We start from the raw sequence: 72,089 nt of genomic DNA, 5'->3' as shown, positions 1-72,089 counted from the left end.
TCAGTACTGGGTTGAACTCAATGTCATTGGCCTCCATAGGCAGTTTTGGAATGGAATCGATTTTAAGACAATGGACAATAGCTTGTTGGTCATAAGCATTGTGGTATTGGCTCAATTTCAACACCAAGAGCGGGGTGAATTGGTGAGGTTTAAAAATTAGAGTCTTTTTAAAATCTTTTTCATAAAGAATGCAACTTTACATAATTTCTTGAAACGCAAGTAATGAAAAATTCAAGTGCAACGCAATTACTAAGTAGACTACAAAAACTGTAAAGTCGACTGAATGTAAAAGAGTAGGGATAGAGAATTCAATCGCGGGTTTTTATACTGGTTCGGCTTCAATGTCTACATCCAGTGTTCTTCCAATCCCAGGAAGCAAATGCACTATAATGCTCAAGGATTTTAAGACAAGGCTTTTATAGAGACCTCCACATCAAAAATATAAAACACCTCTCTAACCCTCTAATCAAAATATAGGCAGAAACACACAAGAAGATCTGCAGCAAGATATCCCCTCTCCTACAATCTTCAACCCACTTTGAACAATCCTCAAAGTGTCCAGACTCCACGAGTCTACCCCATGTAATCACAACAGGTACAACAATCTCCAGCAGATTGTAACACGAGCCTTGATCAGCCAAAGAACACCTTAATTGTGCAGATATTGATCAAGCAGTAAGCACAAGAAACTCCTTCTTCAGAATCTCTTCAAAGAATGATCACCACGGTCTTCTTGATGAGTTCTTGGAGCTCTTAATCACACAAAATCAATCTAAAACAAAATATGAAAATGTCAGTTCAACCAAAAGTTATGTGATTAACAAAAGTCTCATCTATTTATAGATTTCCATAAAACAGACGCTCTTGTAGTCGACTAAGCTACTAATTAAGTCGATTGTCCTCTGACAATTATAACAATTAAGTCAAACTAGTAGTTGTCAAGTCAAACAAATTAATTAAACATTTAATACAGTTGACTTAGTCATGCTTTAATAGACTTTTGAAAATATAGTCGTTACTGTTCACAAGCATAACATAATTTCAAATAAAACAACTAACTAAGTCGAATGCATAGCGCACATAGTTGACTTAGACACATCTGCACATATTGAAATTCTTTTCAATGTAAAATCTCACAGAGCACTGTATTTGAAAATTTGTGCAAAGTCTTTAGTCTTAATCGACTATATTAATAATGAAGTCGACTAAGGACTTGCAGATTTGCCACACAATATAAGTTCATCAAAGTGCATATGGTTTCCTTTTCCAAATCATATGTAATGCAATCACAACAGATGTATCATATATTAGAATAGTGAATATGTATTCATATATCATATTTAACACAAACATGTTCATCAAGATAACAATCAAACTAAAGATTGGAACATGTAACACATCAACAATACATGTGTTATTAAAAATGTGTTGTCATCATAAAAAACCAGAGTAACTAGAGCACTATGATATTAAGGTACCAGGGCTTCCCTTATCAACAATCTCAACAAGAAGAAAATGGAAGAGATGGAGACCCAAGGAGGAAGAGTGAAGAGTTCCCACTACTCAAAACCAGCTCCCAGAGTTCCAAAAGTGTGTTTACGAGCTTCAGCCGCTAAGAAGATGGCACCCTCGTTGCATAAAAGCCTTAAATAGGTCTAGGGTGCAATGTCAGCAAAAGTCGCGCCTAGCCCCCCTCTTCTGGGATGCCTAGGCTCGAGGATTGTTGAAGGACAGTGAGTCAAAGGGCGCCCAGGCGCCAGGTTTTGGTTGCATCTACGAATTGAAGGGCGCCCAGCCCCTTTCTAGGGTGCTCGAGCGTGAAGTTTGTAGTGAACTATGAATTTAATGGGGCTCTGAGGCGTCCAAGCATGGGAAATCTTCATGATCCTTCAAGAACACTTACTTTTGTAGCTTTTCTTGGGCTCCAACTCTTGGTAGTTCAGATGCTCTTCCAAAGCACACAAATTTCCTACAAAACTTGAGGAATTGGTGATGAAAACTCATATGTGTTCAAAGACAGTGAGTCAAAGGGCGCCCAGGCGCCAGGTTTTGGCTGCACCTACGAATTGAAGGGCGCCCAGCCCCCTTCTAGGGCACCCAAGCGTGAAGTTTGTAGTGAACTACGAATTTAATGGGTCTTAGCCCCCTTCTTGAGGTGTCTAGGCATGGGAAATCTTCATGATCCTTCAAGAACACTTACTTTTGTGGCTTTTCTTGGGCTCCAACTCTTGGTAGTTCAGATGCTCTTCCAAAGCACACAAATTTCCTACAAAACTTGAGGAATTAGTGATGAAAACTCATATGTGTAACCTAAGNTAANCTTATTCACAAAGTTANATAAAAGAGAGGATTAAGCATNTTTCAAGCTTCAAGAGAGTTGATTTGGTAAGAAAATTGCACCACAGATAATGGTAAGAATTACCGTTATCAAACCTGTAGACATTCTAAGGAGAAAACAACAACAAGACTAACAAAACAAACACGTTAGATAACAGCTACACACGCTAAACTTGAGGAATTAGTGATGAAAACTCATATGTGTAACCTAAGNTAAGCTTATTCACAAAGTTAAATAAAAGAGAGGATTAAGCATATTTCAAGCTTCAAGAGAGTTGATTTGGTAAGAAAATTGCACCACAGATAATGGTAAGAATTACCGTTATCAAACCTGTAGACATTCTAAGGAGAAAACAACAACAAGACTAACAAAACAAACACGTTAGATAACAGCTACACACGCTAAACAATAACAAAAATTAAAGGAAACAACAGCTAAGAAAACACTCCAGCAACAACAAGAAATTTGGGCTCAAAACTCACGATGTTGTATGAAATCAAGGCAAGATCACTCCCTCACATGCACCCTTCTTTCAAAATAGTAATATGTCTCTCAAGTCACAATTTTAGAGCACCAATTCAAGGCTAAAGCAAGTGGAAAAATGTACAATCCAATCCTCAACACAATAAAGGAACCAAACCAAGACAGCATACACTTTGGAAACCAAAAATGGAAGAAAACCACAAGACAAATGCTGAAAAAAAGAACCTAGAAAGCAATAAACTTGGCACAGAAAAAATTGTTAGCAATCTAAAGATTAAAAGAAGACAAAACAACAAAGAATTAGGAGTCAAAATAGTGGCACATTAAGAAGACAACAACAAACAAAATTAACACAACTAAGAAATAAATCACACTAGCATGCTAGGCATACATGAAGAGTAAGATCTATTTTGTATTTTTAATGAGAAAAGAGGCTTCAAATGAACTAGCACACTCACTAAAAACAACAGTGCTTCCTGGACAGATTGCACACAATTTCAAACAACTTGGATGCTGATTTCAAAAAAAAATAAATTAACACATGCAGTGGTGGATTTATGTCTCAGTCAAGCAGTAATTATAGGGAAAAGTGTGTTTGATTAAAACCATAAGTGGAATTGGTTAATGCCTCAATGGATATAGAACATATAAGCAAAGTTCACACACTTAAATCCTATGGTGATCAAACTCAATTCAACATACAAACATGGAGATGTAAAAGACTCTTAGCTATGCAATTTCAGAAATGTTTTCTAGAAAACACCTAAAGAGGAACAAGCATATGACTCAAAGCAAAGCTATAAAGCAAGAAAGACAGATACAATCCAGCAAAGACAAAGAATAAAAGCTGGAACAGGCACACAAAATGAAATAGGACACCTACTTGTTGAAGACTTCCAATAACATTGTGTTGTTGGTGAAGAAAGTTGTTTGCGCAAGCCTCTGGACAGCCACGGTTTAACACCTCCAAGCACTGACTTGAAGCTTCTAGACCATCCTTAAGAGTATGTGGATGTTGTATCACGTTCCAGAAACGAATTCCAGCTAGCAAAATACATCAAACAACAAGCAACAATGCGAAACAATTTAGAAGTACAACAACAACAGATACTGGATGAACACAGGTTGAAAAAGAATTAATTGCATAGTGTAAATGAACAAATTGAAACGAAGTAAAAGCTAGACATTTAAGTAGACATGCAAACGAAACTTTAAAAAAAAATTGCATGCAAAACGGATAAGAAATGAAACGAAATTGGATCAAACAAGATGGCTACAAGCAATGTGGGACTTGGAAGGCTCCAAGATCTGGCCAGCAGTTGCAGCTTTGCCCCTAGGTGCTTGGAGTCCCGCATATTGCGTAATTCTCTCATTCCAAAAGGGTTTATAAGCTACCTTGCTCTACTAAAGTTCAAAGAACGAAAACTAAGTATGCTTCCTTGCACTTCAAGCTAAGATGCCTACTTCCTCTTCTTTTCTTTTAAGACCAAGCCATGGAGAGTCCCACATTGCTTGTGCTTAAAGGAAAAGAAGGGTTTATAAGCATTTATTCAACTAGAACTAACGAAAAGAAATCAAAGAGGCAAATACAAGCCTATGAAACCTATTATACTTTTTTTTTGTACAAATGTGTATAGAAGACAAGAAGTAAAATGATTTCCTTTAGCCATGCTTCTTGTCATCCTTTTACTCTCTTCATCACTCGCCCTCTCTAAATTCACTCTTAAAAATTCATTCATTCAAAAGGTAAGTACAAAGGAGATCCCCTAGGTTGTTATATAGCTTTTGGAATGACTTTGGTGAAGAGTTTCAAGAGATGTGGGACTTGGAATGCTCAAAGGTCTGACCAGCATCGTCTATAGGTGTTTCTTAGTCCCACATTGCTTAATTCTCTCATTCCAAAAGGGTTTATAAGCTTCCTAGCACTCCTAAAATTCAAAAACAAAACTAATCATGACTACTTCCACTTTTAAACTCTGAATATATATATATATGGACAAATAAATAAATAGTTTTTTTTTTAAATATTTAAAAATTAACTATAATAATTATTATAATAAAATAATATTATTAAATTTATACTAAAATTTATTATATATTTTAAAAGAACTAAATTTTATTAAATTGTAATTATGAATCGACAATTATTTTTTAAATTAATAAAACTAAATATATATAGATTATGGATAAATAAATAAATAATTGTTTTTAAAGTTCTTTAAAAAATTAATTATAATAATGATTAAAATAAAATCATAATATTAAATTTATACTAAAATTCATTATATATTTTAAAAGAACTAAATTTTATTAAATTATAATTATGGATCGGTAATTATTTTATAAATTAATAAAACTAAATATATTTATAAAAATAAAAAGAAAAAATGTGTGTATGAAAAAATAATTATAAAATATAATACAATTATATATATATATATATATATATATATATATATATATATATATATATATTCTACTTTGTGGGTCGTGTACAAGCAAATGATTAGTATTTTCTTTATATTACAAATATTTAATATTCTTAAAATATAAGTAACATCGGTATATGTTTGTAAAAATTTGTTAGATTTCAAAATAATACAAACCACGAAATACTTGCAATGAATACACAGTTTCGCGTTTCAGCCCATTTTTAGTGTATATAAATAGTAATGGTATGATTTAGTCCAGTTATTAGTTAACTATATAACAGGGTTTTAAAAATTGAACTGTAAAACAGTTTTTTTTTTTTTTTTTTTTTTTTTTCTTTTTTTTTTTATCTTAGTTAAGTTTCTTTTAGTTTAATATAATATAGTTAGTTATAGTTTAATACAGTTTAATTTGATTTGCCAATTACTAAGCACTTCTTCATGGATGGTAACCAAGTCCTGATGTCCATCATTTCTTCACTAAATTCATAGTCAGATGTGCAAAGCTATATATTTTATATTGATCTCTTTTCCATGCAACAGTTGGATTTAGTACACAATTTATGACTGAAATATCAATAATGGATTTCATACACTTCAACTAATTTGGAGACAAAAGAAGCAATTAAACCCAACAAATATATTGATATAAAACGTGTAGAAATTACAAACCAAAGAAGTATCCAATGGTATGCAAGTTGATAATTATAATTAATTGAGCTAAATTTTACTATGTTTATTAGTCTAAATTTTATTTTAATATTAATTTTTGTGTTTATTTTAACTAATTTATAAATAAACTAAAAATAAAAATCAATATTTATACCTTATTAGAAATTTTAAATTTTAATACAAAATTTATTTTTTATTCTTTTTAAATGGGCTGGCCCAGCTCATAGACGGAACTGCTTGGCATCACCGAGCTTTTTATATTTAAAATTTGTTTGTTTATTTTTTTTTATGATCTTTTTTCTTTTCGTATTTTTTAGTGTATGGATTGTAGAATTTATTTATATTTAGATAAATATTTTTCTCTCCTTAATAAATTGTAATATAAAATAGTTATATCTTTCTTATCTGGATAAAATCTTCAATATCTTTTTATTATCTATCAGTACTGTATTAAAATCTATAAATAATAGATAACTATATTTAAAACATTCTATTTTCGTTTCTTTTCTAAAAAAATATAAATTATTTTACAATTAAATATTATTTAATAACAGTTGTGAATATAGAAAACTAAATTATAAACATGTAAAGTAAAGGAACATTAGCCTGTTTTTTTATTACGTTATTTTGTTTATTAATTTGTAAATTTTTTGTTGAGCTCAATTTTTTGTGAGAAGAATGACTTTAAGCACCAAAATAGTTGCTCAACACCACTTTTTGCGAAAAGTTTAGTGTTGAACACCAATTTGTATGTTGAATTTGTTTTTTTCTTTTGCGACAATCACTTTATAATATAAACAGGTGAGAAATAAGTGTTAACGAGTCTTTAGTGAAAGGCAATGATTATGCATGTAGTTATTTTGTATTGGAGCTTTCAAAAACTCTAAATTATCCTTAGTTATTTTTTATACATTTTATTTTTACAATTATTTACTTTTTGAGGTAATTGTATTAATAATATAAAGAAAGATATAGAGAAAGATATTCTGCTTTGTTTTATTGATCTTATAATGTCGTATTTTACCAAATGTAAGTTACTAAAATGGATTGTGCATTTTGGTATTAGAACACTTCATTCATAGGATGGCTCGAGGGTTGTGGGTTTGCCATGTCTTATAAAGTTTCAGAGTTTAATTTTATATTGTAAAGATTGTGTATTTATCTGAAAGTATTAAGAATAGAAAATGTGCACGACTATATCAAAGATGATTTTCTTTCTTAATTTTGAAGATTTATGGAAAGAAGAGTGAAAGACAACAAATAATTGATAAAAAGTAAGGTTGGAGCCGATAATTATTAATTGAGAATGTTTTAAGAAGAGATATCTTCAAATTTTAAGAAATTTTTTTTATAAAAATTTGTAATGAAAAAAAGTTGATAAATACTTCATGGTTTGCAAAATATTTTCATGTTCACTTTGTTATGGTCCGAAGATGCTTATATTTTGCTGTCAAATAACTCAATTTGATAATATAAACTTGTATGTTTCATTAATACAAATACAACACGTTTTATACTAATTTATTTTTTTGTCTTTAGAGTTTTTCTTACGAAGAACTATTTTCTGATTTTTTTATTTACTCATTGATATTTGATAGTATTTTAAAGTATCATCAAGAGGCCATGAAAAAGCATGCATAATGTATTGTTTGTTCCACTTTATTAAAAAACTTGTATGTCAAATCATAATAGACATAGTCATTATAGTTAGCCTCTTAGGAATGGGATAAAAAAATGGTTGGTGTCATATTTTCAAAACGAAAGCAATTAATTTTGTATATTCATTTGAAACTATTTTCGTTTTCTTTTAAAAGAAATACAAAAATTTATTATTTTATGACTATTTTATTTTTATACTGTATCACATAAATATGAATATGTATTTTCCTACCATTTTTTAAGATTATCTTTTTGTTATTGTCTCTACAATTTTGTCATGGAAATTACCAACAACTAAATATTACAACATCATGCCCTTCAGAACTAAATATTGCAACTTTAGCTCATTTTTTCATATGATTGGAATCTTTTCCACAGAAGCAGTTGGAATTTTTTAGAAAGTATGGTGTATGTAACAGTGAAAAAAAAAAGGGTGGAAGAATCTTGAGATGATCGGCAATGATATGATTATTAGGGTTAGGCACCATTGCCCTATTGTAGTAGGGAAATAATTAACTTACTTACACCACTGTTGTTATATCTTTTATTAACTTGTTTGGAAAAAAAAGTTAGGGAAATGATGTTGTAAAGTGTGTTTCTTTTGTTATGTAGCCTTAAAAGGAAATTTTATAAAATTTGGTGAATGATTATGTTCAAATGACAATGTTTATTATAGTAATTTTCCATTTGGAGGAAATCGCCAAATACCTAACAGTCATAGAGAAAGACCAACCATTCATAATCTTCATCATTCACTCTCTTTTTTCTCTTTCTTTGGCTTCAAATTCACATAATTTTTATTCAAACAAAATATTTTGATATATAATAAGTAATTAAGAGGCCGTCTGAATGGAAAAAGAAATTGTTATAAAATAATTAGAGGAGAAAAAAAAATAACAATATAGTCTTTTATATTATTACAGTGAATTAATCTAACGTATAACGTGAGCTACATAGTTTTTTTATGACATACTATACAAAAATAAACCATTAAAATTTTTTATTTGAAAATATAGGAAATAGAAAAAAAAAACGGATTAATTATTATATTTATTCTCATCTATTAGAAACAAAAACGTGAAAGTTAGAAATTACTTAACGTTTGTATATTTAAAAAACATCATTAGAGAAATTATATTCGGGAAAACAAATATATTTTTTTTCTTATAAATTGAGAATAGATTTAGTGTATAACTATGGTTTAAAAATTAATTCAGAATATTGGGTTGGGTTTACAGACATCTTCAAAATAATTGGGTCTGCTTGTAGTTTATATATGGGAAATGGCTGTTTCTTCGTGCTGCGTCCTTTATTCATCCTGTACCCGAATAAAATTCATAAATCCAAGATTATCTCTCATTTAAATTATACAAAAAGCTAAAAATTACCTATACACTTCCAAATTTTTAATGTATTTCATAATGTACATTTTAGAAAAGTATTTCTGGATCCATTATTACATGGTATTAGAATATACATTTCGAGATGTATTTAAAAATTATAATACAAAATATATTCTGAAAAATATTTTGAAATCCATAAAAATTCTTTTAGAATATACATCCTGACATGTAATTAAAAGAAATTACATTCTAGAATATGTATTTCAAAAATTTCCCAAAATACATATTTTAAAATATATTTTTTAAATACATCTTTTTTTTTTTTCAAACCTCTTTTCTTCTTCCTTGGGTTGCTCTGCTCGACCCTTTGCAATTGCTTGGGTTTTATTATTCTTTGGTTTCATGGAAATGGGGATAAAAATTTGGTGTTTTGGGTTTTTTATCAAAATTGATGGCATTGAAGAAGGCTTATGCCATTATCGTTGGGTGTTTCATGGCACTTTCTTTCATGGATTCATTGTTCCATGGCGAGGGAGAAGGAGATTGGAGAAGATGAAGATGGAGGTGCAAAGGTGTTACTGGTGTAAGGTTAAAATGGGGAATAAAAATTTTATGTGGAGCAGGAAGGAAAAAGGGAGGTGTAGGAAGAAGTTGACTGAAGAGTGAAGCAGGAAGGAAAGAGGGAGGTTCAAAATACATGAATTGTCTCGTTCAAAATACATGAATTGTGTATGAATTGTTTTCATATAAAATAAATGACAAATATATATATATATATACACTAAAAAGCAGAGACATATACTAATAAAAATATGTCGAGTACTGAATCAGATAGCTCAGATAGCTCTAGCACAGATAACTCAGATATTATGATACGCCTGGAAAATAGACATAAGAAAGCTTTAGTGAAGATAATGAAAAGTGAGGACAGAGGTAAAGCTGAAGACAAAATTCTGTTTGATATACAAAGATTGAGGCTACCTAAATCAGCAATGAAAAGTACACTGGAGAGCCGTGAATTTCTAATGGAAGACAACTACAAGCAGGCTAGAGTTCACATTTCAAAAGCAATAGAGAAAATAACAGAATATAATCTGTTATATCAAAACCCTCCAACTCCATCTCCATCTCCATCTCCATCTCCATCTTCATCTTCATCTCCTCCATCATCTTCTCCTTAAAATATTATTAACATATTTTCTGGTGTTGTTTATTTTGTTAGTGCATTTACCTTTTTATTAATATAGTTATTAGAGTTACTTTTCATTATGTACTAAGACTATGTAAAAAAATGTTATAATCAGTGGTAATGTTTTTAATGATGGCCTTGCAATTATTGTATATCAAGCATTTATCTTTATGTTGCAGTGCGTCAAACACTTAATTGAAGAAAGAACTACAGCTACAAACACTTGATCTGGGGAACCTGTAGTTCAAAAACTACACCTACAAATTCTGAATGTTACTGCTAAGTTTGTTAGTTCATATATGTTAGTAACTAAACAAATTAGATTAGGCTAAACAATATTTGCTATATTATAATGTTATAACTTATCGTCATAATTCAAAACTTCAACAGCAAGAGTTAAAAGCAAGCATAGAGGTGTATAATACAAAAGTGAAAGGAAAGAAAACAAAAAGGCAATGCTGAAGTATTATTTTCTGAGTTAAAAATGCTAGAGCAAATGCATCTCACCAGTAAACATGTTTTATTGTATATACGAACAGAAAAATCTCATTTAATTTAGTTTCAACTAACAGGGCTGAAAAAACAATTCAAAAGAAAATACACAGAATTGGTTCCCCTTTGCCAGTGCTGGCTTCATTCGGCAAGGTCGCCGGAGAATTTGCTGCCGAGTTTTCAGCTGTTACAGCACCAGTGCCATCACCATCTTGGTGAAGAAAAAGGAAAATGGATTGGAACTGGAGCTTGCTTTCTGAAGACCCTTCATTGGTTTTACTTAGAGATCTTCAAAACTTAATTAGTGATTATTACCCTAGTTTTAATCTTTATTTATCATTATGATGGAGAGACTAATCAACCATAATTATGAGTAAAAAAATCTCTCTTATTCATTACATAACATTTTGTTAAATAATTATGAATACTACTGTTGTATATTTTGTTTTGTTGCTATAATATGTTTGAAGATGTAACTACTTAATTATACATTCCTAGTAAACTATGTGCTAATATCATACTTAAATAATGAAGGTAATAGATAAAAGTTATAATTTAACAAATTTATTGGTAGAAAATTATTTTATATAAAAGTATTGAGAGTGAAATCCACATTTTCTAATCTATTAACAAACTATCATACAAATTAATGGTGATAATAATTAAAAAATTTCAGGTTGTAATCTAAATAGTTACTCTATCAATGTCTCAGTATTTTTACACTTTCTACAATTAAATAATGTCGTTCACATGAATTTCTTAAAAGCAAAATTAAGTCAGGTAAATAAGTTAAGAATAATCAATTACATCGAAAAGGAAGAATATGCATGTCTTTGACTTAGATTCACTTTTGTTTTTGTTTGGGTTTAGTAAGAAATTTGATGGGGTTCAGTAAGAAATTTGATGGGATTCAAGCTTTTTCCTTCTCTTTTCACATTTTCAATTTGCCCTTGTTTCACCCATTGAGAGATTTGTGTAGGATTTTATTAGATTTTAGATTACATAATTTCAAATGTATTTTCAAACAGAAAGATATATTTTTTATTATACAATTTGGATTACTATAACAGAATATATTTCAAATTTTACGTATTTCTAAATCTAAAAATATATTTTTAATTGTATAATTTGAAACGTATACTTTTATTGCATTTTGAATTCTATAATTAGGAGTATGTTTTTAAATCTCAAAATATATTCAGAATCGTGTAATCTAATATTATTATTAATGTTCTAATATTTAATAATAATAATAATAGTAAAATATAAATATGTAAGAATACAAATGAATACATTTAGGTGTTCCTATTTTTGTTTGGTATTCCTAAATTGGTCCCCTTCTTTTCAACTTTCTCAATTGAGTCCTTATAAGTGTTAATTTCAAACAAATTAGCTCCTGCCGTTAAAAATCGTAAACAATATTGAAATTGTGCAGAGATAGGTAGATGACGTGTTCAATATTTAACTTTCAGGCGAAACGTGGTAGGAAACGGAGTGATATGTGGCATTTTAGTAAGCCTCCTTTTGACATTTTGGTGGTACTTTTAACACTCAGTTTTTGCCATATTTCGCCTGAAAGTTAAACATTGAACACATCATTTATCCACCTCTGCACAATTTCAATATTGTTTACGATTTTTAACGCCAGAGGCTAATTTGTTTGAAATTAACATTTATAAGGACTTAATTGGGAAGGTTTAAAAGAAGGGGACCAATATGGGAATACGAAAAAAAAATAGAGACGCTTAAATGGTTTAAACCTTTAAAATTTTACTGTGATAAAAAAATACATCTAATTAATTTAAGCGTGTGTCTTTGACATATATGACCTGTTCGTTTTGAGATTAAAAACGTAAGAAACCTAGGTAAGAATTAAAAGATTAAAAGAAAATGTAAAAAAGCAATTCTCAACCCATATGCTAAACAATTGTAATAGTATATTAGAATTATATTTTGAATTGGTAATATATCATTGTAATAATATATTAAATATATTTTAAGTTATAAATTTAAAATAATATAATCTAGTCCAAAGTTGTGTTTAAATTTGCAGGTACACAAGAATTAATTCAATTTAATATGTCATATGGTAGATAGAAAATCTTAAATTTATAGGTATAAATGTACCAATAAGACTTCTTATTAATAAGATCTTGACTCATTTTAATTAAACATGTTTAAATCTCTAAATATTACGTATTTCAAAGAGAAGATTTTAAATTTTATCAGCAACTAATAGTTCTAAAATACTTTTCAAACTAGAATCCACCACATCACTTGCATCTTTCACATATTTCAGTGACCAACATTAAAGTGTTATAGAAGTTTTGTTCTTAAAGTGTCATCCAGAAATACACATTATAGCTAAATGAAAATCTCAAGCACATAAATACTCACCTAAAGTTCCTCAAGAGATTATCAAATTTATGGAGGTTCAAATTGTAAGTATTACACATCAACATACACGCAATTAAAATTTTGTTAGAAGTTTCACATCGACTGAAAATAAGACGATTTCATAGTCTATGAGTGGGTGCAAACTTTACAAAACAATTTTTTGGGGTTGAGTTAAGCTTAAATTTCACTTCTTAACTTAGTATCATAGTCATGCATTAAAACCTATCCTAATGAATTTTTTTTTGTTTGTTGAACATATTGTTCTGTTTATTATCATACCGTTATTGATCAAATTATTCATTAAAATTCACTTCTTAACAACTTTGATGAATCATTAAAATTCACTTCTTAACAACTTTGATAAACGAATAGTTAATTGCTTGGATGATGTTCAAACTTAAAAGTTTTAGAAATGTGATCATTGCCATGCATTTTTCTTTGACAAACAAGAGTTGAGTTTCCTAATTTGAATGTTGATTATATACCTCAACATCTCAACATTAATGCAAAAAGATCCTTGTATTTGGAAAAGAATGGAATGCATAATTGGATGAAGAATCATTTAGACATTAACATAAACATTAATTTTCCTTCATTATTAGCTTGTGTTCCTAATTTCGTGTTGCAAAGCATTTTACAATCAATGAGAAATATATACAGTTATTTCACTTTATCATGTCATAATATTCATTTATGATTATTTTTATTCTAATGAGACATATGATTATTTTTATTCTAATATGAGACATAATGTTGCATGTTCTTAAAAGTTAGGTGGATGATATTAATAATGGATTTGTTATTAAAATTGAAAGTATATGTTAAGCTTCTTATTGACTAGACACAAAAAAATGAATATTTTATAAAAAAACTTATAAATTCATTATTTTAAGATTTTAGGTTAATCAAAACTTTGACAGAGACTTTGAAGAAGTTGAGAGAAAAAAAATTTATTTAAATGTTACATTGCTTTTAATTTTAAGGTGTAAATATATAATTATAACAATTTATTATCTATACAAATAAATAAATTTATTATACACTTAATCAAATAAATAAAAATAATTACTAAATTAAATTTCTCGTCATAAATTAAAATTATAATAATACTTAAGTTATATGGGTTAATGGGATGTATCTTCTTTTAATTCTAGGACTTAAAAATGTAAGTTGGTGGCAATTTGCCTATTTTAAAGTCTTATATATTTTTTATAAACTAATTATATTATATTTTAATTAAAACTTATCATGTCTATTAAAATCAAGTACTGTTTTATATAAATATTAGCAAATTTTAATATAAAAATGAAATGTTCGGATTTAAATTTTTCTTTAGTTATATAGTTTAATGGTGTAAGTTGTGGTAACTTTTCATCTTAACTCTTTCTAAATTAAAATTTAAATAACATTAATAGCAAGATATCTTATACAGCATCTTATATTAAAATTAAATTAAGACAAATTATAATAAGGTAAAAAAAATAATTAATTGAAGGACATACTTTCAATTTTTTTTATGATAATATATAATTATAAAAATATCTTTAAATTAATTTTTTTTAATAGTAATAAGAAGAAAATTTTTAAAAGAATTAACTTATGAATAAACCTTTCTGTGAATTCTTCGTTTTAAGATGGATGAATTGTGATATTTCAAAAATATGAATTTATTAATAATATAATAATTATAAACTTACATTTTCTACTTCAAAAGTTACGTGGTTTTGATTCTTCATAGGGTGTCGAGTTAGAAGTAAAAAATATATAATATTAATGTTTCTTTAATTATTATAATAATAATAACAATAAATTTAGTCTTCAAAATATATAATAAGTGAATGTGAAAAATAATTATTAATACCTTATATTTATTTGTTTAGCTTTTTAATTATAATAAAGTAAGATAAATATTTTTAAAATATAAATAAAAATATTCATAATTATCTTTATGTAAATATGTGAACCTTTGATCGAGTATATTTGGTGTTCTAATAATTTAGAGAGTTAAGAGTATGAAGTTATTTATGATATTTAAAAGAGATGAAGGTACATGTTGGAAGGTACATGTTGTATGCTTAGTATAAGGTTAAAAGTTAGAATCTAGAAATATTGTAAAGTCAAATTTAAATCTTGTTAGACACAATATAATTACAACCAAATTAATTAAGTGTTATTATAACACATAACGAGTATTATTTACAAATGACAATTCATTAAATTGTTATGATAATCTATTAATATTATATTGTTAAAAAATAATTTATCTTGTGTTAATCAATTAATTATAAGTATAATTGATTAATTTATTTATGTTACTGGGTTTAAGACATGAATGTTATTAATCAATGATGATATTAATATATATGAAATTAAAATGAATATCTTTAATGGATTCTCTCACCAATATAATCAATTAAGATATTTAGTAATTGTATTTAACTTAAAAAATTACTTTTTTTTCTTATTTTCAACTAAGGGTTCTCATTTTAAACATTATGTGAGAGAATTCAAAGTCTTTTGAGAAATTTTTTGTTATTGTCTTGGTATTCTTCAAAGAATTAATCAAGATTATTTGATTATAAAAACTTATTTAGTTATAAGTCAATTTGTAATACCTTCACATATAAGGTGAATTCTTTCCTTTATATGTTTTGTATAACTTTTCTTCTTTATTCCTTTCACTTTGTCGGTGATACATTAGGATAATTGTATGTAACATTATCTTTGTCATTATTAAAGTATATTTCAAGTTCTTTTTTATATCTAATATATGTTATGCAGATGTATTTTAGAACTCTAATTTTTGATATATTAGTGAGACTTTCTAACAAATTAAAATTACTAGAAAGAAATTAGATATAGACTCTTAGAAAAAATCAAACCAACATAAATTTTTATATTTAACTGCACATCATATTAATTAAGAAAGTATTAATTCAATATTATATTGAAAAAAAAAACAAATTTTGAAAAAAAACCAATTCAATCCTCTTGATTGAAGAAATTAGTCATTACAATATTAACAAAATTCTTTCTATATAACATATTCTTTTATATTAATTTATATTAATTCAAATGATGGATTAAAGTAGTCTAATTAAACTGGTTAATTAATAATTCCAATTATTTTAACAACATTAATTAGGCTCATGAGTTATTTTCATATTTTCTTTCTTTTCACACTTATTTTCACATTTATAAGTGTAGAAAAAGGAAAATTATATAAGGATAAAAAGTATTTTAATTTATATTAGATTGCATAATTTAAAATTTAAAAATATATTTTAAACTACACAATTTAAAAATGTATTATAGATGGTATAATCTAAAATATTTTTATATATAAAAATTTATTTTGAACAGAAAAGTTTATAATAATTTAAATAACATAATTTAAAAATATATTTTAAATTGTATAATATAAAATATGTTTTTAGATTTTGTAGTTTAGAAATATATTTAAGATTTTACTGTGAAAACATGAAAATTCATTTTGGACATTTTTTATGTTACAAAATTCATAAATACATTTTTTATTAAATACATNTTGGATTACGTAACCTAAAAATTAAAAATATATTATAAATTTCATAATCGAAAAAATATTCATAGGTTGCACAATCTAGAAACTTAAAAATGTATTTCATAGTCTAAAATACNTTTTTATATTATATGATTCAAAATTTATATAAATATAATTTATATTATGTAATCTAAAACATATTTTCAAATTACACAANACAATAAATCTAAAATCTAAAATATAGACATTTTACACCTTTCCATCATAGCATTGAAGTGAATGAAAAAACCATAAGAGTGAAAAAGCCCATGAAAACATTAACCAAAAGGTGATGTAATATATTACTTTTGCTTCATGCACCTCCCACAATTTCTTTTGCACACTTCCAATTTCGTAAATGACCATTTTACCTGAGTTACCTGTTCTAGAAATATTTTAGAGCAAGCTTTCAGGTGAACAAACTAACCCATTGACATATACAAATACAAATTTACATAAACCACTAAAGGAAACATATAATTGGTGTTAGGGTTTATGCTATAATACATAACTATTAATTAAAAAAGTTATAATTTAAAGTTATGACTGATTCATATTTATTTTATTTACTACATTAATTGTAATTTGTCAATTATGTAAAGTAAAAGAATGATATTTCATTCAGCAATAAAAGATATGTTATTTTAGGTAATTTTTTGTATAAAAAATTTACTAAAATAATAAAAGTATTGTTGAAAAAAATTACAAAATTATTATAAATTACGAAAAATTAGTTTTTATCAGATTTTGTAATGAAATCATATCACATATTAATAAACATTTGTAATATTTTACATTTTAAAGTGTATAAATGAGCCCAATTGTTTATATGGGATAGTTATATAATAGCCCTTGAAGTGACCTATATTGTTTGTTTTTTGTTTTTCTTATTGGAGCATTATCAAGCAAAGTTTCAAGTTGTGTAAGCTTTTTCAACATTTTTTATTATCTTTGGCAAGAGAAGATGTTGATATGATTTTCTATATAATATAACAATTTGATCAAATTAGAACTTGAATATGTAATTGAGGTGATGACAAATATACAAATTTCAATGTATACCTTGTAAATATCGACGTTCATAAATAATTTCAAGTTATAAAGTAAATGTGAAATATGGTAACTTAATTAATCTTCTATTTATAAGATTTTTTTAATAATTATTTTTCTTACAAAGGACAAAACTTACATATATAGCATTGTGGATATTGTTTTTACAATCATAATAGTAGTTTTACTTTAATGAATTTAATAAGATACAAATTATCAGTATAAAAATCCAAATTAAATTAGACAACAACACCATCATATGTTGGTAATTTTTTTGTCATTGTACAAGGCTCCATTTTAACTTTTTTAATACAACAATTTTTTTCATAAATTATCCTAAATTAATTGATATGTTTTTACTAAAAAAGTAACAAATGCTAGAAATCGACGTCGTCGTCTTCCTTTCAAAACCCTAACAATAGTCTTTTCCATAAATTATGATCGCACTACAATTTAATTCATATCTTTTAAATATTTTTATTGTACTATAAGTTATAAGTTAATAATATATAAAAGTAATAATAAAATAAGAAGTAACATGATTTTAACAGTAAAATCTAAAATTATAATAAACAAAAAAATATCTATAATAATTTCATACAAAATATATCAAAATAATGATTATTTATAAAAAGTTATTCGATAATTTTATTTTTTAACAATTATATTTTTCAAAAATTACTCAATAACTATACTATAAAGAATAAATTGGAAATAAATATACTATAGATGAAAAGATGCATGCAATTATAAAAATAATTCAGAAACAACATATTCCCAGTTCTATGAACTTAATTTTGGGGTAAGAATTTTTCTAATTAAATATAAATAAATTTTGCATAAAATCTTTAGATAAAAACTAATAATTTATTTAGTACACATATTTTTATTTTAGTATAATAAATAGAAAAGCTACCATCTACCAATACAAACTTAATTATGTTAATTTTATTAATAATTAATCACCGAGTTTATTTTTTATTGATTTTCATGCGCTTTTTTTCTAATTTTGATGTAAATGGAAAATTCTCAGGTGAGTAATTTTGGAAAAAGAAATTTCTCAGGTTAATGATTTTGTCTTTATTTAAAAAATAAATAAAATCATGTAAGGTAAATTTGACAATTCATTCAATTTTGAAGGTTGATCGATTATTTTGTAAAATATGACAAAAAGTGAAAAACGTATCTTATATAACTTTGATTTAACTGATCCAATGATAAATAAAAGGGAATTATTTTTTTATATTAACTTAGTATCTTTTTCATTTAAATTATTTTTTTAGAAATAATTCTCTTTTTAAAAATATTTTTCAATTTTAGAAATTAGTTATTGTTTTAGAATTAAAAAATCAAAATTGAGATATTTTAAATATTTTATATTTTTTTACATTTTGTAATATATATATATATATATATATATATATATATATATATATATATATATATATGAATAAAATAAAATAAAAAATATGTCCATATAACATATTTTTTTATTTATCATATATTTCATATCTCACCTATCTTCATAATCCCTAAAAATTCCCAGCACCCGTAATATTCTATATTATAAGTATATGAGATCTCTCATATTTTATATTGTAATTATATGAATTTTAAATTTCAATTAGTTTACATCCCAATTAAGTCTCTATCAAACAAACTTTTTATATAAAAATGCGAACTAAGGTATCCTATAATAGATTTTAAATGAAATTAATAATAAAAAAATATATTAATAATATATATTTATATGTTTAATTTAGATCAAATAGTCATAAATAACTAACCTAAAACTTACTTTCCCCAGTTTGATTTGGATTTGGCAATTGCAGAATAATTTAATTTGATTTCTTAAATTTAATTTGAAAGTCCTTAACTCAGTCAGTCGTGTCAGTTAAGAAACTGATTCCAGCGTACTAAGTCAAACACACACTTAATTCGTTGGTCCCAATTTAACGGAAAAGACCAAATTATTGTAATTTTAAAATAATTGAGACCCAATTGAAAAACCTAAAAAAAAAAGAAAAGAAACTAAATTGAGATTCCAAAAAGAAAAATAGACTTCCTAAATGATTAAACCTTTGTTTAAATCATTAATTACTTACTTAACATCTCTAAATTCAATACAATAACATTAATTACACATAACTCTATTGAAAGTTGTCACGCACACATTTCCTAACGTTAAATAAACTGCACTCATTTATTCATCTATTCATATATTCAAACACCATTTTCAAACTAGCCGTTGAGCTCAGCTTCCTTAGTTACCCTTCTCAAACTGTCTCTTCCAGTTACACCCTCTTTTGACACACCTTCTTCTCCGCTCCATCTCCTCCCAAACCAGGTTTCTCTTTTCTCCTGACCTCGGAAGTTGCAAACTGTCGTGAGTTGTTTCTCAACCTTTGTTTTCTTGTTGTGGTGATAGGAGGGCACTGTCGTTATGGCTTCTTCTCCTCCTCCTCCTCCTCAGTTCAGCCCTTCCTCTGATAAACGATTCTGGAGCACTCTGAGGAGCAGAGTCGACACGCTTCTCGATGTTCGTCAACCCAGAACCTCATCTCACTCCCCGAAGGTTGGTGTTTGCTGCTACCTTGTACAATCCAAGTAATTTTCAATTTTTCATTGGATTCTCTGAGATTTAAATTGATGGGATCTTTTTTTCTTTTTTCTTTTCTATTTTATATGTGTAGAATGTAGAAGGAAAAAACCAGTTGAAGGAAGATTCCATGTTGCTGATGAGAGGATTTGATTCTGTTGCCAACACTCTGTCTATGTTGTCTAATAATTTGGACAATGCCCTTCAGGTTTGTTTATTTACTAATATTAATTTGGACATTCTTGTGCGATTGACCCAATGCAGAACTTAACCCTGCTCATTTTTTCTTTTGTGAGAGATTTGAAATTGAGATCTTGATTGGATCCGAATTTTGTTTCGCTCTGATTCGATTGTAAATAGAGATTGCTACACACTAACTTGTTTGGTGAAGTTGTGCTTTGATTAGATGTGACAATTGATTATTTGTCATAACTGTAGGTTTCAAATTTCACTAGAATTAAATCAGGATCGCTTGTAATCAAACTTGTAGCTGATTTTTTTGCAGGGTGCTAGAGAATTGGGGAATCCACCCACGTTAACTGACATATTTCACAGCAAAAATGATAAGGTGGAAAACAAGGAGGATTCCGGAGAGAAACAGAAAGAGGAGTCAAAACAAGGAATGAAAAGGAAACTCGACAATGTTGATTACTCCGAAGAAAGTGCCGTTGAGTCACAAAAGGAGAATGGGAAAAAAGCAGTGGATAGAAACATCAAGAAAGCAAAAAATGTTGGTGTTTGTTTTTAGTACATGAGTTGGTTCGCTGAAGTTACCAGCTAGTTGTTTATTTATTTTATTTGCACATTGCAGCTTGCCGTTTCAATGGCAACGAAAGCAGCTTCACTAGCAAGAGAATTGAAGTCCATTAAATCAGATTTGTGTTTTATGCAAGAAAGGTGTGGTTTGCTTGAAGAGGAGAACAGGAGACTGCGTGATGGATTTGCAAAAGGAGTTAGACCTGAAGAAGATGATCTGGTAAGGAATCAATCAATCACAATCATTTCACTGTCATGACAAATGCTAGCACACACTCTTTCAAACACACTTCATTGTTATTTATTGCTCAAATCTATTGAAAGTCATAAATTTTAGATTCTCCCTTGTGAATTTATAGAGTTTCAAACAGATTTTGTGGTGACTGTAGGTGAGGCTTCAGCTGGAAGCACTTCTTGCTGAGAAGTCGAGACTGGCCAATGAAAATGCAAATTTGGTGAGAGAAAATCAATGCCTTCATCAGCTTGTGGAGTATCACCAACTTGCCTCTCAAGATCTCTCTGAGTCAGATGAAGATTCTGCTATTCAGGGAACGTACTTAGACTTCTCTTCTCCCCCACCAACAATTCCTGAAGAGGCAGGGGATGAAGAAGGTAACGATGATGATGATGATGATGAGAATGGAGAACCACACACACCCACAAACGATATCCACAAATTTTCTGCTTCACTTGATGATGCTGCAAAATATTAGGAAGCATCATAACACCCCTTATAATGATGCTGCAAAATATTCCCTGTATTTCTGCTAAAATTAAATTCCTTTTTTCTGATCATAAAAAACAATTAGTAATAATGCGAAATAGCTCTTGAAATAGAACAATTATTAATCCAAATTATTGCTAAATATAACTACTTATTATATAAATATCCAATCCTTTCTTGGACTTTATGGTGTTGCCAAGCTGCATGTTATTAGTTAGGAAATTTTTTGTTATGACGAATTGGTATGATAAGTGATCACATGAATCTACCAATCATTGGCTAACAATTGCTTAGTGACTCCGAAGTCTCTTGTTAAAAAGCAGTTAAATGTAAAGCTATTGCGATTAGTGTTAGTGTGTGGTTTGGTGCATTTGCATAAAAAAACATATAGAAGCTCTTTCTCTTTCCATATTTTGTACACCTTCCAATTGATGGTGTATCAGTTGGATCAAATTTCCCCCATTAGAATCACCACTCTCATATAGACTGCAGTGATTCAAAAGCGACATTAGTTGACTATATTTTTACTTGAATTAGTAAAGCCCAAAAACTGATACCAAAAAGCAAGCATAATTGAATATGAGAATGTAAAATTATAACTAAAATAAGTGTATTCAAAACTGTTGTGTATCATTTTGATCACAATATGTTAATATATACAAGAAACAGGAAATGATCCTAGGCTACAATTATGCTAACTAATATGGTTGGTATCCTAAATTTTGTCTACTGACATATATCAAATTGATATGCATTGCTGTCATGACCATATGAAAATACAATCATATATTTTATTCTTATTAGAAGGAATAGTGAAAAAGTATATGTATGACTATATGTTAACTTTTCAATCTTAAAAATAACTTTGGTTTAAATTAAAGGATGGTGGGTGGTGCAACAGGGAATGTGGAGGGTATAGTTGTTATGAGTAGCAATGTGTATTCAACTATCTTAACACCAATTTTGGTTGATACCAAAACATAAGTGATATTGATTTTCTCATGTTTGTATTGATTCCACATGGATTGGAGATAAGACGATTTCATAATATATGAACGGGTGCAAACCTCATTTTACAAGCTAATTGTATATGGTTAAGTTAAACTTAAAGTCTACTTCTTAGCATGGTATGAGAATCATGATTTAAAATTTATTCTAATGAAATCTCTTGTTTGTTGGACTTATTGAGTCATCTATTATCAGATGAGTGTGTTGGAGATTTCACATAAACTAGAGATAAAAAAAATTCATAATATTTAAGTACTTACAAATTAATTTTGTAAAATTGAATTATATTTAAAGTCTACTTTTTCAATGATATTTTTGTAAAACTTTCTTTTTGAAAGCTTCAAACATTATTTTTTTTAGTGTATTTTTTTTATGAGGAAAGTTAATATTTTCATTGGTGATAAATGTTACAAAAATACTTAACTCTTATGAAAAAAATAACCATTCTAACAAGTGAAGAAAGAAAGAAACACTTTGCTTAAGGGGATCTTAAACCAAAATTTTTGCAACAAATTGTGAGTGAACAATGTGTGGATACCACGACTGATTTTATCATGGAACCATGTTCTTGAAGAAACAAACCAAGTGGCAGAGAGCTTCACTAAATTTTGTCTTGCTTTGATTGTGTTCTTCATGGCTTTTAATAACTATCCTCTATGGCGTTTGAATTTTTTTCTACTAGAAAAAAAGAGAGTCTTTGTTACGTCTAGAATTCTATTGATTAACTAAATGAAGCGTGTCATGAAATCAAATGAAAATAATATCGTAATACAAATAATTAGTACAACGTAAACATTAAAAACCTTGACACATTTAGTAGAAGGGTGATATTTTTGTGATATAAAAAGGATATTTCTAATATATTTATATTTTTTTAATTAAAAATATCAATTTTTTTAAAAAAAATTCACAATTTTGTACCTATCTCAGTTATTTTATAAATCTATTTTAATTTTGTAATTTTGAATAAATTTAAATAAATAGTAATGGTAGTTAATAGTTCTCTTTTTATGTATAAATATATTTTAATTTTCTATTTTTATCCCATCCCCCATAAAAACAATTGACAACTTCCTAAGAAAATGCCTGAAGAATATAATTAATAATCAAAATGCTTGAACAACCTCCATTTTCTTATTTTGGATCATATCATCGCATATTTATAAGATTTAAAACATATTAAAGCCTAACTTTCTTTCTCCTAATAATAATACCTGGAAACTAAAAGAAAAATGTATGAAGCATAATAATACCACACAATTTTAAAATCACTATATTAAGAAAAAGGAATCCATGCAAAAAGTTTCAAAAGCTTCACAAAATCAAGGTAAACTGGTCAAGCACATTAAGTGTCAGGTTTTTAATTTACTTTTATAGTGCATCAATAAGTAGAGAAGCATTAGCTTCCTACTTCAGCCTTCATTTCTCTTTCTCTTGATAGCAGATGCAGTACAAACATTATGGATTGCTTGAGTTGATACATTAACAGCCGCTTCCACAGATTTTGCCAGATTTGAAATCATATCATCCTTAACAGAGTCCCTCGTTTTATCCAGTACACCAATCAAAGCATGGATCTCCTTTTCGTACTACAATGTAGAATTATCAAAGATTCAGATACCTCCAGATAACTAAAAGCCAATTACTTAACAAATATAGTTTAGTTAATTTCAATGCTATAAGGTTAATCTAGTCGTAAGAATTGGAAGGGAAGGTATAAGAGGGTGTGGATTCAACTCCTCTAATAACATTAGACAGATATAAAATTAGTTTGAAGAGTTAGAAAAGAGGAGAGAGAGGTTTATCACTCGAAAGACTTGAGTCCAATTATACAGAGAATTGACTCTACTCAAGATACTTGAATCCAACCACACAAAGAATTAACTCCACTTTTAACTTAAAACCTTAAGACAATAGATTAATGAATCTTCACATTTCTATATGAGACTTAGATTCATAGTTGGTTTCTCAACAGAAACAACATCATATGCTACATCAGTACAGAACAATATCACAATCACAAGAACCATTTTAAGAAATGTTTATCCATCCCATGTAAGGTTTCTTGCCCCTAAACTACACGTAACAGTTAATGAAAGAAATACTAAACTGCTCATGGAAAAAGATATTCCTTCAAATGTGTTATTATTCACAGTAGGGATAGGCCACAACGAGGACAAAGAAAAGGAAAAACAATTCTTTTCCGAGATATTATAATATTGAATACCTTATACCATAATAAAGGGAGCCTACGATAATAACGTTGTAACATACCACTTCTACTTTGCCCAGAGCATTTTCGAGCTTTCCATTTAGTCGTTGATTTTCTTCTGTCAAAGCTTCAATCTGCATATATATATGTAAGGCAATAAGCAACATAAAAATAAATGAATATCAAACCAAAAGATAAGCTTAAAAGATGCATGAGAAACTTAAAATTGTAAACAAAGAAGAGAAAAAAACCTTCTTCTGTGAATCAAAGTACATACTCCTGTAACCTATAGGTGCCACAGAAGGAGCTTCACAAAAGCTTTCTTCCACCTGTTATGCATTCAGCATACAAAGCCAAAGATCACAAGAAAATAACAATAACGCGGAATGTTGAATTTAAAAAGACTTATAGAAGACCTTGGATTTCAACCATCCCACGATCTTATCAAGAGAATCTATTCTACGTATGGCAGAGTCAACTTTTTCATCCAAGCTCTTCTCACTTTGTTCCTGCTCTGACTCTGACTCATGCTCCTGCGCGGGCTCCAGCACCAATTCTGGCCCTGCCAAGACCTCATCTTTCTCACTATCGGTAACAGTTATATTTTCAACTTCAATCCCAAAGTTGGCTTTGGGAGAGCAAACAATTGCACTTTTTATGCGTTCTGATCGTCTCACATATGCACCACAAAATTTCGATTTTTTCTTAGCAGTATTCTTCTCTTGAAGAAGTCCACGATCCTGGTTCACTTGTTCCCCTGCCAGACTCCTTTCATGAGGCCTTTTCACTCCATCCACTACGAATTTTGGTTGCTTCTGTGGGGAAAGTCCAGGGAGATGGATATCATGGCGAGAGTTTGATGCCCCTAGCAATTCCACCGTTCCATTGGAAGGTTTTGCTTCCACATCATTAGGCTTCAACGAAAAATACTTAGCAATTAGGAAATAATAAATATGATTCTTTCTGCTCAGTACCAGCTTGTACACATAAAATACACACACTGAAAGTCAAAATCACATCAAACAAAGATAATTAATAACAGAATAGAAAGCAGAACCAAACATAGACACGTGACATACATTCAAACAAGAAACACTAAAAAAGCACTCTGAAGTTGAAACCAATTTTTCAGAAAGAGATTGCAAAAATAAGAAATAATTGCTCCCACACAGACATTGCATAGTTCCAATAACTATTTCGTCTTAAATTGAAACAAAAACAGCTAATCAAAGATCGACCAGAACCATAACAGTGTCATGATCTTAGACTACATAATAATATCTTTAATTATAATAAAGAATAATAAATAATAAAAAAAACCTACCTTTCCCGTAGAAAGTGTAAAAGTGATAAATTGATCAAACCCATATATGCACGTGCTTGAAGCCTGCTATGTATCCATTTATTCTTCTTCTTAAACACAGTATTCCATTAATATGTATCTATCTATTCTAAATTATAAAACCCTAAACAACCAAACCAAAAACCCTAAGCCGATGCATGGAGCCAACACCTAAGGCAAAAAGTAAAATAAAATAAAAAAAATTCGTATGAGCAGTGTGAATGCAAGGAAATGTGACAGCTGCATAGAAAAACTTTTGAGAATTTAAAACAAAAGGAATCCATTATCATTAGTGAGAAAATAAAAGGATAATGTATAGAAGAAGAGTATACAGACATGATCTTAATGACATACCATCAAGTGAACCATGTGGTTGTTTCTGGAAGAACGTCTTCTACCCATTTTTGGCTGAGAGGAAAGAAATAGTCGCCAAGGACAAGGAAGGACCCTACCAAAAGAGGAGCCTGCTTCTCATTTTCACAGTAAATGTATTGGAACTTGTAGCGGCAAACCATAAACTGTTCAAAATTAGAACAATTAAGGAATAAGGGTGGGTAAAAAGAGAATTAAATTAAAATAATATACTTTTTTACTTTATATAGTATTATTAATCAAATGATAAAAAATAAATAAAGAATGAAAAAAATGTTCATCTCCTTCATTATGAAAGTGTCTGATCTCAGCTGCACCCACATATCATTAGGTAAAAACATTATTAAGATATTTTTTTTTACTTAATTAAATAATAATTTGAGTGAAATCCATATCCATATACTTTGAAAAAACAGATACCCAAAATGTCTAATTGATTTGGTTGGCACTCTTAATCCATTTCAGTTTATTATATCATGACAAAATTGGGATATATATATAGTGTAAACCAATTAATAATCATCTATAAATTGAATAAATACCAAACACATGCATAGAGTAACATAATATTCACGACGGGAATGGTGTAGCTAAGTTTGCTTTGCTTATGTTGAGATGAGTTTGTGTTTGTTGTGTACTCTATAATATATTTTATCTTTGTTATGGAGGTTAACAAAATGACTTAAAGAGATTAAAACAATGAGGAACATTGGTCCATAAAATCAGTTTATAATATATAAGTAGATACAAACTTTACTTTACGAGTCAATTTTATGAGGTTGAGTTAGATTTAAAATTTAATTCTTAACATGATACCAAAGTTATGAGTTTGAGTTTATCCAAACTAGATTTTTGTTTGTTGGATTTATTGTTCCACGAGTTTTTAAATCACTATCATATCACTCATCAATGTCTAATCTAACATTTAAGATGTATATGTCTCAATATAAGAAGGTGTGTTAGAAGTCTGGCATTGACTAGTAATAAGGTTAGTTTACGTTATATAAATGAGTGTAAACCTGGTGGAATAAGTTTCTCCAAACTATATGATTCAAGCAAGATGAAGACTTCCAAATGGGTTGGTGGTTGTAGAAGCTTGATGATGGTGAATGTGTTGTACACATATGGTAGGTTTGATGTGGTGAGATGATGACTCCTCTTTCAAGCTATATGGCTTAAGTAATGGAAGAGATTATGATGGTATTTGGGTGCTCTCAAGAGGTTAAACCAACTCTTAAGGAAAGGTGGCTAATGGAAACCTAAATGAGGTGTTCTAGCCTAGGTGACCTAAGTTGAGTAGCATGGTACAAATTTGACAACATAACAATATTCAATTCAAAGGTGAATTTACATGGGAAAAACATCTCTATTTATAAGCCTAGGTAACTCTAAAGGTGTCTCCAAATTGTGGAAGCAAAATTCTAATATTCTAACTTGGAGACCAAGGTAAATCCTCTCCATTAGGAGGATGACATGACCACTACTAAGGAGAAATATTCTCCATTAAGAGCATTACACATGGCGAGAAATCCTCTCCATTAAAAACATGCCGTATGAAAAAAACGTGTCTCACAAAATGAGAACAACTTGGAGACCACTTTAACCAAGGGCTCAAAAGCTTCTAGAAGGTTTGCTCTCCAAGCTAGGGATTTTATCCCAGATTCATATGTCTCCTTAGGGTCCATTTCCTCTAGCTCCAAAATCCTACATTACAACCCGATGTCTAAATATAAGACCCAAAAGAAACTCTAGACTATTTGGCCCGCTATATAAGGTCCATGATAAAATAATCTACTAAGAACTCACAAATGCCCATGATGATAAAAACTTGGATCCACCTCTCATAGATGACTCCAATTCTTCTTGAGTATGCTTGGTCATGGCTAGGGATATGCCATCATGCCCTCCTTCTTGAAAATGATTTGTTTTTAAATCCTCACGTTTCTTCATGATAAGATCCTTGCCTTATTATTTTTCAACTTATGTATCATTCCTCTTGGATCAACGATCCATTTGTAGTAGTCTTCAAACAAAATTTCAATAATTTTTTGTATCATAGACAAAATATATCTAAATGAAAAGTTAGAAGAATACCTTATGATAATTTTGAAAAAAATGCTTGAGAACAATGGATTTTGATAATTGTAACCTAGAAGATAACATAACCTCAAAGTGTGATTTTGGAAAATCCAATTAGGAGTTTAAAACAATGGAAGAATAAGGTGAATTTGAAAAATTCTCAGGTAAGAAAGATAAATTAATGATAAATTGAGGAAAGTTCAAAGTTTGAAAAACTTTCTTTATCATATTGGTTTCAATTACTATTTAGGAGATGAAAGGTGGTTGAAGTTCAAAGATTGAAAAACTTTCTTTATCATCTTTGAACAAGATTTCCTTTTCCTCTCTTTTTCTTCTCAATATATTCTTTTTCTCTATTCTCTTTCTCCTTCCTTTATCTTCATTATCTCTTCTTTCCTCCTCATCTTTCTTTTTTCTTTCTTGCTACTCTTTCTCTCTTTGTTCTTTCTCTCTTCTTACTTGCTCATTTCTCTCCTTTTGTTCTTTCTTTCTTCTCTTAATCTTCTCTTAATATTCTCTTGTATATTTTCATCCTTTTGTTTTAAAATTTTAAGTTCCTTTTCTAGAATGATAAGTTGGGCGTCTCTTTTAATTTTTTTCTTTTTCATTTTGTATGACTTCTTGCTTTTTCTAAATTTTAATGACTTTAGTTCTTAAGCTTTTTGGTTTTAACTTTATGGAGGTAAGTTTAGTTGGTCCTAATAGAAAGTTCAATCTAGTTGGCCTGGTCGAATGTTGAGTTAAGTTTGCTCGAATCAATGTTTCGACCAAATTGACTTGGGTCGAAAGTTAAGCCGAGTCAGCTTGGCCTATAGTTGAGCCGAGTTGACCCATTCATATATTCAAGTCGAGTTAGCTTTGGTCTATAGTCGAGTCTAATCGGTCTAGGCTAAAAGTTAATACGAGTCGATTTTGATTGCATGTCGAAACAAGATAATCCAAATTGAAATTCGATTCAAGTCGACATAGGACAAATGTCGAGTTGAGTCGTTGGTTGATCTAAATTGACTCAAGCCAAGAGTCAATCTATCCTAAAGGATCCAAGAAAGTAGACTTATATTAAGAATAAAGTTGAATCAACCAAAGTATGATATCCAACCTTATAAATCGTGATCTTAACCTTATAAATTTTGATCTTAGAATAACTCAAATAAACTTACCAATAGATTAATCATAACCTTTGAGGGTTTTGGAACTAATTTGACTTTATGTGAACTTTTGTCTTTATAAGTTTTTATTTTCTTTATTTGGCCCATATAGTTATGGCAAAAGAATTAGGCCAAATTCACATCTCTCCTTATTAATACCCACCTATTTTTACAACACTCTGAAATCATTATATAAAATACCTTTTTGTTATGCATATAATCCTTATAATTTACCAGCAACTTTTGTTGCTCACTAACATAGTGAAACGTTGATAAAAAATAAAAAGAAAATTTGCATTATCAATGAATTTTAACCCTATATTAAATCAGAATTTGATTTTTACATCTAAACTGACATAAGTTATATATAACTATTTTTAAAATAAAATAAATAATTCATAAAATTAATCTATATATTTATATAAGTAAATCAATGTACTTAAAGGTCATTCAATAAAACTTCAAGAAGTGAAAATTCGTAGTTTGGTAATAACTTAAACATATAAATTAAACATTCATTAAACTAATAGTTAACATTTTTGGTAGTCATATATATATATATATATATATATATATATATATATATATATATATATATATATATATATAGCTTTATGTTTTGTATTGAAAATCATTTGAAAAATGATTAGGAACATTAGTTCATTGTTCATTTACTCTAGTTAGACACCTAAAGTATACTTTCAAATATTTTTAAGATTAATTAAAATTTTGAATATGTTACCGGTGAATCTTAAAATTGTAAATCGTTCTTCACCTCATGATTCTGGGGAAAAAGAAGTCACCATTTTGAAATATTTTATTTTTCTTTGTTCAGTAAGCCTACCATACGTAGGTTATTTTAAATCCTAATAATATGTTTTGGTGAGGTTATTTAGAGAATAATTTATTTATTTAATGAACTAATAATTTTTAAGAATAAGGTCGACGTTTTGTTTAGATAAGAAAATAAAAAAAAAATAAAATTAAACAACTTTTGAAAAATATTTCAAATAATTAAAATAATAAAATTTTAAATTCACAAGAAAATTAAAATTTCAGAATTAGATATTTTCTCTTCATACACACATGTTAAAAAAAATAAATTGTCAAATGTTATTTAAATAATAAAATTTGACTAATATTTTTAAAATTTTTAACATGAAAATAAATATTTTAAAAGAACAATTCAATTGTTTTATCAAAAAAAAAATGTCTTATCCAAACATTAAATAACATTTATCCTTTTAAGTTAGAACTAGTTTCACCCTAATATGTTGTCCCATATTATTGCATACTCTAATTAAGTGGCTACCTTTTTATAAACTAGCAAATTTAGAAGAATTGGATAATAACAAAATCACAAAGACAAAAGCTACTTTTGTTGACAATACCTACCCACATGTGCAGGTGAAATAAAGAACTATTGATTTTGTTTGTAACATTGATTTATACCTTTACATTAATAGTTGGTTAAAGAACTACAAACATTGTTTTTGTTATTTATTAGTTCAAGTTATTATCTGCAGAACTACGTACTATTTGGATTACATTAGCATCAATATGGTAATAAGAGGCAAAACACGTGTAGTGTAGCATAAGGTTCATAATATGTAAGCAACCATATGCTAAAAGCTTAAAGTTTAACTTTTTCCGTTAACCACTAACTGGATTAAAGGAAGCAAAAGCTGTCGCATCAATCTAAAGTATTCTTAAAAGCGTGGGTTTTGCATGTAATGATGCCACGAACAAATATTATAGTTTCGTATTTCCCCTGTTAGAAGTTAGCCAATGATGTTTTTTCTTATCTTCGAATCTAAGCATTGCAAGTGCTGCTTTACGAGGGTTGAGATTCGGTTAAAGTCAAGCTGATATTTCCACCATCACTAGTTAGCTCATAAATGGAATCAATGCATCTTTTAGTTTCCCTTTTGGTATGTATATATGTGCTTTTTGGTTTACTTTAGGACTATAAGAGTCTTATGATATATGTTAAGAAAATGTTAAATGAATGAATGACATTGACTAAATATCAAATTGTTTGAAATTTTGCTAACGTAAAAACATTAATATTTTTTTTATTACTATTAAGTTGAACATAATGATTTGTCAGCACGAAAACTATTGAAATATGGCTTTTAGTTGACGAGGGACAATGAAGCTTTTACTTATGTGGTTTAGTGAGGGGTGATAGTTTCAGTTTTGACTCGAGAGAGTTGATAAAGAAAGTTCCTTTAAAAAAGTATTACAATTTTCTCATTTAATGGTCAATGAATGCAACAAAAGTAAGAACCACTATCGAAAAGCCTCGATCTTCATTTAAGTAGATATCACTAAAAAACCATAATATTTTAACCTGAAGTAGTGGGCAATATATATATATAACATTCGATGAAAGAGGAGGTAGTATAAGAAAAAGAGTGAATATTGATGATCTAGAATGGAAGCCATGGAAGAAGAAATTATGAAGAACGGTAAAAGAAGAATGCATTTTGAATAGACCTATAAAGATGCTAACCCTCACTTTCCTTTGGCTGCGTGGAGCGTGGAAAACCATAGAAATAAAAGGATGGTCAACTTCCATAGTGCTAGCAATTGGTTTGACTCATACAAGAGAATCCTTTAAAAGCTTATAATAATATTATAAATCTATATCCACTAAGATAGAAGGAGCATAGTGAGATCTAGCTAGCATTTAAGGTTTCAGATTCTATATACTTGAAAAGAAATACACACAGTAATTGTTTTCATAAAGGTTTTCCCTTGGTTGGCCAATTTAGAACAAGTGCAAAGGTGTACAAGGTGGGTTATAAGGGCATTGCATGGTTAGGTCAATGACCTAGCTTTTAATGTGTGCATGGCGCATATATTCTTGTCCCCTCCTTTATTTTCCAGTTAGCTATATGAATGAGATGCACCGTAATCAGCAATGAGTGCTACCAAGCATTTAAATACACTCTCCTAGTATTTTGTTTCTCTCAAAACGAAGATTGGTACTGTATAATTGTTCTTCTACGTCACCCTTGTCTCATAACTAATGCTACCTAGTAGTTTTGCTTCGTTAAAGGGGACCACATTTATAACCGATCAAACTAATCTATGTTCTTCATGTTCAGCGTCAAAACTTATTTTTAAACAAAATGTTTTCCATTTTTTCCCCATCATATGCACTACGGTAGCTAGTAATTTGGTATACTGGTTACAATAGCATGCCAAAAGCACGTTATCACGTGCTAAGTGTCCATATCTCAAACCTTGTCATGTAGGATCATTTATGAAATACAAGACAAGTAAACATGTCAACAAATAAAATAAAGAAGAAAAGTTACTAAACAATAATGTCTATATACAAAAAAAATAAAGTTTGATTAAGTTATTATCCATACAAGAATATTCTCTTCTGCGTAGTTGTGGATAGAATGTGATTCTATTTTAGATTTACTAACACTAGGCATGAAAGATATTTGTGCATGGTACATAATGCATGATGACACTTCTTACGAATTAGCTAATGATCCTCGTATGTTATCAATTTTTTTAACAATTTTTTGATAACCAAACACGTGTCACCACTTTATTGGTTTGTTTGAATTTATTTTAGAAAAATATTTGAAACAAACACCAATTACAAGTCATCACGTTGTAAAAAAGTTATAAAAAAAAAGTTATTAAAAACCTTTAATTCCTCTTAGAATTTGATAAGTATAGAGATTAACCGATTTTCTGAAATATAAATTGTACAATACAATTGTTCGGTTAGTTATGGACAAATGACCCTTAATTTCTTGCGAAACATTTGGCTTACTAGATGGTCAAACCACTAACAATATTAATAATAAGAATAATTACGTTAACATTAATTCCATTCATTATCGAATTTGTATAAGTCCATCCCAAAATCTATAAATACATATTTGATATTCAAGTAATTGATTATACATTTATTGTGAAAGTGTTCATACAAATACTGATTTTAACATCAGATTGTTTCATGTAAGCAACACCCAATGTACTCAATCTGATCGGCTGAAGACTAAGATTTTTACCTAAACGTGAAGTTTAAAAACTATTTGTGTAAAAAGACTTAACTTGGACTCTATAAACCAAAAGTGAAACATGAACATAATCACTACTTAAATATTTATTCAGTGTATATAAAAATCTGCTAAATACAACAGATGACATAAGTTGTTGCTTAGTGTAAGGGCCAGTTCCAGAGAAGTTGTTCTTTTTAATCTGTGTGTGTGAATCCATGTGTATTTGGGTGAAAAGTGGACAACTTTCTTCTACCGTGATACCACATATGTACGCTACAGCGTCTGAGAATGCAATTCCGCATTATTATTCACTACTTATATAGATGGAGACTGAACAAAAGATTTTCAGTGAATTTGCATGTGACAGTTTTATGATCCACAGATTCATAGATACTCTCTCATCTAGCTTATATAAAGAGGAAAGGAAACGTGATGGGTTTAGATATTTTTGAACCAAACTTTGCATCAACTTTCCACGTTCTTTGTGTGCATGATAATCCTCAGTCACACCCAACAAAATTTGGAGATGACTATTCTGCCTACCTTTGTGCAACTCGTTTCTTCACTTGTTAAGAAAACTAACATATAGAGATTAAGCAAAGCCAAAACTATCATGAAGTATTTTTTATTTATAGTTAATTTGCATATTACTTGACAGGTTTTAATCTAGTTTTGGTCAACACAACTTAAGATTGGTGTTGATGACTATCTGTTTTTGTTATATAAAAATATCCCGTACAGTCTTGATAATTGTGAGTATAAAGGCATCAGACAAGGAAGAAAAATGACAAAGATGCTATCTTTTTCTCTGACCAGAAATATAATATAGGCATATTGAATTTGAAGAGTGTGTTGTAAACTTCATGATGGAGTGAAAAAGTCAAGAAAAAGCAAAGACCTCTTAGCTTAGAAGACATCAAAGTGAGGATTATTCAAACATTAATTGCTTTAGTATCCATTCCATGCCTGGTCGGTTGATATTAATTAGCTTATACTATTAGATTAAGACCTCTGTGCCTCTCATTATATCACTCGTTAACTTACAATACACTCCTTCACAAAAATCACAATGATTCCTTACCATCACTGTCCACATTAACGAAAAATGAAACCAAAATTTATATTTGTAATAATATGTGTTTTGCATAAAAAAAAATCATATTAAACAACTAATTGAGCATAACACATTTATAGTTGGTAAGTGAGTCTAAATTCTACCTTGAATAGAAAATAAGAAAATTCAATATTATATAAAAATAAAATTATAAATTTATTGATTTAATTGGAGGTGAAGTCAATTCTGGATTGAACTAATATCTTGTTAATGTTATATCTCGTTAATGATTCTCTTTTGAAATATTCATGAGTAAGTACATGAGTTTTTTATTGAAATATAAAACTTAATTTGATTAGTGTAAGAAAATATTTAAATAAGATGACTAATTTAAATATCAGTTTATAAACTAAAAATTATTGATAATTAAAATAGTTTCAAAAACTATAATTGGTTTTTAGATTAACACTATCAATAACTATTATTATCAAAAGAATTTATTTCTAAATTGATATGTAATTAGAAAATTAGTCCCTAAAGATATTTTTGTTAAGAATTTCTAGGTAATGGATGAAGTAGATCTATGCATATTGTTGAATGTAGTAAAAATTATGTATGGGATTAATTTTCCTTGCGTTGAATATACAAATATGGACTAAACTCAAAATACAAATAAGAAATAATAACAAGATAATATATCTAACACTTCCCTTAAGCTAGTGCATACAAATCGTATGTATCAAACTTGTTATTAAAATAATCCATAAAGATTTAGTGAAAATATCTGCTTCTCTACTTGAGTGACACCAAATTGGTGATGATTTACAAGACGATATAGAAGACAAAATATCAATCCAAAAGACTTCCCTGAGTAACAAATCTAGGAGGTTGATCCATGTAAATCTCTTCTTGCAAATCGTCATTGAGAAATACATTGTTGACATCTAGTAGATAATAAGTTCATTGTTGAACGACTATAAATAAATTAACAAAAATCATCTTTTTCATAGAAGAAAAAACATACATGGACGAATCAAACACAATGATGACATAAGGGAGGTCAGAAGAGACGAAGTAGAAGAAGTAATGGATGAACTAGAGAGAGAAAAAAAAAGTTTGTTTTTAATAAAATGATAATAATTGAAATGTTGAACAGACAAAGATGGATTATAGGTGGTGCCTTGGGATACTACTCTCAGTCCCAGTGTGATTGTATTATATTTAGTAAAATTTCTGTTTTGTGTAAATATTTTGATGTGTGTGTATGTATAGATAAAGATGGTAATGGCATTGGCACAACAGCTATGGCCACAATAATCAGAAGGCAGAGAAGGGAAATTCAGTTGACATGCAGAGAGAATACTCTGACAGTGTGTCTTCTTCCTCACTGGACTTCTATTTTCTGAGGCAGCAAATTTGTTTAACCAGTTCATGAAAACAAGCCATTCTTAGTACTGTAATAGACCACCACTATTCAAAACTCTTCATTCTCACCTATTATATTCCTTTCAGTTAAACAAATTAAATTGTATATTAGTTGGTAATGAAATTGTCTCAGCCAAATTATCGTATATTCTTACTAACTTCAGCTTTAAAAATTATATTCCTGTTGTTTGATTTTCAACCAAAGTTCTAAAATTTTAGAAAAATTTATGTTAAACACGAATAAAGATAAATAGGAGACCTGTAAATCTTTTACTGAAAACAAATCTTTTACTTCACTTCCACTTTGATCCCATCATATATAATTTAACAAATAACTAATCATTGTTTAATTGGACCTCTTCCAAAGCCTAATTATACTTCTTAACATTTTCTAAGAAGTGATGTAATTAAACTTTTCATAGACATTAGAACTTAAAGTTATATTATATGAATTTTCTACACTAGTACTATAATAATTCATACAGTCATTGAGTTAAGAACAAAGTGAATGACTTACTACAACAAAAATAGAAAAATTGCAATTCACTCAATGAGTGAATTATTTATCCACTATAAAACATGGTCATATGGTTTGTCATCTATCTTTTTAGATTTTACCTTTTTTTATGAGGAAAAACACATTTAAGTGTTATTAATATTAAAAAAAATTAGCATATTAAATTGATTCTTTAATTAGTAAGTCATCACTTTTAATTTCTAATATTATGGGACATTCCTTATGTATCCTAAAATAAATATTTAGGAACTGAAATTAGAGAATTTAAAATTTTAAAAGAATGAAAGACAAAGGAAAATATTTTACCAAGATTAAAATAAAAAAAAAAGTTATATATTTTATTAGAAAAATAAATTATTATTTCAAATTTTAGAGGATAACAAACAAAAAAAGATCAAAGTCAAAATACATTTATTAATAAAGAATAAAAATATATTCAAAATGAAAATACGTTAATTTTATAATTTTATAAAGAATTAAAATATATTTAAAATATGAATACTGTGTGTTTATAATATTTTACTGCATTTACCAACTCAGATTATAAATGTATCATAATATAATATTTGTGCATAAGCTAACGAACTTTTTAAGTTTAGTTTTGTTCTATTTATAGGTATGAATCCTTCACTCCACAGTGAAAATTCGGAAATTAAGCAAAGTTTTGTTAATTAATTTGCTTTGGTGATATTGTCGAGTATCTTAATTTGTGGAATGCATATTATTTATATTTATTTAAAAAGTAATACAATAAATAATTGTTAATAATGAATATAAAATTTACTATTCACTAATGTCTATTTCACTTCGCCTGTTTCGAGTTTAGGAAAAATAAAGTCTATTAAACCGCAATAACATTTTTAAAATTGTTGAAAACATTTAGACTTTAGTTCTCTGAAAAATCGAAATCATATGAACAGGCTTGTTTCAGAAATAATGTCTAAAATTTTTCAAAAGTTTAGAAAGGGCTATATATTTAAAATATTTTATTTTAGTGACAAGTTTTAGAATTTAGTTCTTTGTAAAATGGAAGCTCATTATTTTATAGGTTTCATTTTAAAAAATACCAAAGCCTAAGGCTGTACTTTGGGTTAATTTTCATGAAATTTTACAAATGCGCCAAGTTTCAGTTCTATTTTGACACTCATGCTTCCAAGTTTCTATTATTAGCTTAAAAATTTATATTTAATATGAGTTTATATTTTTTTAATATGTTGTTAATTTATTTTTTTATGTTAGATATATGGTTAATTATATATTTAAATATATTAATTTATTTTGTTTGGTTCGAGATTTTTTTGCACGTTCAGTTATTCTTAGTTTTCTCTTGAGAGTCAATATGAAAAATATTTTTTTTCCAATTCTTTTGAAAAAATTGTATTTTATAAAAATTAATATAAGAAGAGACAATACTAATAATTTTCATATGTATGAAATCTTGAATTATTTGATTGGACAAGAAGATTAATTATTTTTTTCAAAGCTTCTTCTCTCCTTAAATTTAAATTAGTTTTAAAATTAAAAAAGGACTAAGTTTCAATCACTATCATTATGAAAACCCTTTTGTTTATTTTTTTTTTTTTCATTTTCTATCTTTTCTTTATTGTTTTATGCTTTGATTTTTTATTTTTTTTTCCAAACCGAAGTCAAAAGATTCTCCTATTTTTTACTTTGTCCGGATATGTTTTAGTTGTGGAATTGAAGTATAATATTGAAATTAATCGATATCAAAACTATACTCACATTAGTGATTGAATAAGCAAATTATACATCATTAAGTGTGAGTAATTAATGATTTAGTGTATGGTTTTGAATAAATTATATATTTTTTCTTTTATTTTGTTCTAAATAAAAATAAAAAATTTGCATTTATATAATTTTGAGACTTAGTAATCAATTTAGTTTGAATTATAATATTAATATTAACAATTTAAATTAGATTATATCGAAAAAAGTAAAGAGAAATGATTCAGTCCACATGGGTATTGATCATACTCATATCTATTTTAATGAGAAATATTCTTATTGATTGATGATGTATATGAATATGAATAATATTTAAATTTATAAATTGAGTATATGGATGAGAATGTGTATTTATAAACTTGACATGTTCTCATTTTTATACTCATCTTCTCCATTTTTTATTTTTCACTATTCTTTATGTTCCTTTTGCTTTATTTCATTCGAACAACTTTTTTGTCTTCATAGTTCTTCATCCCCTCTTTCAGTTATTTGATTCATTCATTCAATATCCATGAAATTCACTTAAATTCTAAATGTATTTTTTATCACAACCTCAATTACATATTTTTTCTTTTGTGTGATTTTCTTTCAATAATAATATATTATTTTTCAAAAAACATAAACCTCAATTTTAAAAAATAAATGTTTTTAGAGCATGCATTTTATTATTTTTGTATATCGATTTCAAAATGTCAATAATGTAAACTCTTAGTATAATCAAAGAATAGGTGTTGGTGATTCTCATCTCTTCCATTAAAACTGAACAAATCATTTAAATAAATAGAAATCAATACCAGTACAAAGAATTCAGAGAAAATAGATTCAATCTCAATACAAGAGCACTAATCTACTCCTGATGAATTGAACAAAAAGAAATACGAGTTGTTGCTCCCTCATGTCTCTTTCAAAGATGTTTAATAAATATAAAGAAAAATGTTTTAAATAAACATAGCATGACTTTGATTTTATAGACTTTTAAGGCTTGGCTTAAGGATAAACACTTGGGTTTCCTTTCATGGTGGATTTTCCCTCTCAACATTTTACAAAAATAATAAATGTTGTGCTTGTCATAAAATTTTAGTTATATGTAAATGTTATTTAATATTTTTTTTCGGTAAGTTTTCAAAAGAAAAATATTTAGTTAATATTTGGACTAATGCGGGAATAATATGGATGTTAGTAGGATATACTTACTACTTGAATTGGATGGGAACTTTTATACTAAATAGTGATAGGGATGAAAAATGAATACAAATTTTTACTTCAGAGATGGAGTTAAGTATAGCCAAGCATGTATCCTTCACCTCTCGGATTCAAGTGATACTTTTTCATGAGTTAACTCATACCCACGAAACTTTTATGATAATTTTTGTCTTATAGGCTTCTTTCTTGTATGAATTTTATTTTTATTTTTTACTTTGGTTCATGCTAATTAGAGTCTAAGTTATATAAGTTAGGCCAAATTCACATATCTACCTAAAACATGGTCTTTTGCATGGATCATCATTGTTTAATCTAGAGCCGTCAAAATGGGTCACAATCCACGAGCCAATCCGACCCACCACGGGTTTGAGTCGGGTTGGGTTTGAAAAAATTGAATTTTTTTTATGCGGGTCAGATTTCAACCTGACTCATTTAAATCCTGCTCATACGGGTTGAACCCGTGGTGGGCCGGGTTGGCCTGCCAATCCACCCACCTAATTTTATTTTTTGAATTTATTATTTTATTTATGAAACTTATGGCATATAAGAAACTTATTTGTATGTTTTCTGTGTTTGTTTTTGGATGATATTTGGATTATATTGTACTTTTTATTATTATTTTGAATTGTCTTCAGTTTAACATTTTTGGGAGTGAAATTTGTTTAAATTTGAATATAGAAAGTTTGTAATTTTTTTATTTTAAAAAAATTGTAATTAAATGGGCTAGTGAGTCAACCCGTTTATCCACCAACCCGTGGTGGGTCGAGCCGGGTTCAGATTTTTCTGTCTCGCTAATAAATGAGCCGGGTTGGATTGGCTCACTAAGTGACCAACCCGTGGTGGACCGAACCGAGTCGAGCTGGGTTACCCATTTTGACAACCCTAATTTAATCCTTCATCGTGTTGATTCTACCTATTCAAAAATGTTCTTTTGCATGGACTTCAACCACTATTGTTTTATCCTTCATTGTGCTGATTCTCCCTATTCAGAAGTTTCACTGATGTGACTAGACCGTCATCCTCCCTTTCAATCTCATTAAAATCGCGACTTTTTTTGCTTTTCACTCTTGATCATATCTTTCCAGGTTAATTAGTTCTATGAGTCCATCCTTAACTTATATTGGTGTCTATATTTTTTTTATGTAATAAATAGTTTTGGGTTTAGATAAAATTAAACTTTAAAAAGGATATTGGTATTTGAAATCATGTAGTATGATAATCAAACAACATAGAAATGAAAGTATGTATCATGATAGTTTCAAAATTTGTAATAATTCATTTTAATTTTTGCATATCAAAATTTTTCTAGGTTTTATTCTGCATAATATACAGAATAATATCAAAACTCTACTTCTATTTTCCTAGAAGATTGTAACATTATTACTGATGTTTTGTTAGATTTAGTGAGTTAGAGTTGAATATTAAGATTGAGATCATGTTTGGATCTAATTATGTACAATGTATGTTTGACACATTTGTGGTTATTGTTATTTTATTAGAAATTTATACCCTTTAATTATTGTTTAATTTCTGTATTCCATTAGGTATTATTATTGTTTTATATTCAATTTATATATTTGCTTAAATTTTAGTTTGAGATTTAATATAACAATTAATGTAGTATTAACTGTTTTATTTAATCTTAAATTATTTATTTGAACATTTGAGTATATTAATTGCTTTTTTTTCTTAATTACTATATTCATTAAGTTGAATCTTATACTTTTATGAAAATTTGATTTATATGTATTTTATTTTTTGTATTTGGATTCATGTTTGATTGTGGTGAATTTAATCTAATTGCTTTCATGTCATTTATTCGGAGGTTAATATGTTGATAAAATTTTGTATGGTTGATACTTTTGAATGTCTATTAATCTATTAATTAAGTAGAAAGAAATGTGTTTCTAAATATGACATCATGCCACCTTTCCTAAAAATTTCATAAGTACATACATGATACAAGTAATTTTGAATTCGATTATGGGAAAATAGATATAAATTAATAAATGCAAGTCAAATCTTTAAAAGAATGGAGTTGAACTCTTTTTGCAATTTTCCTAACAAAATCCACTTAATATTAACAAATTTTTAGAAAATAAAATGGAAGATGTTGGATCAAAATTTACTATTAGACTAAAAATTATAATTAATAACAATGACATAACTTTTTCTATATCAGAATATAACAATATGATATATGTTTGTTTGATATATGTTTTTTATACTTAAATTGCATGAATTTGATATATATTTGAGTAAACCAATTTCTTTCAATTTAGAATGCAAAATGTTGTATGGAGAATTAGTTTAATATCAAATTGATGTGTTTTTATTAAAGTACATTACTTTTGCAAGAATATAAGAGTTGTGTAGTTAAGCTCCTAGATTAAGATTAAAGCGTTGAAAGATGATTTAGGAAAATTCAAATGTGGTTGCACAACTGAAGCATGAAAGCATGGTACTTGAACCAAGAAAAAAAACCCTCTAGTGAAGGAAATTTAAAAGATTATATTTGAATGGGTTGACTTGTATAATGGTAGTTATACAGGTCGGCTTGTTGTTGGACAGTTTATCATTAGCTTTGGTAGGCAACACATAGTTTTAGTAGGCAATACGTAGCCTTTGTCAGGCAATACTTAGCTGTAGGCAACTCCTAATCCTAGTAGGTAACACAGCCTTCGACAAGCAACATATAACTCTCAATAAGTAGCGTATAGGCCTTGGCAAGTGACATACAAGCCTCGTTAGGCAACACATAGACCTCGACAAGCATCATATAAACCTTAATAAGCAAAATATAGATTTTGGCGAACGAGATATATGGTATGTTCTATACTAAATTATCCTAGAACGAGATTAAAGTTATAAAATTGAAGGATTCTTCCAAAATTATTTTTGCATTTTTACTGAATGAGTGAACGAGAATTCTTCCAAAACAACATTAAAAACGTAGTTATTTTATGTAAAGGTTAGTCTTAATTCATGTAAATTGTGCATTTTCTAAGTTAAAATAATTTATTTAAAAAATACCATATTATTTTTATTAAATCATTTAATGTATAGTAGCACATTAAAAGTTTTAGAACATAAAAATATATTAATATTTTATTTTAAGAAACTCTTATAGTTATTCTTGTTAACCATAATTCCTAGACCATCTAATTTTTGTAGGAAAGGTGTACTGGATGTCCGGGAGGATCGGACGGCTCAAAAGACATGTCAAGTCATGACCTAAGATGATGATTATTCCAAGTCTGTACAGTAACGGTCTGTGTCCTGGGTGTCCGAGAGGACCGGACGGTTCAGTACACATATCGAGTCATGATAAGATGACAATCATTTTGAGTCCGTATAGTAACGGTCTGCCAATCCTCACTAGAAATGAAGGACGACCAGTCGATATGGTCAGCATAAAATTTAACTCCACGAGAATATGTAAATAATGGTTAATGGTAGTGTGTCGTGATTGGGCTGAGATTAAGAAATCGCTAATTACAAGCTCATGTCAAACAACTATAAACATAGGTTAGAGGTAAGAGATTCTTTTCTCTATATTCATTGCGCATTTATTACTGTTCTGTGCTGACTTGAGCGTCAAGGATCTTTGACGGGTACTCGACCGGACGAAATTCATTCGAAGGAAAGATCTGAGACCAAGACCGGACGGTATTCGTAAAAATTGCTAGGTGAACCAAAAGATTTTGAAGACAAATTGTATAAGTATTAAAAATAGTTTGACTCTACAATCGAAACAAAAGAAATTTGAAATTCTTTTAAGATTTTTATTTCTACATATAAAAAGGAATTACGCGCGTTAAAGTTGTTTTTTATAATTTGTGTATAATCAAATTTGCTTGTAAATATATATTATAATTTATTGATATTTTAAACGAGTCAAATTAAATGTCCATGTGTTAATAAAAGTAATATGGTACTTTTTAAATAAATTATTTTAACTTAGTATCTTCCATTTTGATACTTAAAAAGAAAATATTGATTATACTATTTATATAATATTTTCGTATGCTTATTATATCGGGTAACATTTTGTAATGAAATTCCACAGCATAAAAATATATTAAATCTAAATATTATTTATACTCGTTTCCTTATTTACATTACATCCTACCTTAAATACCTTTATTGCATCAACTTAGTAAAAAGATAAAATAAATAAAATATAAATTCAACACTTGCAAATTGATATTATATACTAGTAATATTCTTGGAGAGAAAAAAAAAATGTTATTTGTTTACCTTCACTTTAGTTTTGGACCCTACCCGCACTAACTAAATGAAGTTGTGAAGTGCAGCTTTACGGTTGCCAACTATATATTTAGACCCACCCTTTTCACTTTCCTTCATCTTCATGTTCATTCTTCTCTTCTCTCTTTCCCAAGGAACCAACTTACTTTCAATTCATCCAAAAACCCTGTAACCATGTTTTTTTCTCTTCCAAACATGTCGTAAAATCCCCACTCTCACCTTAGCATTTTCAAACAAACTCAACTCCCTCTGTTTTTCACATTTTCACTGTTCACTGTTGACACGCGCAAATGTCTTCCTCTAGTGTCTGCCAAGGGTTGCAATCTTGTCTCGAACCCTGCGTGATGGAGCCACGTGTACTCAGTCTCAAACTCGCACTACAACAAGGTTCCAATTTTCCTCAACCCTCTCCCATCACTGACAACAACACCAACACAAACTCAGTTTCGCTTTCGTCTCTCTCTGCCTCCCTCGAAAAACCACTCACCAACCATGAATGTGACCAGGGCCACACAGAACCCAAAGAGGGTAGGGGCTGGAGTATCCTTCAAACTCTCTCACAATCTTCCGACTGTCACAACAAAACAGAGGACTCTGTCTACGTCCACCCCACAGTTAAACGCTCCTCCTCAATTCTCAGTGACAAAAGCTTGGAAATGTGCACCGAAAGCCTTGGCAGCGAGACCGGTAGCAATGCCGGCGACAGCACCGATGACGTCTCCTTGTTCTCTTTTGACGCCACCATATATACTACTCTTACTACTACTACTACTACTACTGATGTTACAACTACCGTTGCAAACTGCGAGTCCAAAAGAGTGAACCGGGCTTGCAACTTTCCGCCGCCACTTACAACAATCACTGATTTGGGTGGCGTTCAAGTCCGGCCACGTCGCGAAGGAGGAAGGCTGATATTGGAAGCTGTGGCTTCTCCTTCTCCTTGCCCTTATTTTCGGGTTGAGCGCGAAGATGGTAGGCTCAGGCTGTGTTTGTTTGAGAAATTTTCGGACAGTGAAGATGAAGTTTGTGATGTTGAGGAAGGTGTTGAAGAGAAAGAAGAAGAAGAAAATGAAAACGAGAAAAGCAGAGAAGAGTGTGGTGCAGAGGATAGCGGGGCGGAGGAGTGTGTTGAGAACGTGGATGAAGAGATGGGAGTGACCAAGTTCTCGAGACCAAGCAGTTGCAAGGAAAGTGGGAAAAGAGAGATTTTTTGTGATGGCTTGGCTAGTTTGAACTTCCCTCTCTTTCTCTCTGTTTCTGAATAGAATTTCGTTTACTGCTATTATCCATTCTCTCTCTCTCTCTCTTGTTTCATTTTCTATTTAGGATTGGAAGATGATCAGTGCTTCATGTTTCAGAATGTCCTAATGCTAGTTAGTTATTATAGTTATTAGTTATATTGGACATCGTCCTTCTGTGGTGTTTGTTTCTTTTCTCTTTATTAATTTTTATTGTAGGTTCAGTGTTGCTGTCTTGTTTTCTTTTGTTTTGTATATTTATTTGGCTTTTCCTGTTCCTAGAATGCCCCGAAAGCATATTATTTCTTGACAGCAAAATTACAAAGTGTGATTAACATTGCAGACGCCAGAAAAAGAAAATGGAAGGAACAGACATGCAATGGGGTATGCAGATCCCAATCAGCATATAATGACATAAAATCATTCACACCATATTTAATTAGTTTCTTTTGAAGCCCTTTTATCTACACGTACAAGTCTTAAAAGATACTAACAAAATCATTGAGACCTTGGTTTATTTGTCTGGAGATTATTGAGTTTGGGTTGATTGAACAAGTTTCGATAACAGAAAACAAGAGTCGAAAAATGGTTAGGGTAATAAAATAAAATAGTGTTAGAATTGGGGTCTCACGTGAGTCTCTAATGACAGTGGGTATTAGAAGCAAATCTGAATCCAATAAGAGTGGGTGCAATGTTTATTCAGAATTGGAAAATGGGGTAGCAAATCTGAGTCGTGGATGGAAAAGCATTGATGAAGATGATAATTGAATGGAGAAGAATGTCAGTTAGAGCAACATGGGTGGGCTAGCTAGGAATCTTGGTCATGGGTTGGGGCTTAGAAGGAGTGAGAGATATGAAAAGTGCATGGCTTCTTAATCTGGTAATAAATCAAAGAGGCAATTGAAAAAAGAATTGCTGCACGTACCTCCTCGTTCAAGAGGAAACCTAAAACAAGTGGTGGTGTACGGATTTAGTACCAATGCCCGGTAACTATCAAAAGGAGGGAGGGACCCCAAAACAGTAACGTGGACTGACTTCATCACTTAGTATCACCCATGTGAATGCCTTCCCACTCCTCTCAGTCCATCATTCTAAATTGCAAATATGGCCCTACTCTCTTCCTTTACTAAACCATTCTTATCTCAGCTAAACATTTCATCAAACACATTGTATACACTGATTAATTTCTTTGAAACCTATGACTAGAAAAAGAAAAGTTTAGGTGATACCCCTAGTTGCATTGGGTGAGGTTCTTTAAAATCGTGGAGTCTCTCCATCCATACGTTAGGTTGTGTTTTGTTGAGGGTTTGGATGGAAAGTTTGAAGTATCACATGCATCATTTGGTCCCTAATATCATGTGCATTACATATATTCTCTCACCCTAGGAAAAATCTTTGGGGTCCCTTCAAATTTTTCATACTCACCTCTGTCAATCTAAATCTTCTATAATAATACGAAAAAGAGTTGTTTAGTGTCCGAGACATTCTTTGTTAAGAACATGTTACACGTGAGGACATGGAGGTTGGTATTTGCTGTGGACAGACATGTATGGCACCTCGCAGTTGCAGATGGATCTCATACACATGCTAAAAGCAACAAAATAATTGTGCGCAACTGTCACAACAATATTCAATGTAGTTATTTTAAATACAACTATCACTTATCTATTTTATTCACAAATATCCATAAATATTAGTTAAGTATTTAAAGATCAATAATAAAATTTAATAACGGATTATTTATTTATTTTAATGGGCAACTGATTAATGTAATAACTTCTAAAATACAATTATTCTCCGGGATAAATATGTTTTTGTCCCTATACTTTAGGGCGATTTTGGTTTTAGTGTCTCTTTCAAACTAAGGTATAATTTAGTCCTTCAACTTTAGAAAACTCTGGTTTTAGTCCTTTTTACCAAATTTTTTAACTTTATTTGTTGTTTCAAGCACGTTTCATTATAGCATTTGGATTGTTTACACTGTTTGATGCTTCAATGTTAACTGAGAAGCGTTTGAAACAACAAATAAAGTTAAAAAATTTGATAAAAATGACTAAAAGCAGAGTTTTCTACAGTTGAAAGACTAAATTGTACCTTAGTTTGAAAGATGGACTAAAACCAAAATTGTGCCAAAGTATAGGGACTAAAAACATATTTAACCCTTATTCTTCAGCAATAAACTCATTTTTGAAAAAAATAATAGAAGGGGAGGAAAAAATGTTGAATTTAATTTTAATTTGGTTTGAGAAAAAAACGAAAAAAGAAATTTTAAATCTAAATAAATTACAGAAAAATTTTAGTAAATTTTAATTTGGATTTTTTAATTTAATTTTGCATATAAATTATCATTAATAATGTAATGGTTTATAACATAAAAGTATTACTTTAATATTAATAAATAAAGTGATTAAAAAGTTTTTTTTAACATATTATCTATAAAATAATATTTTGAATTATGTTTATGATGAGCTAAATTATTTAACAATTTTATTATAAAGAATATAATTGAAATGAATTGAAAAAAATAATTTAAAATATAATATAAAATAAAGCGACGCGATAAAACTTAAGAGTAACGATTAATTTAAACTGTGTAAGATAAATTTAATTTTATTTTATTTAAATAAATTATTTGAATTTTAACTTAAATTGAGTAATTTATTTTTATTTTTATTGAATATTTTTCATTTGGAAGGAATTTTTAAAAATTAAAATATTGGAATGAAAATTCATTAATTAAAATTTGAGTTTTTTTTATAGAACAATTTTAATATATAATGATAAACTTTTAGTCTCTATAACGGTGACAGTTTCAAAGTGACAAACATGTTTATTATATTAGAGATTGTGACACGACGATTATGATTGTTGTATTTTCTATCTTTCAGAGTGATTGTGACATAGTATCAAACAATTTTTTTTTATAAATTTTTATTATTTATAAATTTTCTATCGTAATATTGTTTTTTTTTTCGTTTACAAATATAAAAAATTATTTTTTATGATTATTTTATCTAAGTGTCAATTTTTTTTTTTTATAAATATTATTCTGATTTGAAGTCTGTCAAATAATATAATTAGATCAATAATTATAGTATTGTTTGGTTTGAAGAATAAAACTTACTAGTCATAGTTTTATTATTAAAAAATATTACAAAGTTTTATTATTGTCACACCATCCTCGTATCTTTTATCAACACATTTCAGGAAAAACAAATATTGGCATATTGTAAAAAAATTATCCATACATTTCAAAAAAATAATTTATGGACATACTCTAAAAATTATCAACACATTTCAGAAAGAAATTGTGGATTCACTCTATAAATTGGGTATAATAATAAGTCTAATTAAAAGTTGAATTCAGTGACAATTGTAGTAAGAATCATCATCTTAGGTAATGTTCTTTTCTTAATGTTGATTTTATTTTATGGCTACCCGAAGGATGAATTCAACTAGATATATCACGTATCAATTTCATAAGCACAATTAATTAAGTTTCATAATACCTCACATAATTTATAAAATATTATCAAATCTTGAAGTGTAGCAATAAATATTAATAAAAATATTTTTTTTCACGTCTTTTAAAATTCAATGCTTGTGAACTCAACCATTGTACATTCTTAGAAAACTACAAGAATTTACTTCAAAATTTTCTATGATTATCAAAAGATGGCTACTTATACAAAGGAAGGTGAGGAGGATATAAAGAAAGAATGGAGAGAGGAGAAAGAAAAAGAGAAAAAAAAAAGAATGGAAAGAGAAAAATAATAAAGACAAAATATTTATCAATGATTAGAATTTGTTAATAATTATTATATAATATTTATTGACAAATTGCAACTTTTAGATTATTAACAAAATTTTAATTGTCATTAATATATTAGTAAACTCAAATTACCATTAAATTTTAGTATTATTGTTTATTAATAATATACGAATTTTTATAGTATTTATAAATAAAAAATAGTAAATTTATTATTAAATTAGTTAACAATTACAAATATATTATTCCCATCTCATATAATTTTGATTCCCTGTTACCCCATGATAATAATGTTATAGAACTGCTTCACGAGTTTATCAAAGAACACCAAAAAGAAGTGAGAAAACAAAAATGTGGAGAAAAGAGAAGAAAAAAGGAAGAGTGTTTTATCTGTTCCTTGAAAAATTTCAATGAAGTGAGGGTGAGAGCACCGTCAAATGAGAACAAGTACCGTGAGAGTGATTTGTGAGAGCAGAGGTTACTTTTTTTGTATACACAGTGAGTAAAGAAAGTATTTTATTTTTTATGGTTTCATAAATAAAATAATAAATTAAAAAAATAAAATTAGGTAGGTGGGTTGGTGGGTCAACCCAGTTCACCACGGGTTCAACCCGCATGAGCCGGGTCTAAATGAGCCGGGTTTAAATCTGACCCGCATATAAGTGGGTTGTATTTTTCAAACCCAACCCGGCCCGAACCCGTGACGGGCTGGGTTGACTCGCGGATTGTGACCCATTTTGACGGCTCTAGTTCTCATAAAAAGAATTTATTGTTCATTAAATATTGATGTGCTTTGATGCATAATTTAATAATTGGTATCATAAATTACTCATCAAGTAATTATCTCATTTGGTTTCGAGATGAATGTTGTTGATGATTGTGTGTATTATAAATTAAGTGGGAGCAAGAATATTTTTCTTGGTTTGGTATGTTGATGACATACCTAAAGGATTCGACATGAATGATAGTACATTAAGGGATTCTCCAGTTGTTAAGGGAGACAAGTTCAGTCGTAATCATTGTCCAAAAGGAAACTTAGGAAATTCAGAAAATTTCATATGCTATAGTTGTAGGGAGATTAATGCATGTCCAAGTATGTGTGTGTCCGGATATAGCATACATAGTTAGGGTTTTAAACAAATATTTAAGCAGTCCAGGAGTTTATCATTGGAGCAACCAAAAGAGTTATGAGGCATTTCAAGAGAATAAAGGTTTTATAAGCTGACATATAAAAGGTCACATCACTAAGAGATCATTAGGTATTTTGACTATATTTTACAGGATGCTAAAATAGTTTAAGATCCACTATAGTTTACATTTTCTTGGCCTAGTGCCAAGCAAATCTTTATGGCTTCATCCACTATGGTTGTAGAATTTGTAGCATGCTATGAGACATCAAATCAAGGAATATGGTTGAATTTTTGTCATAGAGTTGCACATTGTGGAAGGAACTGAAAGACCACTTAAGTTATAATATAATGACAAATCAGTTGTAATGTATTCTAACAACAATAAGAGCTCAAACAAGTCAAAATACATTGACATCAAGTTCCTGGTTGTTAAAAAAAGGGTACAAAGTGAAATTTTTTCCATAAAACGCTTAGGAACAAACTTCATGATAGCATATTCTCTTAATAATGCTCTTACGCCTAAAGTTTTTCATGAGCATATTGCTCATATATGTGTTTTACATTTTGAGGAATCTTTGGTTTAGTGGGAGTTAATCACTTTTATGTATTTGATGTTCTATGCTTGATTTTGTGTATGCATATGTTGTCTTTTGGACAAATTTGGTGTTCTATGCTTGATTTTGTGTATGCATATGTATGCATAATGTTTATTACTCAGAAATTACACTTTGTATATTAAGGTTTTCTTTATTGTCGAGTCTTTTCTTTACCACTAAAGAGGGAGGTGCTGACATGGTTCAACACCTTGCCTTCAAACAGATAGACTATTTTGCCACCATATGTTCATTGTTCGACAAACAATATGCTTCTAGCCGAGTACAAAGTCTAACCCATATTGTGCTAATTAGTACTAAGCAAAGGAAGGATGAGTCACTGAAAGACTTCATCAACCGGTACAACAAAACCGCTTGGCATGTGAGAGATGTTAGTCACTAATTCATCCTCAACAACTTGTCAATGACTCTTAGAGTCGGACCATTCGCAGATAGTCTTTAGGTCGCCCAAGACCATGGACGAGCTACAAGAGCAGGCAATCGAATTCATGCGTATAGAGGAGATGCGAGCCTTTCGGAAAAGGCAACAACAGGAAGTTGCAATCTCCTCTGCTGGAGGAGAACGGAAGGATGGATTAAACCACTTGATGGAAGTGACAAGGGAGGCGGGTCAAAACCAAAGGACCTCCCCCCGGGTACCCAAGTTCAATCAATACACACATTCGAGTGCATCAAGGGCCAAAATCCTAGAAGAGTCCGGGTACATAATTTTCATGTTACACATTTCATGATGAATCTATGTCATTTGATTTTGTTAACATTAGTGATCATTATCAAGTTTGGTTGTGATGTAATCAATGGATGAGATCTTTTGAATATGCTATATAATGACAGTTTTAAGCTCATAAAGTCTAACACATTTATAAGGATATATATATTTGTGACCAATGAAAGATTACTAGCAATTAGGGTTATATATATATATATATATATATATATAACAAATCATTAAGTGTGTTACGACTATTATATTTTATTAACCAATTTACTAAAGTGATGTAATTAATTAAGTTATGACTAAAGAATATATATCACGAAAAATTTACTGAGTATAGATTATCAATAATATTTTAATTTATTGAGGAGTCAAATTAAAATATACAAATTAAAACATTGAAAGTTAAGAAAAAAATAACCCACAAAAATTACATAAAAAAATCATGGTCTCATCTATATGGTCTCATCTTTATCAAGTGAAAATCAAGAAAAATACATAAAGTTCTCTATAGTTAAAAGATTAACTACCAATTAATCTACCTAGTTTCAAAAAAAATAATTGGTTCCTAACAACTTATTAATTATTGATTCGTATTTGAATACATAATCTAGCAATGTCTTATATTTAATACACGACACAAAACACATTAGATGCACTCTATGACACAAAACACAACTAATGTTAAAACACTCAACATGCTTATTATGAGAAGTGAGAACTCACACTATTTGTAATTAGCATAATAGTAATACTTGTTTTCATTTATTAGTGACATAACCTGCCAAGAGAGTTACAATAAAACTCTCAATAAATAAGCATTTTGAGTTATTTTTATATTTAAGATTTTTTTTTTGTCTTCGAATTCTTAATATTTTCATTACCTTGCTAAACTTTCATCAAATCCCTTATGTTTTCGTTGTAGAAAGAGGAAGATTTAGACTCAGTTAATCTTCTTGTAAACTTTTTAATATATTGTATTTGATTCACTTATTCTGACTTTTTCTAGCTTGGTCCATTATACTTTTGAAAGCAATTATTATCTTATCTATAACTTGCTTTTTGTTCCTTTCATACTGAAAGTGGAAAAAGATAAATGTTTCGAAGTTAAATTTATTTCTGTACTTATTTCTGGAATCTATTTATCTAACTTTAGTCTTTTTTGGATGCACAAAATAACTTCGATCGTATTGGCATAAATAAATTTCCTTATTTCCGTAAATTTCAAAATATTTATCACTTGCCCAAGTAAAAAATAAATAAATCTTTATACAAATAATGTAACGAGATTAAAACCATTAACTCGAGTCTAGTGAATTTAAATGAACAAAAAAAATGATAAATCATAAACAAATAAGCATCACACATATCCTTCATTAGCTATGATATATTCCATGACTCACTTCACATTATCACAGCATTTCATTATAAAGATTACATTTGTAGGGACAAGTCATTTTCATCAAACAGTGTTGTTCATTATTTTTAATATTGTTTTGTTTATGGGTTCATGATTTTGATCCAGTAGGTAGGTAACATGATCTGACAACATAAACATAAACATGTATATATGCTCATTCCTTCTACACACAGAATGTTAAATTATATTTTCCTATGAATAATTTAGGTTAATCAACAAAAATATCTCGGAAACCTATAAATAAATTTAATTTTGGAAGCACTTTTCGAAAGCTGTGAATCGTATGTTGCGGTTGGTAATAGCTTATCCATTTGACAACCCTAGCTCAAACACCCTCCTGACTGCCAGCAGTACAACTGCCTTACATAATGGATAATGGATAGCAGTTATATTAGCCATGACAATGTTCGGTATGGATAGCATTTACATGGAAATGGAAATAGATCAACAAAAAAAATTAATTTATTATTCATTTATTCATGTGAATATTTATTTAAAAAATATTCATAAGTGCAAAAAATGAAATTATTGTAAATTCGTATTATATAGTTTGCTAATTTACGTAAGAAGGTTTTTTTAGTTGGTATATTTTAGCAAAGTGTACCAAATTTTAGGTTACAAAAATATTTCCATTAAAAAAGAAAATCAACTTTAAATCCAAGGATATTTTAATAATTTTAAAATTTAATTTAAAAAAAAATAAAAATAAATGGTAGTTATTAAAAATTCTGATTGGTCCACGAGAGAAATTATTAGCTTTTATTTTATTTTTAATTTTAAAAAACAACTATCTTTTATTTTATTTTTTATTTTAAAAAACAACTACCTTTTAAAAAATATAATGGTTTAGGGTTTATAGAACCCGTCTGGGTTTATAGAACCCGTCTGGATTTTTAAAATCCGTCTGGGTTAAAAAAACAACTACCTAGGGTTTAGGGTTTATAGAACCCGTCTGAGTTTATAAAACCCGTCTGGTTAAAAAAACAACTACCTTTTATTTTATTTTATATTTTAAAAAAGAATTACCTTTTAAAAAATATATAATAAAAGCTAATAACTTCTCTCGTTGACCACGATTTTTAATAACTACCTTTTATTTATTTTATTTTTAAATTAAATTTTAAAATTATTAAAATACTCTTGGATTTAAAGTTGATTTTCATTTTTAACAGAAGCATTTTTATAACCTAAAACTTGATACACTTTGCTAAAATGTACCAACTAAAAAACCCTCTTTATATAAATTAGCAAATCCATATATATATATATATATATATATTTATAAATAAAGAATGGAACTAAACATTAAACATTAATAAGTAATCCAAGTAATATAATAAATCCAACAACAAATCACAATTATATTTGAGATATTTGATTATATTAAAATAGGATTTGTATTTATACGTGAAATCTCAAACAATAAACATAATAATTTTACATGAAAAATAAATATTATTGTTTGGCAGATGTTGTATAGTGAGTGAATTGTAACGTTGGATCCGTGTCATCGTAGGCCTAATCCACATTCCATTTTGTGATGTTATGTCTTGAAAAGCTTCAATTAAACATCTTTCAGACATATCCCCAACTACCTCGCTACTTCTTTAATCAACCCATTGATAGGGACAACTTCCATGTGCAAAACCATCCAATTATACACTTTCTTTATCTATCGCTTTTCCTCACATTTTAAATAAAACAAAATTTACTAATTTTGTTTTTTTCTCAATATACAAATTTTAAACTAATTTAATTAATTCTACTTAATTTTATCACTTACATTAATATAACAATTCAACATATTCCAACATCTAATTTTCATAATTTTTTTGGATAACCGTCATATATGAAATTATATATTGATATTGTCATGTACTACTGCACCAATTAAAAAAAGTTTTTTATATTTGATATATATATATATATATATATATATATATATATATATATATATATAAATAAATAAAAGTGGTGTAGAAATATTTCACTTTATATATCGGTTTCAAAATGGATATAACCAATATAGAAAGTGTCACTTTTTATATTGATTAAATCCTCAATCTGTATAAAAAGTATTTCACACATCTTGATCCTTTCCTTCATTTTCTTTTTCATTTTCACCTCAATAATTCACGTTTGTCCTCCATCTTATTACTATTGTTCTTCGTCCCAACACGTATGTATAGAAAATAAATTCACCTTCACATTACATTACTACTATTCTTCGTCCCAACTCGTTGGTCGCCACCACCATCAAACACTTGCCAAACTGAGTGTGCGGGTGAGAAAGTGTTGCTTAGTTTATTATAAAGTGTCGCCTGGTGAGAACGTTTGTGGTGCTTGAGAAAAAATTTTCGATGAGATTAGAGAGTGAGAATGATCCTATGTTTGTTTAGTTAAATATCCAATGGGGTATTTTCTTGTGTTATTACCCATTTTGAGAGTGGGAGAATATTTTTATAAATCCTTGGACGTTTCAAGAGGAGTTTTGTTGTACCCATTAATAATTATTAGTGGAAGATTTGTCTAGACTAGGTCCCATGAGTTTTTCTCCATATTGTAGTTTTCACGATAAAAGCTTTTGTCTCTTAAACTCTCCCTTCTCTATTTTTATGCTCTTTATTATTTATTGGGAAAGGTTTGATTTTGGTTATTACTTTTTGTTTATTATCTATAATTTATGTTATCTTCCCAACAACTAGTATCAGAGCTCTAGTTAGAAGCTTTGGTTCATGATTTGCACATTGGAGATAGTGAAGGTGTCAGAACCATGATTAAATTGGATTCTAGCTATTTAATATGAAAATCTTGAATGGAAGATATGTTATTTTGTAAAGATCTATATGATCCTATTAAGGATCAGGGTGTCAAACCAGCAGATAAATCTGAGGGAGATTTGAAGAACATTAACCAGAAGATTATTGGTGTGATTTGGAAATGGATAGATTAATCTATTTACCATCATGTATCTGATGAGACTCTAGCTTACAACTTGTGGAAGATATTGGGAAAGTTATTTGAATCTAAAAGTTCCTTAAATAAGGCATTCCTTATTTGAAAGCTAGAGAACTTTGAATATAGGGATGTTTTCTCAATAGCTAAACACTTGAGTAGTTTTTAAAATGTTGTGAATTATTTGATCATTATGGAGATTGTATTAGAGGATAAGTGATTAGCGTTGGTTTTGCTTAGCTCATTACCAAAAAAATTGGGAGACATTGGTGGTATCTCTGAGTAACTATACTCCTAATGGAAAACTGATTTTTGACATGGTCAAGGATAGTCTCTTAAATGAAGAAACTAAGAGGAGGGAAACAATACGAATATCTCCTTTACTAAAAATGAAATGATAGTTATGGAGTCAAGAGGAAGAAATTCTCAAAGGACTTAATAGTCGCTCTCAAAGATTCAATGACCATAGCAAGTTAAGAGGGAAGTCGAGGCCAAATAAAGACATCATATGTTTCCACTGTAATAAACTAAGACAAGTGATCAAAGAGTGCATAATTCTCAAGCGAGAGAGATTAAGAGATAGAGGAAACAATAAAAAAGAAGAGAAGAAGAAGGTGAAACCACTACTATAGTTGTGTTATGGTGAAGTTTTCATCATCTATGAAGATGAGTCTATAAATCTCACCAACTAAGAGTATGAATAGGTTATTGACTTTATCGCCTCATTTCATGTTATGCCCTACTGTATTGGTTTCACATCCTATACTATTGGAGATTTTGGGCATTTGAAATGGGAAACCAAGGGGTTAGCAAGGTTGTCGACATTGGAGAAACACTAATGCAGAAAAGGCTTTTAACGTTTCTTATTGTGAGCCTTTTACGTCTGATTCTGACCTAACATCTTTATGGGTGACGTCAAATGGGGCGTCGGTTGGCACAATCAAACATCTATATAGATGTCGGACATTATAGATCAAACGTCTATATATACATCTGACACTACAGATCAGACATCTAAAACATTGTCGTATTTGATTGGATGTTTTTGCATTTGAGGCCTCTCGGGTTGATCCTGGCTCATGGTGATTCGAGTTTACAACTTTATCTTTTAGTTTAAAAGAATGGATTGTTTTCTTTTTTTGTATTGGATGGTTTTAAAAACGTAGTGGAGGGAATTTGAGGAGTGCAAAACGCAAGAAATCACCGCCCAAGGACACGAGCAAAATTGCGTCAAAACCCAACGAAAACGCATTTTAATCGATTCAAATGAAAGATAATTTATCAAAGAGTAATGTAATCAGAGTAAAATTAATTTTAAACGGTGTAAAAGTGAGAAAACGAACCTGAAAAACGTAACCCATTGAGAGAAAACGCGAGGAAGATGATGAACAGTGAGTGCACGTAACTGCTACCTCGCATTCGCGATGTTTTAATGCAAACATTTAGAAGTCGGGTCCCTCCATAGCTGATGTCAAAATGGCTTTAGAAGTCGGAGTAGCGGAATCGGACGTCTAAATGGAGTCAAAAAGTGACATTTTAGATTTTTGTTCTGAGTATTTAGAAGTCGGTTCCCCCATAACAGACGTCTAAATGGATTTAGAAGTCGGAGTGGCGGGATCAGATGTCTAAATGGAGTCAAAAAGTGACTTTTTAGATTTTTGGACTGGGTATTTAGAAGTCGGTTCCCCCCATAACAAACGTCTAAATGGCTTTAGAAGTTGGAGTGGCGAGATTAAACGTCTAAATGGAGTCAAAAAGTGACTATTTAGATTTCTGGGCTGAGTATTTAGAAGTTGGTTCCCCCTATAATAGACGTCTAAATGGCTTTAGAAGTTGGAGTGGCGGGATCAGAAGTTTAAATAAAGTCAAAAAGTGACTTTTTAGATTTATGGGCTAAGTATTTAGAAGTCAGGCCCCCTAAAATCGACATCTAAATAGAATTTTTTTTTTTACTTTTTCATTTAGTTTTGACGTCCATTCGGGGGAGCCCGATGTATTTGAGTATTTAGAAGTCGCGGGCCCCTATAGCCGACATCTAAGTAGTTGTTTTATTTACGAAAAATGTCACCAATCATTTTTTACGTTGGATATTCGAGGGTCGAAGGTCTAAAGGGTGATGTTAAAGGGATTTTCTGCACTGGTGAAATCTGGTTGAAGACAAATACTAGATGCAAGTTGCATTTAAAGAACATCTAACACATTCTTGACATTCGCCTTAGTCCAATCTCTATATAGGTACTTGATGAAGAATGCTATCATAATTCCTTTGGTGATAGAAAATGGAGGTGCACTAAAGGAAAAATGTTGATTACAAAAAGAGAGAAACAAAATATTCTCTATTGGTCACTTGATTCTCTCGTTACACTTTGAAGGCAGAGGTTGCTTTCTATTAAAGGTACATTTATTAAAACTTATTTTGATTGTCTTTTGGATAAACAACAAAGACTTTCTTTTCACGCATATCCTCCATGTAGAAGACCACGAGTCTACGATTTAATTCGCATTGATGTTGACACTATGGATGCTAAATCAATTAATAGCTACTCTTACTTTGTCACTTTTATTGATGACAATTCTAAAAAAATTTGGGCTTTTTGTTTTGAAATCCAAAGACTAGGTATTGGATGTTCAAACACTTACATGCAAGTGTTGAAAGAGAAACAAGTTAGTTGTTGAAATGTGTTAGGACATTAATGGATAGTACAAAAGTCCTTTTAAGTAGTGCAAGGAACATGGCATCAATCTTGAGAAGATAGTTCCAAAGAAATATCAACACAATAGGGTTGCGAAAAGAATGAATCTCACAATTAATGATATAATCAGATGCATGCTCTCTCGTGTAAAGTTGTCTAAACTTTTCTAAGGTGAAGCATTGAGAATTGTAGTAGACTTAATTGACCTTTCACCTTTTATTCCTTTCGATGGTGATGCCCCTTAGAGGGTGGAAGGGAAAAGATGTTTCCTACAAGCATTTGAGAGTGTTTGACAGCAAAACAATGGAAATCCACACTTGTACAAATTATAAATTTATTAAAAAATAAATTTTAAGTCTAATTCAATTCCACAAAACTAATTTTTAAAATAAAGTTTGTATCTATTTATATATTCTAAACTAATCTTATTTATAGTTAACGTAACAAATTTAACTTAATCTCACATAGTCGATTTATAATTGATATTTATATTATTTATATACTTTAAATTCATTTTAATTAGTGAGACTTCTACCCAAATATGCAAACTGTAAATTATTGGATGAAAAATAACTTTTTCTCAAAATGGAGTTGCAATAAAATATAGTGGGTAAAAACAAAATGAGAGGTTAACTTGCTGTTTTCTTTTTTTTCTCTTTCTTCTGTTATTGATATTAATATTATGTGAAAAATTTTAGGAAATAAGTCATGTTGGTCTCCCTAACCACAGGTTGTCTTTTTTTTTGTTATTATATTTTATTTTATTTTCCTGAACGGAGGATGGGAAGTCTATGTCATCCACAGAATCCAAAATTTGTGTCCCAACTCCATCAAACACTACGGATCCTCATAACATCATTTTATTTTCTCTATTCCATGTGACGTTTTTCTTTTTTATAAAAATCAATTCCCTACCATGTGAAAGAAAAAAAAAACACTTATTATTCAAAAATAGGCTTAAAATTCATCTATATACATACTAACATCTCTTTAGTCTTCCATTTTAATTTTAATCTCTTGTATTATAGATGGACATTTTAAATTTTTCAACTTTTTTTTTTAAATCGAGTTTGATAAATTGAATCAAGTTTTTTTAAAAAAAAAAGCTCTTTTTTTATAGAAGTTATACTTTCAATACTAAACTAATTAAAAATAACATAATTTTAACAAAAAAATAATTGTAAGACTCCAAATAAACCAACAAGTAATAGTCATCATAAGTTTGTTGAAACTAAAATAAGGATATTAAAAGAAAAAATATAACAATTTATCCATAATGTATGTATAAGATTATTCATGTTAAATCCATCGTTCAATTAGTATAAAAGTGAGTTAGTTTGATTATGTAAAGTTTAATTCAATCATAAATAAAACTTAATCTAATAAAATCAAATTAAATTGTGTTAAATTGAATCATTGGGTAACTCGAGCCAATGAACACTCCAACTAATTTTCAAGTTTTTTTTTTAGGTGAAAATCAAATACTATTTTCTCTCTACATCATTTGTTCTCACAATGTGACTATATTAATCACCATATCAACTCATGATTGATGATGTTGTGAGACTATAAAATTCTAAAAATTAATATTTGGATACACTTATACTTAATTAACGGAATTGGAGATTATTGTTGGTCTGAAACCTACCAAATTTAGTATCTCTAAGATGCCGAGTTTGAATCTTGTTCATGAAAAAATATGGTTGATTTGGAAGAAAGACTCAAGAATAATTTCCTAGATGAATATTACTCATAAACCATGATATAGTATTAAAAAATAAAATAAAAACCCATTTAAGTGAAAATAAAAAAGTTTAAATATCCAATTGATATAACTGAAATTCAGAAAGGTTAGATAGGTATACTCAAGGAACAGTTAATTCTTAAAAATATTTTCCAAATACTTATCAATTTAACAATACATGTGAAGATATCCTGTTTATTTGTTTTTCTCGTTTTACGTTTTCTGTATTCTGATTCAAGCGTAATCAAAATAGAGTTCGTATCTATTTATATATTATAAATTGATTTTATTTTTAATGGATGTAAAACTTTAAACATGTGTTATAAGGAGAGAGTAGGTTTGAAGGGAAGTGATGATAAAGGTTTGAATCGAGAATGGAGGAAGATGAAGTTGGGACCATGAAGTTTGAAAAAGGATGTAGTAAAGCAATAGAGGACAGAGAGGAGAAAAACCTGATTGAAGTTGATGAGGTTATAGTGGTACATACTAGTACTTGTAGGTCACATAACGTGTCGAATCCCTGCATGGCTGTGAAGATTTCCATGTTGCATCTCATTGCTAAATTTTGATTTTATGTTGTCTTCTTCATGTCCCTGAGTTAACAAAACAGGTAAGAGGGAGCTAGCTAGACTCCTTGGTGAATGCCAAACCTGTCAATATCATGTCACATACAAGAATATGTTATAAGAATATTCATGTTTAATGATTGAAAGCACTAGCAATGTTGCAACTGTGCATTATTCTCTCCCCCATGTTGCTCTCATGCTAAAGAACCAATGAGATTTTGGAGTGAAGAAACTTGCTGAGGAACAGGAAATTAGACACCTGAATATAGACACGTCTACCATTTTAGATTTCCTCAGGCTAACTTTTCACATCAGAGTCAGCTTTCGCTTATTTTCTTCACATTCATCATTTTGCTGTGGCATATGTTTTAGAATTCTGTTTGGTTACTCATAGCATGCATGCTGCCATATGACACACAAGGTCCAATCACATGTCCTACCATATCCAACCTCATCAACTTCAAAACCTTAAGCTAGTCTAAACAAAGTTTCACATTGAATAAAATAAGGACTGGTTAAGAGTTTATATATACATACATATCTTTAATGGTAAGAGTTTTTTGGAATGGTACCAAAAACAAATCGGTAAAGGCCTAATCCAAAACAAACAATATCCTACCATATATGGAGATCTATGTGTGTGTCGAACCTCCCCTAACACATAAATGCCGCTAAATATCTACCTAAACTCCGTCTAACTGTTGTTGGTTGTTTGGGTCCATGTAATGTTTAATTCTTCAGTCCACAGAATTGTTTCTTCATGCACCTCTCTTTTCTTCATACACCCCCTTAAAACCCATAAATTTTAAATTACCCTTCATTAAAATTGAATTAAAAAGAAAAAATAATAATAATACACATTTTAAAATGTATTGGCAGATTTGAAAATACCTTTCGAGTTGTAAAATCCTGTTTAAAAACGTTCACTCTAAAATGCACACTTTGAAAGATATTTAATTAAAAAAAATACGACACATTCCAAAAAAGTTTCAGAATATGCATTTTGAAATTTATTTATCAATTAATTATCTTAAACGGTCACTTGTCTATAAATATAAGGCATTCTCATATGATGTACAAACACTTAATCTTATATACTCTTTTATATTCATGTTTTTATGTTTTCATTCACATAAGCATAGGATAATCTTTCATAAATGAATCTTTCTATGATTTTATTTTCAAATCAACTATTCAGTCTTTCCACGACACCTCAAAGGATCCACACTCTTTTTCGATACATATATAAATAAATTTGTATAAATAGTTTTATATATATCGTTAACACATCAAGTATATTATTATTATTATTACTATTTTTATTTTTTCTATTAATAATAATAATAATAAATTATTATATTTATTCATAAAGATTATTATAAACTAAATAAAATAAAATAATCACATTTAATAGGTCATATAGTCTCGTGTTAAAACTTTACAAATAACACAATATTTAATTGATTAAAAAAAGTTATTTATGTAATATTGAAATGCTTTTGATACATAAATAGTATAACATAAACTATAATATAAACCATTCTCGAAACTTTTTTCTTGACACTTGGATCAATAACTTTTTTTCTTGGCACTTTGAATAAATAACTTAGCATCGTTAGAAGATATGCGACAATTTTTATTTTTTTCTTTTTATTTTAAGAATGTAAGGATGCGGTTTCTAAAAATCCTTTTTTTAATTTTTTTTTTATTATTTTGATTCTTTTGAACTGAGGTAAAATCTTGACTTTTTTTTTCTTTGGTTATTAATTGGAGACAAAACTTTTTCCTTTTTTACCTCTTCTAAATATATATTTGTATGAAAATCGTTGTCAAATATTAAAAATAATCGTTATAACATTTTGATGCAATAGTAATGTTATCAAAAAGGATAAAACATTTTGATGCACTAGTAATGTTATAAAAAAGGATAAGCGCATTTAAAAAGAGAAAATGTCATAGATAGGAAAAAGAAACATGAGAGACATTATTTGGGTCATAGAAAATATGAAGAAGGCACAGAAAACACCTGGAATATACAATGGACCTCAGCTAGGGTTTTTACCTTATCTAAAGCTCAACAAGGGTTTCAAATGAATCGACAAGGAGCACAAAAACTTGGCAACTCTTAGGGGTTGAGGGAAAACAAAAACTTGGCAGCTTTTAGGGTTTGAGGGAGCATGAAACCTTGGGCATCCCTATATCACCTATGATTAAAAGTCATATATAAATATAGGTAGGTAATTCAAATTATTTTTGTAGTATATATTATTTGTGTTAATATAATTTTTCCATCGAACATTGTATTTTTGCAAGTTGGTTGATGGATACCAAATTTTTGGAAGTTAAACACTTAGCTGTTATGTTCTGACAAAAGAAAATGGTTTGCTTTGTTTCTTATATAATTTTTATCATCATGTTTCATCCATATCTCAAAACCAAAGTGGTGCAGTCCTCTAAAAATTGCTTCATTACTTTCTCCCATTGCCGCATATCCAGAGTCCCATCAAGACATACTCACCAAGCTGTCTGGCATGTAACTCAACCCACCATCCCACACAAACAAACGAACCTCATTTTCTTCTTTTCAACACTCCTCATTCACCGCCCAAATGCCCTTTACTGTTAATAACACTCACTTAAAATAAAATGTTGTAGAAATTTGTTTTAGAATAATCTATCATCAAATATATTTTCACCATCACATCTATATTCTGACAATAAACTACTTTAAGTATCATAGTTCTTAGAAATATCCGTCCTAACCCAAGTTCTACTTGTAGACATGTATACAAATAATCATAGTTATTGTAGATGTTAACATTCTACCTTTTTCATTTTTTTAAAAAGTGTTTAACTATTTAACACAATTTTTAATTTTTCTATAAATTTAAAGTATATTTATTTACGTTATTTATTTTTAAACTTAGCTTTATCAAAATGAGAGTTCTATTTTTAAATTTTGCACTAGTTTTTCATTCCAAATCTCTATTACCTATACCCTCAAATTAGATTTTTTTTTTTAATTATATTCAATTTGCTCGCTCATTTCAAATATAAGATACTCCTATACTTATTTATTTAAATTAACCTTATAAATTTCTTATAATAATTTCAAAATTTTCTTTTTGATCATATTTTATACTTTTAGCAAAACTATAGAATGTATAAGATCCTTCTTTAGTTAATTCACTAGCAACTTAGACACGTTAAATAAATTAAAATGAATTGCAATTTTTATATTAGTAATTTATTAATTTTAGTCATTTAGTAATTTTACTAAGTATATTGTCAACCCAATCAATTGAAAATAAACTATATGTTATTTCACCGAACTTGACCTGTACTTAGTCCAAAAAGGTTTCAAAATTAAATTATTTCATATTTGAAAAATAAAATATGTACATGAAATATTTAATTCCAAACAAACTCCAAAGGAGAGAGATCAATAATTACATAAAATCAAAGTAATTTAACCATGAAATATACACAATAAAAATCAATTTGGAAAAAAGAACCAAAACCATGTTTAGGTAAGCTATATAAGAAGCCGTTCTAGCAATAAAAATAAATGAAATTAGTAATACTATACATAAAATATAACTTGAGGTTAGCCAATAAGATTAGTGTGCCCAATATTGAACACGAATTCAACAGTTAATTTAAGTCAGTTGTGTAAGTATAAAGTTTCTTGATGACTAACCAGACGAATTCTTCTTCACTGCATATGCACGACATGCTGCCAAACCAACAAATGCCATTGCAGTCCCAACTGTATATTCAAGATAGACAGTTATTTAAAAATCAACAATTGAACAATACAAAAACAATTACTTTTGAAAACTTGTGATTTATGGCTTTATGACTCATGCAGCAAGTTCTAGTAGTGGAAGGTAGCCAACAAAAACACACCTGAGGCAAAAACAAGCGAGTGCTGAAGAAGCCGATGGTATTGTTTTCTTTTCTTGCCAATCTGAGTTTCCGGAATGCTTAAATGAGGGTGCTCAGCAGCATGGACAATCTTATTGTACACGTTACTTGAATCGCCTAATTTCATACTTACGTGAATAGGTGCCTCTATTCCCAATTCCTGAGTAACCTGTAGCAAAATTAAATGGACGGTAGTAGCTTCCTAAACTCGAAGGTTTAACTATGAAATAATACATAACAATAACACATTCAATTATATCATAACACTGAATTGATATGCAATACCTTTACTGAATCTTGTACTGCCCTTGGATATGGCGTTAAATCATCCTTAGCAGCAATAAGGAGACAAGGAACTCTATAACCGGTTAGATCTCCTTCTCTAGCAACCTTCTCAAGCAAATCTCTGGATTTCCTCCATGAAAGTTCATCTGAGCTGGAAAAAAAAGAAAAGAAAAAGCACGAAATCAAGAGACAGCAGCATAATCCAAAAATAAACAATCAAATATGCAACTACGAATTGAACTAGGTTTGTTCAATTAAGGAAAATTCCACCTAAGAATAGACGTGTAGCAGAACCTCAAAATCAGGTATGGTGGTACTAATAAAAGTATCTAAGATCAATTTTTTTATAGTCTAACATGAACTCTGACTTGAGAAAAGAGCCTTGCCTAAAAACATAAACAATGAAGTGAGCTTTTGGTTTCTGCTTTAAATATAGCATGTGTACAAATGAACTCAGAATAAATTTCCATCACAACATATATTCATCCATAATATGAGCCATCTCTGTCAATCAATGAGCGGCTCTCTTTCCCCACCTCAATTTTCCCACCACCATCTCTATCTTCCACTCTCCATGATACCAGCACACTTATCAACTCTCAAAATTATTACGTTTCCTTCCAGAAAGATGGTGTTACTTTCTTGATTCCCTCCAAGCAAATGCATGAAGTGGCCAAAAAGGCAAGCGTCTAAGTGTATATTCTAAATATGATAGGTTGACATGCGCACACACATATATAGAGATAGAGGATGGATCAAGTTACTCCTAATGGCTCTAACAACTTATGACCATTAGATGAAGAAATAAGAAGTTTGAATAGAGGGTAACTCTTGATCAAGCTACTGCTAGAGTACCTTTAAAGAGTTAATCCTCATTTACACCTTTCATTTTCTCCTAATCAAATGGTTCTAATGAGTAACTATTAAGATCATTAGATTAAGAGAAAATGAAAATTAAGGATGAGGACTAATTCTGTTAGAGTTACTTTGGAAATAACTTGATCTCTCGTATAATATATCATATTGGTTTTGATATTTTGTTAGATTGGTGAGGATTTATATTGTGGCTCATTATACCTCAAATGATCAGATCAAAAATAGTTCTTTTGAGTGATTCGTAAAAGTTTAGTATAAAAGCACAAACAAAAGAATATAAGTTAAATAGACAAGAGAGACAAAGACCCAGTCTACCAAACAGGTTAAGAAGCTGGAAACTTTGGAAAGATGGTTGGGAGAGTGAAAGAGAGAAGGTGAATGTAAGCCACGAGAGTAAGGGAACAAAAAGGGGGGCATGTGGGATTTTAATGAAATATTTCATGTCAACCATTCATTTTCATTGAATGGATATTCTTACTTCATTAGATCCGGTCATCCTAATCATTCTTTCTACTACATATGCTCATTCTTCCAACAAGTTGTCCACCAAGTAAATGCAAGCCAAATTAAAATTCACATCAACTTTCAATGAATTGAAATTGTTAATCAAAGACTAGTTTTGATAATTTACTGTCTGTTTCTAATTAGTAAATAACATTCATATTGATAGCTGATAGGGTAATATACCATGAAAGGCAGATATTCAAGGGATCTAAGACAGAACCAGATGTCACTGTAAGCAATATTGCACAAAATAAATTTAGGTACTTAGTTTATGCATAAACACACTCGACACCAACATCTCTGCAATACACCATTTTAATTTACTGCTCATAAATATGCTGATTACAGCAAAGCAAGGTGTTAAACACCAATCCAATAATTTAAACGTATCAAAGTATGATCTCATAAACACACTTTACACCGTACCTGTCATACACAAAAACAGCTACATCACATGCTGCCAAATAGTCCTTATTTGACAAAACATTTGATACTTTACTCTCTGGTATCTCCCGCAACACAAGAGTTTTTCTGGCTCCCTGTATAGCGGAAGCAAACATCGGGATATGAGTATATAGACTGCATATTGTACCCAATTTCCTCTACAACATCTATGTGACTCCTATATTTACTAGCAAAGCATGAGATAAAGACAATATCATTTTTCAAAATCATTTAAATAACAGTTATGTTGTGGCATCATGATACTCACCCCAATTAATTCAATGGCATTTACTGCAAACCTTTCAACTGTAGATGGAATATAATTGTTTGAGAACGGCCTGTGGAAATGGAGTTAATTGTTTCTTAGAAGGTTCTGAAGCACGAAATAAACAGTAGGAGAGAACGAAATTCACTAACTCCTGGATCAAAATATATTTAAAGACACGCTGACTATGGTGATTGGTTCTGAAGCACACCTTCCCAATAATGAATCCAACAGAGCAGACTTCCCAGAACTTTTAGAACCAAAAACATAGCATTGGAACACATTCCTTTCTGTTGCTTGCTTCTTGCGATCTACTGCTCTTCTCCGAGTAACACGGAGAGCTGCTGCCGGATTACCACTATATCCAATGTAAATCAAATTAGCCAGGCTACATGGTGGATCAAGTAATGTCATAAGGGTCCACTGCATCATACAATTCAAGAAATATATCAATAACTAACTCATTCCGAAGAATAAACAACAGTATAAATTATCCCCACCTGTGACAGGAATCCATTAAGAGATATGTAACCCATGTCATTCATCTCAGCAGAATCCTTATACGGAGCATCATTCCAAGGACTGCAATCACAACCATGTACCAAACTAAGATGGACGACATCAAGTGGAAAAACTAACTTTAAATAATTTCAAGAGTATCACAATTGAAATAGGAAACAAAGTGAATAATATACAAAGTACATACCACCTTTGAACAATAGATAAAATTAAAAATCAATACTACTATCAGATATGCTTCAGCTGAAAAATTGTAAAATAGTAATCTTTCCAAAGGTAACACTCTGTCTTTTATAGGATTGTGAAAAAAGCGTCTATTTTCTGAGCTCTCACAATGCAGAAATAAATAGGTGTTTCATGCTGCACAAGCACAGACTTTAGCAAGGAGTAGTCAAAGCAATCTTTTAAACAGAGATTTATTGTCAAACATAGACTATCCTGAGTTGCTCTTCATATCCTGAATTTTAATGATGTCTCCAATATACTAATTGCTTCAATTAGTCTAGATAATGTCTGGACGAAATTCTTTTTAAACACTTATAAGAGAAGAAAATAAAAATGTCTAATGAAGTGAACTTTTCTTGTAAACTAAAATCAACTTATGAACTTAAGTTTTATAGAAGTTTTCTCATCCGACTTCCCCACAGCTAAGATGCTTAAATTGATTTGAACTTATGAGAGAAGCTCAAGGCATTTTAGTTATTATTTTCTATTTCTAAAAGTGTTCATAAAAAATTTGTGTAATCGGCACCCTAATTACATTTCTAAGCTTTTTGATATGCCAAAATTGGTTTCTATCAAATGGCATACATATTTGTAAAGCAAACCTATGAAGCTTGGACATATCTCTCAAATGATGTGTTCGTGTATCCAACACTAATCAGACACTAACATGTGTACAACATTTATACGACAGGTATTGGTGAAGTGTCTAATTCAAAAGAAACTTTTTGTCTCTAACATAATTTTGATATGTTTCTAACACAATGTTAATAAGGACAAATACAATGATTTTTTAAAAACCCATTATAAACTTATTGCATAAGTTTCTATTATGATTATAGAAATAAGGTACAAATCTTATATAATCACGAACATTTAGATTATCTAAGTATTATTGAGAACGTTTTTATTTCATCTCTTGTCACATCTTCATATAATGTGGAATTTTTTTAAAATTGTTAAGATAAGACATCAGTCACATCTTAGTCACGGAATTGCACAAAATCTATAAACAACACCTATAAAGGGATAAGGCTTTTAACAGCCATGTCATTTATGACTTAACCTGAACATTTTGCAGGAAACAAGTCTACTAATTCTCAGTGAGCCTACGAATGTTATAAAGGATGTTATCTTCTTCTCTTTTGCAATGATTACTCAGTTTTGTTGCATCTATAACTTACATTAAAACTTTCCTCCTATAACAGAACCAATAGCTCAAGCTTTTAGAGGCAGTCAACCAAATCTAGAGTTATACATCCAGAATAAGAAAAAGTAATTTAGTTATGCAGAATAAATGACAAATGAGATACGGGTTATAGAAGCGACAATCAAAAGATAAGTTCACCTTTTATTTTTCTATACAGAGAAAGTTTAGGATGAAGGAGGTAGCAAGTTCACCTTTCTGGAGCAGTACAAAATAACTTATCAATTTCCGCAGGTCGTAGGGCTCGATCCTAGAGAGTATCAAGGTTCAAAGAAGTAAATAGAGAAAATTTATATTAGATATGGAATACTACCTAAAAAGAACAGAGAGACAGGGGGTCGAAACAAATAATAGAAATCAAGGAAGAGATAAGAAAACCATTACTACATACTTTATCTGAATCTAATAGTCGAAAGATACCATTTAGAAACTCTACAGCTTCACCTGTCAGCTCCACACTCTGTAAGATTATGTTGTACAAAAGTTAATACTTTCGTATCATTTCAAATGTTAACATGAAAATTTAAATAACTTCACAACAATTGGTGATGAATTGTTGAACTATATAATGTCAGGAAATGCACTAATTGGGAAAAAAATGCATATTACCATGCTGTGTCTTTTTCGTCTTCAAAAACCATTTGACTCAACAGAAAGGTATCATAAAATCAATAGCAACAAATATCATCATCTCTCCCAATCTCAGTAACATGGAATATAGCATCCCCTCAGTCCCATTTTACCTAACCTTTTAAAAGTTCCGCAAAACATTAATTACTATTTTCTCAAATATAGCCTCATCTTTACCAATCCCTAATTATTCTACACACCTATAGAAAATGAGAGAGGTAACGGTAGAAAGAGTTTTAGAGTAATTAGTGTGATCTTGAACTTAACAAGTGACCAATAAATAGAAACAAATTCTCCAAAAATCTAACACTTAAAGAAACGGAGGGAGTAACTGAGATAATATATAAAGAGATAGGCGGCATAATTAGGAAAATAAAAATAATTCTAGTACATATATGAGTAAAGCAATTGTATTTCTTAATATGTAACCTATAACATTAAAAACCAAATACAAAGAAAAAGTGGGAGAATAATATATCAACAACAACAAACTAATTGCAAATCCAAAATTCTACATATTTATACAAGAGGAATGCTGGCAGATAAGGAAAGATCTGGACAATAACAATGTCTCAACATATAAGATCATTTCTAAGAACAAATTCAAAATCCATACTAGTATATGCAATTCACCAATCCCGGAGACACAGGTTTTCACTACTAGTATATGTGAAACCTACCAGTGAATAGCTGAAATAGCAGTCAACAAATAAGTGTCTAAATTAAAAATCTACTCTTCCCAATTCAACAACCACACATATTTCCTATTATTGTTTATACCAATACTGAATAATGTACGGTCAATTTGTTGTATCGCTACTTCAGCATCTTCAATTTAAACCACAGTCAGGTGGACAAAAAGGTGGAATTTTGACAGTAATATAACAAAGAAACTGTCACCTGATCCAAAGCACGCTTAGCCGGAACAGGAAGGAAATCATCCTTCAGTTTCAAATTATTATCATATCCAAAGTTTCTTAGGACAGCCCATAATGTCTCTGGACGCCCTTTTTTGAGGAACATATGATGAACACAAATAAATCCTGGAAAAGTAAGACCAAGTGAGTTGACCCCTTCTGGTACTTTCTGCTGTACAATTGATTTGACCTCAGCCATTTCAGATGATTGCAATGGTACATTGAAACATCTAACCTGTTGGTATATTTGCATGCTTTAAATAAATGGCCACAATGAAAATAATAAATATTCAAACGCAAAAAAGGAAATTTGAAAAAAATATAAATCCAACAATAACCTGAAAATCATTTAGTTCTGCTTCATTGAGGGCTTCATCCATGTCACGATCACAAAGAACAAATATTCTTCTCAATGCCCTAACACATCGATCTGTTAAAGCTTGACTTCCAATATTATACAATGGATCTACTGGATGCAGTACCGCTTTTTGAGCAAAATAAAAAACTTCAGGGACCTGAAATATTAGAATTAACATTAAATTCAGGCACTTATATTTTGCAAACAATGACGACAATATTATCAAGATCGTGTCCTTATATATAAATTAACTGCGATATTACAGACTCGTGAATTTCTTACTTTACACTTGAGTTAGGCTGTATTCGATAATGTTTTCCCATAAACATTTGTAGGAAAAAGAAAATAAGAGAAAAAAATGAAATAAGCTTCTCACATGAACTAAAATGCTTGTGTACAAGTTACAATCAGCTCTTTGTAGAAGCTAAAATCATTTAACTTTTCCAAAATGTTGATTTTAATTTATACACAAACTAATTTTAGTTTATTAGAAAAACTTATTTCATTTTTCCTTTTAATATTTTTTTTCTCTTACAAGAGCTTCTAGAGAAGCTTATCCAGACATGGTCATGCATCTAAAGGAGAAATGAGGACTCATTTAGCTGGATTTTTTTCCATCTTTTGCACTAATTGTATTTGATGAATATGTATCATTTTAGACTTCAATAAAACACACCTTTTATTTTAGTACAAGGAAAATGCATTAGAAACTAGATTTATTTACAATATACCGCTGTAAACTGTAATGAATGGACGTGATACAATCTGAAGCATCGACCGATAGGTGAGCAAGAAAATAAGATAGAACCCTGTTTTCTTATATACAGGATAAAATGTCTACGAATAATTCAGCATCACCACGTACAAATAATGCAGAGAAGCAAAATACCTGGTATTGCGTAGCAGCAGAGCATTCAATGCATGTGACAATTTCCTTGAACTGTTGCAGTAGCTGTGTCATGAGGCGCTCCAAGCTCACTTGCTGGCTT

General features: G+C 29.4%; 4 protein-coding genes across 5 annotated transcripts in view; 2 read left to right on the top strand and 2 right to left on the bottom strand.

Annotated features, from left to right (window-relative positions):
- Positions 1-19,833: 19,833 nt before the first annotated feature.
- Positions 19,834-21,875, top strand: LOC106757359. Of its 2 annotated transcripts, XM_014640010.2 has the most exons (6): positions 19,834-19,961; positions 20,043-20,189; positions 20,308-20,421; positions 20,719-20,943; positions 21,025-21,189; positions 21,359-21,875. In XM_014640010.2, the coding sequence occupies exons 2-6, from the start codon at positions 20,058-20,060 to the stop codon at positions 21,680-21,682; spliced, it is 960 nt and encodes a 319-aa protein (XP_014495496.1). In that variant the 5' UTR covers positions 19,834-19,961; positions 20,043-20,057; the 3' UTR covers positions 21,683-21,875. The 2 variants fall into 2 exon arrangements, with proteins under 2 accessions (XP_014495496.1, XP_022634799.1); XM_022779078.1 differs by having other exon boundaries at positions 19,842-20,189.
- Positions 21,876-23,951: 2,076 nt separating this feature from the next.
- On the bottom strand, positions 23,952-26,752 carry LOC106757515. Its single transcript, XM_014640187.2, has 5 exons — positions 26,610-26,752; positions 25,330-25,827; positions 25,165-25,242; positions 24,976-25,047; positions 23,952-24,290 (listed from the first exon to the last, which is right to left on the bottom strand). Exons 1-5 carry the CDS (start codon positions 26,655-26,657, stop codon positions 24,114-24,116), a joined length of 873 nt encoding a protein of 290 aa, XP_014495673.1. The 5' UTR covers positions 26,658-26,752; the 3' UTR covers positions 23,952-24,113.
- A 17,340-nt stretch (positions 26,753-44,092) lies between these two features.
- Positions 44,093-45,624, top strand: LOC106756860 (protein FANTASTIC FOUR 2). The gene has a single exon (XM_014639464.2). It carries the CDS (start codon positions 44,393-44,395, stop codon positions 45,365-45,367), a length of 975 nt encoding a protein of 324 aa, XP_014494950.1. The 5' UTR covers positions 44,093-44,392; the 3' UTR covers positions 45,368-45,624.
- An 18,761-nt stretch (positions 45,625-64,385) lies between these two features.
- Positions 64,386-72,089, bottom strand: part of LOC106756775 (mitochondrial Rho GTPase 2) — an 8,523-nt gene continuing 819 nt past the window's right edge. Inside the window, exons 3-15 of the mRNA XM_022779077.1 lie at positions 71,990-72,089; positions 71,081-71,257; positions 70,726-70,977; positions 69,587-69,655; positions 69,390-69,445; positions 67,748-67,829; positions 67,459-67,670; positions 67,251-67,320; positions 66,965-67,077; positions 65,159-65,309; positions 64,856-65,042; positions 64,647-64,715; positions 64,386-64,498 (exon numbers count right to left, since the gene is read on the bottom strand). The exon at positions 71,990-72,089 is cut by the window's right edge and continues 50 nt beyond it. Coding sequence (XP_022634798.1) covers positions 64,482-64,498; positions 64,647-64,715; positions 64,856-65,042; positions 65,159-65,309; positions 66,965-67,077; positions 67,251-67,320; positions 67,459-67,670; positions 67,748-67,829; positions 69,390-69,445; positions 69,587-69,655; positions 70,726-70,977; positions 71,081-71,257; positions 71,990-72,089 — 1,555 coding nt within the window. The 3' untranslated portion in view covers positions 64,386-64,481. The remainder of the gene's footprint in view (positions 64,499-64,646; positions 64,716-64,855; positions 65,043-65,158; positions 65,310-66,964; positions 67,078-67,250; positions 67,321-67,458; positions 67,671-67,747; positions 67,830-69,389; positions 69,446-69,586; positions 69,656-70,725; positions 70,978-71,080; positions 71,258-71,989) is intronic.

The sequence above is a fragment of the Vigna radiata genome, chromosome 3 (genome assembly GCF_000741045.1).
Source record: "Vigna radiata var. radiata cultivar VC1973A chromosome 3, Vradiata_ver6, whole genome shotgun sequence".
Classification (NCBI taxonomy): domain Eukaryota; kingdom Viridiplantae; phylum Streptophyta; class Magnoliopsida; order Fabales; family Fabaceae; genus Vigna; species Vigna radiata.
Note: the sequence above shows the minus strand (reverse complement) of the source record. Positions and strands in the feature narration are given on the sequence as shown.

Bases quoted from the DNA above. Each gene is read 5' to 3' on its own strand.
- LOC106757359 (XM_014640010.2), top strand. From the start codon at position 20,058: ATGGCTTCTTCTCCTCCTCCTCCTCCTCAGTTCAGCCCTTCCTCTGAT. The intron at 20,190-20,307 runs GTTGGTGTTTGC...TTATATGTGTAG, and splicing joins CCTCATCTCACTCCCCGAAG to AATGTAGAAGGAAAAAACCA. The intron at 21,190-21,358 runs GTAAGGAATCAA...TGGTGACTGTAG, and splicing joins GACCTGAAGAAGATGATCTG to GTGAGGCTTCAGCTGGAAGC.
- LOC106757515 (XM_014640187.2), bottom strand. From the start codon at position 26,657: ATGGGTAGAAGACGTTCTTCCAGAAACAACCACATGGTTCACTTGATG. The intron at 25,828-26,609 runs GTATGTCATTAA...TTTTCGTTGAAG, and splicing joins ACCACATGGTTCACTTGATG to CCTAATGATGTGGAAGCAAA. The intron at 24,291-24,975 runs GTATGTTACAAC...TCTACATTGTAG, and splicing joins CTCTGGGCAAAGTAGAAGTG to TACGAAAAGGAGATCCATGC.
- LOC106756860 (XM_014639464.2), top strand. From the start codon at position 44,393: ATGTCTTCCTCTAGTGTCTGCCAAGGGTTGCAATCTTGTCTCGAACCC.